Source organism: Leopardus geoffroyi, chromosome C1, assembly GCF_018350155.1.
Source record: "Leopardus geoffroyi isolate Oge1 chromosome C1, O.geoffroyi_Oge1_pat1.0, whole genome shotgun sequence".
NCBI classification, from domain to species: domain Eukaryota; kingdom Metazoa; phylum Chordata; class Mammalia; order Carnivora; family Felidae; genus Leopardus; species Leopardus geoffroyi.
This window is the reverse complement of record NC_059328.1, coordinates 146087774-146159862: the sequence shown is the minus strand read 5'-3', so window position 1 is coordinate 146159862 and position 72089 is coordinate 146087774. Positions and strand designations below refer to the sequence as shown.

Genomic DNA, 72089 nt, shown 5'->3' with positions numbered 1-72089 from the left:
CTCAGTTTTCTCGTCTGTAAAATGAGTATGATGATGATGATGATGATGATAGCAATGATCATCTCCTCGTAGATGTGTGTGTGTGTGTGTGCACGCATTGAAGAAGTGAATAGCCTACAGACACTTGGATTAATAATGCTTGGCACAGTCAATGCTCAGAAAGTATTACACTTTATTATTCTTCTGTTTTGTACCGTTGTTTGATCAATGTTTATCTCCCCACACAGACATACACACAGACACACAGACACACAAATCCTCTAAACAATGCAAATGATATTCCTCCCAAGAGTGACCCCCAACAGTACAGTATCAATATGTGTCGGCTTCCAAATGTCATTTTATAAATGGGCACCAAAGATTCTCTTAAGCAACAGAAAGGGAATCAAATGCCAAAAACCAATTAAATAATACGAAGGGTGAAACACTATCTGACACAATCAGACGGCGGAGAATGAAGGCCAAGATAGCGATTGCTGCTGTACCCTCGGGTGCCCTTTTCCCCCTCGTAACGGGGTGAGTTAAGGTGGAGTGTCATCCTTAACTTTGAATTTTGCTGCTTTTGTCAGTTTGTGTCACAACCTTAACATTATTTAAATGTACTTTTTTGTATTTAATATTCATATTCAGGTGTTCAAGCCATAATTTCTGTTAGTAAAAGTGACATTTCTTAAAGTTCATTATTTTTTCCACATAGAAATCTCAGACATCAAAAAAAAAAACAGACTTTAAATAATAGAACAGAAGTGTCTTCAGGCTAACAGCCACCCCTTTGATTTGTCATTTTAGTACTTGAGTACTTGGAAGAAATAAGTTTGATAACACCCGAGTCATTTAGCTTTGTGATTAGAAACCCGGCAGTCAGAGTTACATGTCTTAGGCAGCCCTTCACACTCAGCGGAGAGCTTATATAGACTGTGTTGCTCTGACTTTTTTTTTTGCTTGACATTTTCAAGCCAAGATGCACTGTATAAAATGTCCATTAAATTTGCCAAGGATTTCAAGTTATCACGGCAATGTATCTTGATGCTAATCAAGGATGTGGCAACAATTATATGGCATCCATCTGTGGAGTTTAGGTAAGGTACTCAACTGAAATCTTCAAATTAATTCACTTGCAAAAAGCAAAATGAGTAATTCTTTTGGCTAAGAGAGAGATAATAGAAATAAGACTTGTGAAAACCCTCGTGTCTTTCAGTTGTTAGAGTTTGACAAATACTATTTATCATCGATGTAATTGGTTTACAGTAATGGAGAGGAAAGGAGATTCTGGTGTTTTACCATACTAGAAACACACCAAAATTTCCACCTTCAAATCCCTGCTCTCAGCCTAAGATGTTTATTTATATCTCATTCCCACTGAAGGGTTGGTGTTTGTTTCTTGGTTAAAAAGAATGCTGCGTCATATTCAATGTGAATAAAAATTGGCATCATCTAAAACTTCAAACAGACAAAAATTAAGTTAGGCACTGGCATTTAAGAACTAAAAAGAACACATTCTCCGCTTTACTTAAGGATTTACTTCAAATTGTAAAAAGACCTAACCAATAGAGACTTGTATATACAACTGCTCAGGAACATCTAAAACATCTGCGTTATACTTCTAACATGTGATGGCTTTCATGTCTTATTCCAATTGTATAAAATTAATAAAAACCTAAATTGTTTGAAGACGGAAATAGAAGAGCCATTTTTAAAAATAAGTTTTCATGTTTAACTTTTGATGGCATTTGAACAACATGCTATTTGGTGGTGTTGTTTTCTCTGTTGGCTTACATGTATACTGATACCTGTTCATTGGAAATTTTATCCCGTGTATGGAAGTAAATCATTGTTCAGCACTTGTTTCAAATGGGGTCAGTAGGTTTGATTATGCCTTTGATACAGGCTTGTCTTTTTACTTTTGTTTTTAATGGAACTCATCCAGGCTCCCCTTCCTGCTAAGCAGGGTATGAAAAAGACACAGATCTTTTCTGGAAGAAAAAAAAAAATCCTCAGCGAAGAGAATATCATTTCCCCAATCTCTCCTGGCACGTTAGGGCTTCTTGGTGAGGTTCTTCCTTTTTCTAGACAGTAAGAGACAATTGTGAGAATCTATTTTCCTTCATGAGAATGCTCTTCCAAATTTCCTTTACCTCTTCAAATCCCATCCAATTTTTTCGGGCCTAGGTTAAATTTGACCTCTTCCTTGAATCTGTCTTTATCTGTGCCGGTTCCTTCTCATCTTCATACTCAGGATTCCTAAGGCATTTTTGTGGTTTTTTTCACCCACTTTTGCACATAATTGTATATTTAAAGTATTATGTACCTTTGCAAAAGTTCATGAAGGCAGGTACCAAGATGCCAGTGAACAAGACTGATGGCTAGATCCTCAAAAAGTATCATTTCTTATAATGCTGTATTAGTTTTATGTGAAAAGTGTTATTTCTGTATGAAATCATAGAAAATTGCAAGCATTTTTTTCAGGATGCTGTCTCTAGAGGTTGTGTGTACTATATCTTCTTCAAAGCTCCATTAGAACCTTTAATAAGAGTAAAATCCTGCATTTTTCTAAACATATGATTAATTGTGTACAATTTTTGAAAGAGATACACTGGCTACTTACCAAATTTCCAGGCAATGAATGAGGGGAACGATGTAGTTTTAATCATTATAATTGGGTAACACCATTGGGTCACAGTTGATTCCTAGGGTAAAATATGGGTACCAAAAGAGATTTTCACTTAACATCCAGAACCATTTAACTTTTCATATCGCTCACATAGTTTGGGTCATATTATTTGACGCAAGCTTATTTGTGGACTATTCAAGTTTTAATCCTCCAGGAATCTATAGACGAGTGAACTGCCCAGCTGTGAAATGCAGATTACTAAACTCTGTAAAGCAGATTTATACATTATCTTTTTCAGTGACAATCACTGGTGGTTAACTCCTTTAACCACAGAACTGGCTAGGAAAATAATCCCATTGACCACATAAACTGGAATGGAGCTGGTTTTACACATTCCGTTAAGGCAAAGAAATTAAATCTCTTATTTAAAATACAGCTCCCTGAAGTACATGTTCAAGTAGTTCATGAATGAAATGTCTTTATTAACTTGAGCCCAATACTCTTCTGGGAGCTTGTTTTTGACCCAATTTAACCTTAACATGACCATTTCCCCCCATATTTGGTTAAAATTTTCTCATTGTGATTCATAGATATGTTGTGTTAAGATATCGCTGGTAAAATGTGCTGGGCTCCAACGGAGAAAAAAGGTGACCGAGGTCATAAGAAAGTATTTTCCCACAAAATCTAATTGTCTGAACAACATCTGGCTTTAGGAAACACATGTGATAAACAATCCTTTTATATATTGGGTTTCTAACAAAGCCTCAAAATATGAAGGTTTTGTGATCCAGTGAGCCCCTATGGCATGAAATGATGTGATTTTCTAATAAATTAGAATACAAAATGAAATTATCACCCAATTCTGGGTAAGACATAGAAAAGGATTATGGGTTTTTAGGCGTCTCCTAAGAGTGGCTTAACTGTCTTCATTTCTTATGCCTTTGTTATAAAAAAATAACTTAATAAAAATTTAAATATTCTAAGCATGTTGGAAAACAGCAGTTACAAAGATATTTTCTTAGAAATAACTGTTCCATGCCTCTCTATTTTCACATTAATAATGTAAGATGTGGTGAAAAAGATGGGGCAACCACAGGAGAAGGAAGTCACAGATCTACCGGAGTTAGTCCCAGGAGGCTGCTGGGAAAAAAGTAAGAGAAGAAATCCATTTCTATTTTTCCTACTGTTCTCTGCAATCCATGAGCTGCCCTCACTATCCCCACTATCTTCGTGTGTGTGAGTGTGACAACTACTATCTATCTTTTCCATATCTGTGGCTGCTACATTTTCTTTTCTTTCTTTTCTTTTTCTTCTTTCTTTCTTTCTTTCTTTTCTTTTCTTTTTTTTTCTTTTCTTTTCTTTTCTTTTTTTTTGGCCATAAAACACTTGTATAAAATACGTCCAGCTTATTGGGTGTTTAAAAACTCAAGGTGATTTTAGGAGATGTATATAAGGTGTGTGTTTGCACCATTTCACTTCTATTAAATATTCAAGCAGGATTAGAATGGCTGCCAGGTGATAGAAGTAGATAAAAGTTAGTCATTCTGTTTATCAGAGATTTAAGATATCTGACTCTGTAAGATACTCCTTGGTAGCGCTCTATTGTTCTGTAGAGCAGAAGAACTAGATTCCAAATGGGAAGACTTAATTGTGTTAAGCATTCTGGACCAATGAAACATATTAAGCAAATATTGAGAGGATGCAATGAGGAGATTCAGATTCAAGTCATGTTGAAGGATTTAATTACTGGATTAGATTGGAGTTACCTGTGTGAATGACCAAAACTTTACATAGAAAGCAATTATTCAATAATCAACTTATTTTCAAAGTTTCAAAGTGCACCGTAACGATCTTCACTTCCTATTAAAATAGTAATTAGTTTCTTTAGGTTAATCTCACCTACAAAGATGATTTTACTTAATGATAAACTGAAAGACATATTCAGCTTTTTTATTAGCAAAGACATTTGGTAGCATGGACAGCATATCAGAACCTCTCTAGAAGGGGGAAAAAAGCCTTATAATTATGAAATAGGATTCTATTTCCATGGTAATTACTTGTATAGTAATTACTTTAACCACTTGGCATTTAGCCTTTATGTGATAGTACCTGCCACTTATGGCCACTATGAGTTGGCTTTGCCATCATTTTTTACTTTTGATGTTAAAGTTTTCGTTTAATTTAGTTTAAGTTTTGCTAAGAATATTACCACCTCTCCTTGGTTTCACTGCTTTTGGTTGTTGGGTGTCGGTAGTTGTGATACAAAGACAGTTAAGTGTTGTTTGAGTGTTTGAAAAAAATCACAGAAAATACGTATAATTTGTAAGACTAATAACATTCTCTAGTAAATGAATTCACTCCTTAAACATTTTTACTGAGAGCACAATACATATGAAGGACTATTCTAAAGGCTGTGAATAAGAAATGGAAGAATTAAGGAGCACCCTCAAAAGTGAAAGCAAAAAAGTGATTCGAGATAGCACACGCAGCAGTTATAAATATCAGGGCATATATACTCGTGGGTGCAACAGTGATTACATCCTTCTTTTACATTATCTCCATTTTGCCTCTACAATCCCATCCAGCCCAGCTAGCATAAAATTTCACCTCAGTCATTAGCAGGCCTCCTGCTTTTTATCAAAACCTTGGGAATTGAAGGGCAGTGTGCACTGTCCAGAACTATCGTAGGATGGCTGTGGTACCCCAGGTGCAATTGAGTCCAATTTGGTTCCCTTGAATCCAAAAGTTCTCTGCTTTGATGCCACCCCAGCTTTAGGAGAATCTCCACCAGATTTGGGAACACTGTTTCCACTATGCAAGCGTCCTGAAGCCTGTTCATTCACCTAGGTGACATGTAGTGGGAGTGGGGCTCAGCTGACTTTACCCTTCTTCCCACACGGGAATCTATCAATGTACCCTCTCTTTCTCTGTCCCCCCACCCTCAATCTCTCCTCTCCTCTCTGCTCTCCCTTCCACACCCTCCTCCTCTATCTTTCTCTGGAGTACCATCTTCTCAATGAAATCTGACTTTACAAAAACCAGGAAGAGCTCCCGACTCAAATACTTCCCTCTTTCTGCTTCCTAAACTCAGGAGAAAAATTGCAGAGAATATACACAGAATATATAGTCATGTAGCAAAGAGGTTGATATTTATCTGTTTTATGTTCTCTAAGACAGAGAATTCCAAACTTCAGTGAGTGCATTTGGGTCTAGGGCAAAAATATTACCATTTCTGTTTTTTGATTTTGCACAATTTTATCCTTTAAACTTAAAAAAAAATACGTGTTTTCTATGGGCATGCTATATTAATACAATAGCAACTACACGCATGTAAAATTTATAAATGAATGAATGTGTGTTGAGAATGGGACCTTAACACTATATGAGTACCTGACATGTACTAAACAATGTGTGAAATATTTCAGGGCCACAGAATGTAAAGATAGATCTTGCTCTTATGTAGTTCATTATTTAATAGGGGAATAAGAAAGTGAAATTCATATCTACACCGCCGATCTGTCCTGTAAAAAGGATCTTTTGAAGGGAATCCTAACATGAGGTTTCCAAAGAAGGAAAGTTCACATCCACTTGTGTTTGTGTTGTGGGGAGGTGGGTAGGACACGGATCATGAAAACTTCATGAATGCAATGCTTTTAGATTTGCATATTGAAAGTAAGGGAGGTATTACCTGTGAAAATAAATTAACGAAGGGCAATCCAGGTAAGCAGTCTTTGAGCATGGACATATTTGGACATCCCTGAAGGCACACAAAGAATCTGTAGGAGGTACTCAGGCATGGGTACCTATCAAGAAACAAAATTTCAGAATCTCAACATGTATTCCTTCTTAAAATCGACCTGCCTACTTGTAACAGTATCTGGAACACGGAGTGGTGATTCAAGAACCCAGGCTCCCCGTCCTTGTTCCCTGCCCCGCAAGCAACACTGCACCCTGTGTGTGTGGAATATATATTAGAAACGCTGCATAACTCTTGTTTTTCCAACATCCTTATGAAATACATAGGACATAGCCCAAGTTAGACGAGAGGAAACTATGGCTCAGAGAATTGACGCAACTGGACAAAGACTGCACCTGTGCCCCGAGGAACTGCAACCTAAGCACAGGCCTTTGGAATATATATTATATTATTTTCATGCCACTATCTAGTCTTTACGCTTACTCTATTCTTACAAGTCTGCAAAGAATACGAAGTAAATTGGGTAAAATGAAGTTTAGAAAGGGTAACTCACCCATCATGAAATCTGATACAAACTGGATTCCCAGATTTTGAAAACCATCCATATCCTCGTTGCCAAAGTGTAGTTACGGACCAGCAAAAATGACATCACTCAGGAACTTTTCAGAAATATAGAATCTCAAACCCCCAGCCCAGATTTAACTGAATTAGAATTTTCATTTTTAACAACATCCCAGATGTTTCTTTCAAATTTGAGAAACCCAAGCAGAGATGATGAGGCAAACCTTTCGATGAAGGTAAAATAGCTTATTTGACATTTACAACACAGTGTTCACTGGTGAATGGTTCAAACATCTGCTTCAATATTAGAAATTCTTGTGATCCATAAAAATTCAAACACAAAAAAGGTAACTTCCCATCACTTCTCTTCCACACAAGGGAAACTAGTTTATTATATTTTAATCCAGGCATCATCTTATTTTAAAATAATGTTTTCCTAATTTAATGGCACGCCATCACAACGCAAAGATCACAAATTAGATAGAAACTATGGGCAGATTGGCTGACGATTGAATATTTGGTTGTTCCAGCATTTATAAATGACATGTATGGAAGGTTATAAATCACATTTCGTGCTCATGTTGTCTCTTCATCAGAAGCAGAACATGGACGAATTCAAAAGGCAACCACAAAGAAGCGGACCTAGAGTTTGTTAGTTTCCCTGAATTCTGACGCACAACCTCCTGCTTCCGATACTCATCAGGGTTTTGTTTTTGTGTGTTTTTTTTTTCATCAAGTTAAAAAAAATATTTATAAAGTTGGTGGTGGTTTGTTTAAACTCATTGCACTTTTGTAAATTTCAAGTGACAAGTATGTTCTGCCATTAATAGAGTTTTTGGAGCCATTCATCCAAATGTGCCAGCACATGAGAAACCACACATTCTTTGTTAAACTAAACAGTCCTAAGCATTGTGTGGACTCCTGGCATAGTTTGGCTAAATATTCAGACACATGCCTATAGAGTACTGTGTGTTCTGCGAAATAGTGGGAAAACAAAAGAAAGAAAATCACATAAATATACTGGTAAACATTGACTTTGTAAGGAACAGCATAAGCTGCTTTGGGGGAAAAAAATCATGGAGCATGATTCAGAGAATACATTTAAATTCTTCTCCTTAAGAAAATGTATCTAATTTGTTTTTCATGAAAACATGTATTTAGCAGTGGGGAGTTTTTCATTGGCTAAGATATTTTGGCATATTTATAGTATAAAGGTGATTGGAATAATATTTGCATTCATTTTGCACTGAAATCCGAAATAAGTATAAGATATACACTTTGTAACATAAAATCGTTGCTAGTCAGGATATACTCCCTTTAAGAAAGCATAATTCAGTACATGAAAATTCAAAGTGACTAACCTATAAATATGGGGGAATTATTCATGTTACCAAAGGATTCTTCTTTCACCAAACATCTATCACAGGGTATCTTTAAATAGCTAGTTTTATTTTGGGACATTTAAAAATACTAGATTTAGAATTTTTGATGTTCAAGGAATATCTAAAGAATATATGTGTATATAAGGCATGAGCTTTAATAGATGATTTTAGAAGTCCTTAATGATTTTGATTTGTGCTACAATTATTAATCACGACCAGCCAAGAAAGAAATTGAAAGGCTAATGGCCAAGCCGATGTGATGTTTCCTCAAGTACTTTCTGTAACCACAGAAGAATGATACATCTGAGTTCATTTTTTTCTCTTCATATGATGACTTTCTAAATGGCATTCTATTATGCCTATAATTATTTATCCCAGAACAGGTGCTGACTTTTCAAGGGATATTTGAAATCCACCTCTCTTTCCATAAAAATAATGCTCTGCTTTCCTTCCTCTCCAAACATTTCCTGCAAAATTGCACAATTAAATCTCCTTCCGACCAGACTAACTTAACTTCTCTGTCCTCTCGTAAGCTACACCACATCCTGGCAGGTACACTGAGAGATATGGTTCAAACTGATGGAGTAGCTTGAACGGGCTGTTGCCAGCTCACTTTTCCATTCTCATTGGCTCTGGACAAACTAGCAGGAGCAACCAGCTATTATTAATTGCTCGTCCGTGACTTTATTCCTCGTATAAACCATCCCTGAAGTCATGCTAGTTTTCGTTCACTCTTTATGCATCATAGAGCCTAGTGGTTCTCTCCACTTTAGGCCTTTCTTTACCTTGTCCGCAGTGTGTGTAGTCTAAGAAACAATCCCGGCCCTACTATTCCCTTTTCTAAAGGCTTCCCATGATATTCTTTTTAATATGACAATTTCCCACCGGCAGAGAAATTATCCAATGACTGGCCCAACTGAGTGAATGGTTAAAGTAGCCTTAAAAAATTTGTTAGGGTCTATTACATGTCCTGTATGGTTTTATAGCAGCCCCCGAAAGATGGGAAAAAGCAGCCAATAGCCTTTGTGTTTAGGCCCAATATACAGAAGAAAATAGTCACTTATATTCTTAACCCTCCCTTTTCCAATACCTGCTGTTGTGTTCATTCCCTTTGCACAGACATAGTTTAATGGGCTTGGTTTAGTCCGTCCAATGCTAATCTCAGGGAATAATATTTCTTCCTCTACCTAAATTTTTTGTATAATGTTATCTATCGTCTTGTGGATGTATGATTTGTTTTATCTCCTCGTTTCCTTTCCAAAATTTTCTTTCCTATTCCTTTCTCACTAAGGCACACACAGTTTCTCTGCTCAGAAAGTGTGCACTGACAATTTTGTGTGGCAGGTGCCTACAACATACATTTTGTGCCATTCTGAGCAAGATTATAAGTCAGGGTGGAGCCAGGCGTATGCAGAATCACCTTTTAAAAATGAGGATTTTCATAATGCTGTTCTTTGGAAAATAATTTGCATTGGCTTGTAATTATGCCAACTCCTTCCCATCATTTCCCCTCATGTATTTGATTCCATAGTTGGTATAAAAAGCTTGTCATTTCCTATGTACACTAGACCCTTGTAGGACCACATGCTTTTACACATGCTACTCCTCAAATTTGCAATTCTTTCCCTTTTCTCCCCCCCCCCCCCCCCCCGGTTGGATAATTCCTATGCATGCCTCAGAGCTCAAATGTCAACGCTTTAGTGAAGTCTTCTAAAATCTCTCTGGGCAGGATTATGCTTTCTCCTTTGTGCTATGGTGTTTTTTAAAATTCACATTAGTATCCTTTTTTTTTTTTAATTTTTAGTATGGAAGTTTTGAATTCACATTAGTATCCATAGCAATGGGTCACATAGTAACCCAGGGCTCTGGTTGTCCTCCAGTCGGAATAAACACTAAAGAATCAGAAGAGGGGCGCCTGGGTGGCGCAGTCGGTTAAGCGTCCGACTTCAGCCAGGTCACGATCTCACGGTCCGTGGGTTCGAGCCCCGCGTCAGGCTCTGGGCTGATGGCTCAGAGCCTGGAGCCTGTTTCCGATTCTGTGTCTCCCTCTCTCTCTGCCCCTCCCCCGTTCATGCTCTGTCTCTCTCTGTCCCAAAAATAAATAAACGTTGAAAAAAAAAATTAAAAAAAAAAAAAAAAAAGAATCAGAAGAAACTTTTGAACATTTTGCTCATCCCTTTTTTTTTTTTTTCTGCCAAAGGTAAGATCATCTAGAGGACAAAGAGTTCTCTCATCTTAGAAGAACGACCAGGAAGCATATAATGACACCAGATGTGTAATTTAGGGAACTCTATCTGCTAAAATTATTTTTGGTGTCCAGCTATCAAGAAAAATCCAGAAAAAGATGTAAAGCTGCTGCGGCGAGTGAACTAGCACTGACAGGCTACAAACTTCAACATCACCTCTAACACTTCAACCAACATATTAGATGTTCCTGAGCCAATTTCCCTACCTAGGTAACTTTCATCGAAGAGTTACAGGTTGGGAACTTGTCTCATTAATATTTCACACAGGTGTACTATATGAAGTTCAGCTCTCAATCTCTCTGTTTTAGTATTTGCGGACATAGAAAAATGCACCTTTTCAAAGAATGAGGCACGTGTTTTCCCTTACTCGGCTTCCACACCTCACTTTCCAACTTATTTGGGGGAGAACTTCATTATCTTTGGAAGAAGCATTGGGAAGGTTTCAAAAGGAACTAATGGCATTTAAAATTAAAATGATTATAGCCCACCGAAATTCTATATTGGGATTTATGCCTAATAAAATTAAATCAGAACCCACTTGAATTAGGACTTAAGGGAATCTATTTCTATTTAGGAGATTCAAAACTTACCAGAAAGCATTCATAATGGTCTGAATCCTTTTGTATCTGATTTGTTCAACTTAATCATAATCTGTATTACATAGGCACTCAAAGCAGCTACAATTTGTTGTTAAAAGTCTGATTATTATTTCTTGCTTTGTTAAGCATATTTCCCAAAGATGGTGTTTGAATAGGCAGCGCACAATCTATATTTTCAGGGCAAGCCTGTAAGGATAGATTATTATTATTTTTTTAATTTTTTTAAAATGTTTATTTATTTTTGAGACAGAGAGAGACAGAGCATGAACGGGGGAGGGTCAGAAAGAGGGGGAGACACAGAATCTGAAGCAGGCTCCAGGCTCTGAGCTGTCAGCACAGAGCCCGATGCGGGGCTCGAACTCATGGACTGTGAGATCATGACCTGAGCCAAAGTCGGACACTTAACCGACTGAGCCACCCAGGCGCCCCGATTATTATTTTTTTTAAATATAATTTATTGTCAAATTGGCTAACGTACAGTGTGTAAAGTGTGCTCTTGGTTTTTTGGGGGGATTCCCATGTTTCATCGCTTACCTACAACACTCAGTGCTCATCCCCACAAGATTAATTTTTGTGTAAAAATTTTTTTTTTCGGGTTGTCTGTGCAATTCTTTTACTCTTGTGTCAGGTGCCAAAATATTTCGAAAAGGAAGCTTATTTCTGCCATGGGTGATTTCTGACATCCGATTTATTTGAATGTCATTTTGCACTGCATGTGAGACGACTCCTTTTTATTTCTTGATATCTGTTGCACCCAAAGGAAATCTGAATTTTGCTTTCTGTAAGAAAAGAGTACCTGGGAGGCATCGGAAAAACTTCTACCCACGAACATGGAAAAATATTCTATCTGTCCCGTTACATTGAAGTGGGAGACTTTAAAGGGCAGCGTACCCAGTTAAAGAAGATCTATTTCCATCTGTGATCAATAGCATGTGAAGAACAACTCCTCTCTGAGTTTTACCCAGGGAAAACTTACCTTGGTAGTTCCCCAGACCGCGGACACTCCACAAGTTTCTAAGGTTGAGCAGCCATAGGGAGCCATGCCTGATTCTGAGGGGGAAGCTGTTCTCTTTGTGAGATCCCATGGAACAGGACTCCTCACTGTTCCCCAAGGCTGCAGGACGGCTTTCAGAGACTGTATCTTCTATATAGACCACATAATAAGCACGAGATAAATAGGTCCCAGAAAGCATTAGAGAGGAACTAGTATGACAAATGTTATTTCATTCCCTTCTACTCCCCCAGTCCTGTTTTTTTTTTTTTTAAGTTTATTTATTTTTGAGAGTGACAGACAGGGAGAGAGGGAGAAAGAGAGAGAGAGAGAGAGAGACATGAATCTGAAGCAGGCTCCAGGCTCTGAGCTGTCAGCACAGAGCCCGACGCGGGGCTCAAATCCAGGAACCGTGAGATCGTGACCTGAGACGAAGTCGGATGCTTAACCGACTGAGCCACCCAGGCACCCCTCCCTCTTCCATTCTCCTTTAACAGAGAAATAATGTGGGTTCTTGATTGTTTGAGGAAATTGACTATGTTTACCATAAAAGAACTGGAGCATCTAGTTCTCTTTAGACAAAGGGAATGTTACATTGGACCAGGTACTTACACCCCATCTTGCTATCTTTTTTTTTTTTTTTTTTTTTTTTTAATTCTCTGAGACATTTAAGGCTACATAGAAACTTTAAATGCAATGGAAGTTTACTAATGAAGTTTCTTTGTAAAGCTGTTTATAATCTCCCACTTTTTAATGTAAAGTCCCTATAAATTCTGAGATGTCTATTTGGTATCATCTATCAGTGTTTTTCCCTCCCCTCTGTCTTTCCTCCCCCTCCATGAAGGAAGGACGGTTAGCCATAGAAGGTTTTCACTCATTTAAATACAATAATTTCTTTCTGCAGTACATGAACTGATCAGGTCAGCTCTTAGTGGGTGAACGTAATTTAATCTGAATTTCTCTACATGGTCCAGGAAAATGCAAACCAACAAAAGGCATAAAAACAAAAATAATTTTGTCATTCCCGTATTATATCCATTTTTGAGTTAATTTTGAGTTTTTCTTAAAGAAATTTTTTTCCTTCCTAGGGTAGCTGGCCTTTGGGACTGATGAGTGTTATTTCCTGTAAACACATGGACCTGTGAGTCTTAAAGGGCATTATAACGATTTCCTCAAGAAGTAAGACATTAGGATTGGTCACTGGCGTTCTTTTTAGTATGATCTTAACTAATTTTCTTGAAGGTTACCTTTGAGGGGAATTTGTTGGGCTGCATCATGGACACAGATTGGGAGGATATGGAGAACCAGGATAGAAAGTAGAAAAAGAAGGTGTGGAGAGTTTGGGGCATGTTTGGATCCAGGGAGTGCTCAGACCCCAGGGTTCAAGACAGATCAGTATTGCAAGACAACATAGTACCATTTACAGAATGTTGGAACCAAGGGCAAGCTCGAAACCTAATCCTGCCACTAATTAGCCGTGGCCATAGACAGGAGGAGCATTTATTTTAAATTTTTTTTTTTCAACGTTTATTTATTTTTGGGACAGAGAGAGACAGAGCATGAACGGGGGAGGGGCAGAGAGAGAGGGAGACACAGAATCGGAAACAGGCTCCAGGCTCTGAGCCATCAGCCCAGAGCCTGACGCGGGGCTCGAACTCACGGACCGTGAGATCGTGACCTGGCTGAAGTCGGACGCCTAACCGACTGCGCCACCCAGGCGCCCCCAGGAGGAGCATTTAAATCAAATAAAGCATTTTCTTTAGTAAAGCATGGGATGCACTAGTAAGTGAGGGAGGCTGAAATTTTCTGTTCAGGATGGCAAACTATCCTATTAGTAAATACCACAAAGGTGTTAGTCCACAAATTTCTAATTAGCCTTTTCTGTGAGGGGCATAGGTAGAAAAAAAATTTTTTTACATTAACTTATTTATTAAACCATAGATATGCCTCGATTTCAAAAAAATACCATAAGGCAATCATCCTAAAATGACATTTACTTTTACAAAAAATATCACGCAATTTCTTTAGACAAGATAAAATACATTTTTTAAAAAATATTTGATTTATGCACATCTCATAGAACATACTTATTGGAAAAAAAATGTGGGACCCATCTGTATTTTCCGAGAAAAATAGCCTCTTATTTTTGGTAGACTTTGCAATCATGAGTCTGAAAATATAAGTGTTGCTCTGTCAGGAGACAGAAAGATGGACAAAATGACCCTTTACCTGCCCTTTCCAAATGTATTGCCATCTATGTTACTGCTAGAAGATACCTGAAAGAGATTTAAACTCTTTTCACCTTTTATGCCTGAAATATATTTGCTGAATTCTTCCTACTAGATAATTACAGCAAAGGTATATATATATATATATATATATATATATATATATATATATATTTTTTTTTTTTTTTTTTTTTTTTTTTTTTTTTTTTTTTTTTGGTCTCTTTCCCTTGTGAGGATATCAATAGTCTATCTAGTCAGAATGATGTTAATATTTGGGGACATTTCTCATGTTTCTCTGTGAGTCAAGGATTAGTCAGATGAGATTAATTAGTGTGTTGATTATTCTGGCCCCTTAACCTCTCTTCTTTTTCTTTCTTCTCCTCACCTTTTGGTTATTTCATTACTCATTAATAAGCTTATCAAAGAGTGGGCAGAGAGAGGAGGTGAAACTCAGCATTTTCTACCATTTTCCAGGACTGGTTAAAACTTTAAAGTGTGGGAGTGAGAGTGGTTGGGAAGAGGAAAAAAGAAAACTATTAGCTTAAATGAATTAATTTTTTTTTAAATTACTCAGATATTTTATCTTTTCAAGTGCAAAGGAAAGATGAATGTGCTGTTACCTTTCTTTCTAAAAAACATGTTGTTGTTTTTTACAAAACAGCATACATTAGCATCTTTTTCAAAGATGAATCAAATAACACTATACAGAAAACAGAATACAAAGCCTAGAAATTTCCAAGTGCACCCAACTGAAATAATTGTTTTTCAGGGAAGGATTACCTTATGAGTAATACTGGGACCTTAACCCCTAAACTCCCATATTCCTTAAGTAGCCTTTATCTCTAGAAATCAGAAGAGTGAACTTCTCCATTACTCTCCAAAAAAATTCTTTCCATGTCTGGTTTTACTCTGGTATTCACCCAGTAGAACCTCCTGTTTGCTTTGCTACCCGGCATATTTTGCAGTTCTGGAAAAAACTGTCCTTCCTTAGGAAGATGCTGTTGTAGATATTCATCACTTAGGAGGAGGAATAAGGATGCTCTTCTTTTCGCTACCTGGTTCCAAACATGGGCGTAGGTCCTGCTCCTAATTTTGCATAACACAGTTGAGACCAGATTGTAACAGTTAACAAATTGTTCCTTAAAACTTAAGGATAATAAGGTAGTACCGAATACAGAGCCATTTTACACTGGGTCCAACACTGGGCATGACTCCTTAAGTGTATATCACCGAGAACTATTTCCTTCACTGCCACTCTGGGAAGACTTCAGTATATTTGTGCCCTGACCAGTGCCAGCCCTCTGCACGCTAAAACTCCCCTGCCCTCCAGGGGAGAAAAGTTTCCCAATCCCAGTATAAGTATAGTTTTTTTTTTTTTTTTTATTCTAAGTCATCTCCATTTCAGTATTATCTACTCATTACCCATCTCTAATCCATAGAGCTTGCCCTTATCTTTAGTCTCCAACAGTGCACCCATGTTACAATGCATAATCTGACATTTGTTATTGACCAAGATCTAAGTCATTTTCCTTGGAACAAACCGTATGGACCACAAACTGCCCAGGTTAAATTTCAAATCATCAAATTCAGACTTATTTCTTCTTATCGGCTGTCGACTAGCTGGAGGAGAACACAAGATTTTATAGTCTCCTGGGTCTTAATTCCCAATCTCCTGACATCAACTGTTTGAACAAGAACACACATCCATACCCCAACAAGCAATAATTACCAAAGAATCCCTGCATTGTACATCATTGTTCCAAATGTTTCTCAAGAGAATACATGGACCTAGAGATGCATTATGTCCTACAACAAAGCAAATCTTTCATAACATCATACGGAACAGGTTACTTTTTTAGACCATAACAGAGTCCTTCATTTCAGAAAAGGAGCTCTGTTTTGCATTTTGTTAACTAGAAACACTTATTATGGTGGTTTTCAAATCAAATCAAAGAAAGTATGTGTCCCAAAGGTGAATTCAAGTCTCCCCTTCTTTCAAAGCTACAGCTACTGTAGGTCTTTGGAAATGAAATTATTCCTACCTTCCAGTATGTGCATTCAAAACTCAAAGATTTGAGGGTCAAATTTGGTCAAATCTCAAGAAATTTTTACTTCTTCCTAAGCAGTCTTTTCTAGAAAATTATTTTTCCCAAGCACCTATACCATAAATAGGTGCTTAACCTTGAAATGAAGGTGGTAGATAACCTGCTTTACCCTTCTGGAACATAAGGTCGGTGCTTCAAGCAAATGCAGCACACTTTTCAAATACTTTACTGTAACAACTTTGCTTTTGAGGTCTTTGTATCAGTTCTCTCCCATTCACCTTTAAGCTTTATTTGTGTGTTAGTAATATTTTACGTCTTTTCTACTTAGGAGGCTGTTTTAAGCAATAATATTTTGGTCTGCTTCTTTCTTGGATTGTAAGGCATCAGTTTCAGTTTATGTGTGTCCTGTTTTCTACCCCCCTCCCTGATGTAGTGTCTCTTCTTTCTGTAACTGTTCATAGTAAATCTCTTCTTTCTCTGATTCTACTGTGCCTTTTATAGGGGTGGCATGTAATGCCAATCTGTCTCATTTGATTCTAATTAATATGCTTCCAGACCCTCTCTGGGTGACCTGTCTTTTTAAGGAAACCAACTAATTGGAAAAGCCATCATAAATTATATACAGTTACGTCATTCAATTCCATAATATAAATGAAACATAAACTGATATCTTCCCAAATCACTTAGTACCTAGGGTTATGAATAAAGGAAAGGCCTGATTACATTTGAATTTTCTCTCTTTTCTCTTCCAAATGATCAGCAAAGAAAGGAAGGTGCTTGCAGATTTTCTATTTTTATAATATAAATATTATATTCAAGGAAGTGTCTAGATTTTGCAGCAAACTTAAGAAAAAATTATGTTCTCCCACATGCACCTAAGCCTATACTATGGGTTGAATTGTGTCTCTCCAAAAAAAAATTGTTTGTTGAAGTCCTTACCCCCAATACCCCAGAATGCGGTCTTAGTTGCAAATAGGGTCATTGTAGATATAATTTATTAATATGAAGTCATCCTGGAGAAGTATGGATCCCTAATCCAATATGACTGATATCCTTATAAAAGGGGGAAATTTGGACACAGACAGGAACATGAGGAGAACACTGTGTGAAGATAAAGGCAAAGACTGTGGTGATGCCACTACAAATCAGGGAATGCCAAAGATTGCTGGCAAGCTGCCAGAAACTATGGAAGACATGGACAGGTTTTCTCTCACAGCCTCATAAGAGGAAGCTGGGACCGTGGAGGGAGAGCCTGTCCAGAAGGGGATGCTGCTGGAGATGCTACCTGAAGAAGAGAGAGAAGGTGAGCTACACCTTGGCTTCTCGTTTCCTCCTCTGCTCTTCTGTCCTGTCGGTGCCTCCTGTGGGCTGAGCTTAGTAGTAAGCCAGCTGGCGATGGAGTCTGGAAGGTGCCATTTTCAGTGGAAATTTTGAAAATATATTTTCTGTCCGAAAAGAAAACAACCAACATGGCCACAGTGGAGTAAAGTTCAGACATGGTAACAGGAGTTGGCAATTTTTCAAAAACGGTACCCACATTTTGTTGGAAAGGAAATGAACACTGACTGAATACCTACTATATGCAGGCACCATTGGATGTTTTAATATTTGTGTGCATTATCTCATTTATTATATACAAAGCTATGACAGAGATGTATATATTTAATATATAAATATATAAATATATATATATATATATATATATATATATATATATATATATATATAAATATATATACTTAAGAGCCAAGGAGATTATAACACAGAATATTTAGATATTTCATACATGATTATATTTCTAGTGGCTGGTACATTTGAACCATTTGATGTGTCTGATGTGAAGCCCAGGTCTGTGCAAGCTTTCTCTGCCACCACATTTTTATCTCTTTAGGCTGTGGGTCACATTTGGGAAAGAAGACCAGAAACTGCCATTGATGAAGAGGCAAGAGCCTGCCCATGAAGAAGTGAGAGCTGCCGTAGGCAACACAAAAATGAGCCAGGCAGTTGAAAGGCAAAGTGTCATAACTGAGATCAATGCCAGGTGACACAGTAGCTGAGAAAGAGATTTGGTAACAACGGCAATAGTTTTTAAAAACCCAGTTTAGGGGCGCCTGGGTGGCGCAGTCGGTTAGGCGTCCGACTTCAGCCAGGTCACGATCTCGCCGTCCGTGAGTTTGAGCCCCGCGTCAGGCTCTGGGCTGATGGCTCAGAGCCTGGAGCCTGTTTCCGATTCTGTGTCTCCCTCTCTCTCTGCCCCTCCCCTGTTCATGCTCTGTCTCTCTCTGTCCCAAAAATAAACGTTGAAAAAAAAAACATTTTAAAAAACCCAGTTTATCAAACTGTAATGGAGGCATTGAGATCAGAGTCTTTTCCCATACATTTGAAATATGTAGATAATGTGGAAAAATTAGCATTTTACTTTAATTAGAGAGTGTGTAACCTAAATAGGTAGAAGCCTCCAGAATACTGCAAGATAGTTATGATAGTGAGGCAGATTAGTAATTTAAGTGTGGCAGTGACCAGCACTAACATTCTTAGGTTCCAACTGTAAGGACCAACTAAGCATTGTCATTTTCATGTGTCTCAGAGGATCCTTGTGTGGCTGTGACCATAGCTGAGATAGACAAGGCATAAAGGAGGCCAAGGAATCCCTTTACTTTAGGATTATGATCTGCTGACAGATTAAAAAATTGATATCTAGAATTATAACCTGGTGGATAAAATTTCTTAGACACATGATAAAATCTGCAAATTTTAGGGGCACCTGGGTGGCTCAGTCAGTTAAGCGTCCAACTCTTGATCTCAGCTCAGGTCTTGGTCTCAAGACTTGAGTTCTTGATCTCAAGAATGTGATTTCAAGCACCACGTTGGGCTCCATGCTAGGCATGGAGCCTACTTTAAAAAAGAAAAATCTGCAAGTTCCACACAGATTTACCGTAGTCCTTTACATTGTAACTCTCCTTGACCATGAATGACAATGGCATACATGTAGATACATCATTTCAAAGGCTAGGAAAGCTTGCAAACTCCCATATTTATGCTTCTTTAGGAGGAGACTTCTGCTCTCCCCTTTATTAGGAATCAGGCAGTTGGGGAGAGGATTTTCTCCTCTTGCTTGTGTCTCTCTAAAGGAGAAGGAGTGGCTCATATGTTGGTAAAATGGTGTAGACCGTGACATCCACTAAGACTAAGGTTCTTTCTTTTTTGGTGGGTGCTTTTATTTAGCCTCAAAAATGGGACATAGGTCTCCCTGGCACTCTTTCTTGTTCTCCTTCCCTTCTGCCTTCCCCTTACTGTTCTTCCTCTATCACTTTTATCTGCTTTGAGACCTGGTACAAAGGGAATCTGGATGCTTCTCCACTTCCTCTTTCTACATGATAAGCACAATCGGGTCAGAAGGTCATCACTCTTTCTTCTACTTTTCATTCTGCTCATGTCTCACTTTGATAGGAAAACCCAAATGGGTAAGTCAAAATCTGCTTTACAAACTTAACACTCCCAACAGATGGATCTCAAAGAGTGTTTGGGGCAAGTGGTTGAAGGCCTTCACTTTGGTCTCAGGCACCAGCACTGTGATTCTTTTTAGCTTGTCACACAGCTGGACATTTGGAGGGCATGGCATTGTCTCTAAGGAATTGAGATTTTGATCCCCATTAGCTTGTTTCTATCAGCCAGAATCCTGGGGAAGGGGAAGATGGTTGGTACCCTGGACTCAATGTTGACAATTAAAAACTTTATTAATTTTGCTGTTTGGAAATTTCCTCCTGTGGCATTACCCTGAAACTACTCCATTAGAGAAGTATTTATCATTTAATTTTTTTATGTTTATTTATTTATTTTGAGAAAGAGAGAGAAAGAGACAGCACACGAGCAAGGCAGGGGCAGAGAGAGACGGACAGAAGGAATCCCAAGCAGGCTTCACGCTATCAGTGCAGAGCCTGATGTGATGCAGAGCTCTATCTCACAAACCGTGTCATCAAGGCCTAGAAGTAAAGTGATGTTCCTAATGCCATGTGGCTATGAAGTGGCAAAAGCCGGATTTGAACTCAGAAAACCCGTGCTTATCTACATGTCCTAGAATGAGATTTTAATTCCCCAGTTCTGCCTTTAGAAATCTTTAAACTATCATCCTCTTCTACTAAAAAAAAAAAAAAAAAAAAATCTAAAATATAGACAAATATCCACTTGCTATTACAATTCAGCTTCCTAAATTCTTTTTTTAAATAGATATATTTTTTAATGTTTAAGTTTATTTATGTGTGAGAAAAAGCACGGGTGAGGGAGGGACAGAGAGAAAGGGGGAGGGAGAATCCCAAGCAGGCTCTGCATGATCAGTGAAGCCTGATGTGGTGCTCGAACTCATGAACTGTGAGATCATGACCTGATGATCATAATGCTTAACTGACTGAGCCACCCAGGTTCCCCAGCTCCCTAAATTCTTGAATAATCTTGAGATGATCTTTAGGGAATCATATCAAAGACATTAAAAATTCTGGGTGAGTGCTCGTTTCATATTGTTTATGGAGATATGGGCTGAACTGAAAGTACATATCTGGCAAGTACTTTTCCAAGTTTTAGGTTTTAATATGTTAAGACTGAAAAGTAAGAAAATATATATATATTGTCTTCCATTTCTTTAAAACTTAGATATTAATTCTTCAATATTTACAGCATAGAGAATGAACTTAGAAGAGAGAGACACAATTAGAAAAAGTCTCCTAAAATGCCATGCTGTACTTAGGAAAACATTCTTGCATTTGAGGAAATCTTTCCCCTCTGTGTGTTTGGCCTTTGCTTTTGCCAGGCACCCCAGTGGTATCATTTGGCCCGAGACCAATTTGTATGGCTACGGCTTTCTGTATCCTGCTCTTTCAAATATACGAGAGAGGAAGGCGTGTAGGAGCAACTGAGGCTACACTCAGAAAAATACACTAGTGTGTTTAATGGTTAATGACATCGGACTCCACTTTTCCTTATATTGACCCCAAAAGGTTAAGACCAGAACTTTCCCCTGGGAACTAGTACATGTATTCTCAAATCTAATGGTCATTTAGCATGGTAATTCACATTGAACATTGGCTTATATTGTTCACAGCTGTTTCTATATTTAGCCTAGATGCTTCCAGGTGAGAAATCAAACAACAAAATGACAAATATGGAAGGAACTGGAACCATTTTTAGGCAAGATGCCCATAACTTCTATAACACTCCATATATATGCTCTTTATTATGTAGAGGGTGGTAAAGATTTTGAAAATATGAATGACCTCCCAAGAATAAAATTAGCAAAATTGATCAGAGAAATAGAAAACCTGAATGGGTCAATAACTGTGGACTTGCAAAGGTAACCAGCCTGATGGAGAGTGCTTGTCAGAAGGAAAGAATAGCAAAGAGAATAAGCTGACTCTTTACAATCTAATTTTTATTTGAAAAATTATAAACTCATCAAAGTTAAAAGAACAGTGTAATGAATACCAGTGTAACGCATACTCAGATTTATCAACTGCTAATGTCTTTCCAAGCCTGATGCATCTCTCTCTGTAAACAGGCACACAATTCACTTTTGCCAATTTATCTGAAAGTAGATTTCAGCCACCATGATACCTCACTTCTAAAAACTTCCACATGCACCTGCCAAGAACATGGACATCCTAAGACAAACACAGTACCATCATCACACCCAAGAGCTTCACCATTACTTATGGAACACCATATGGTATGCACTCCACACCAAATACTAAATTTCCCCATTTCTCCAAGATGTTTCATACAGCTATATATTTTTTTTCCTTTTAATTGAGGATTCATTCAGGGTTCACATAGTATAGATTGATTGTTATATTTCCTGGTGTCCCTTAGAACAACATCCCTCTCTTCCACTCCTCTTTTCCTGCCTACTCTGCTTTTCATGACTTCAGATCCTTTAAAAAGTTCAGTGCGGTTGTCGTACAGGATACCCTACATTCTGGATTCTTCTGTTTCTTCAGCAAAGACACCTTTAGGATCAATTGTATCTGTATTCAATATTTCTTTTTTTTTGGTTTTAATTTTATATTTTAGATAGGTAAAATACTTACAGGTTTCAGAAAACAAAACTATAGAAAGTGATATATTCAGGGAAAGCTTGCTCAATGTATATCCCCTCCACTCCAATCCTATCCATTTCCTATACTAAACTATTATCCTCACCCTCTAAGTGTATCTTTTCTGTTTTTTTTAAATAAGAAAAAGATATTTATGTTTTTATTTTTATTTCTCACAAAAGGTAATATATTGCGTACACTCTTTTCTACTTCACTTTAAAAAAATAATTGCCATTTTGGGAAAACATTTTATGTATAGAAGAGTTGCAGGGATAGTATGGAGTTCCCAAATACCCCTCATTCAGTTTCTCCTAAGGTTAAAATCTTATGTTATGATGGTCCATTTGTCAAAAGCAATAAACCAACATTGGTGCATTACTATTAACTAAACTCCAGACTTTATTAGAATTTCATGAGTTTTTCCACTAATGTCCTTTTTCCGTTCCAGGATCCCATGAAGAATCTCACATTGTATATAGTTATTACACCTCCTTAGTCTCTATCTGTGATACTTTCTTAGTTTTTCCTTTTTATATAACCTTGCAGTTTTGAGATTCACTGGTTAAATATTTTGTGGAATGTCCATCAAGTTGGGTTTTTGTGGTCTTTTTCACAAGATTAGGCTGAGATTATGGGTTTTGGAGGAGAAGATCACAGACATGAGGTGCCCTTCTCATTGCTTCACATTAGGGGGGATGCCCTGTCAACATGACTTAGCATTAATGATGTTAACCTTGATGGCTTGATTAAGGGAGTGCTTGCCATGTTTCCTTCCCTACTGTGATGTTACCATGTTTCCCTTTCCATGTTCTATTCTTTGGAAGCAAGTCACTATGGCCAACTCACACTCAAAGGGGAGTAATAGATTAAGCTCTCCTCCCCAGGAGGTGCGGAGGCGGGGGGTGGGGGCAGTGGGTAGCACCCTGCTTTCTCATTTTTCAATTTAGCCTGTAGCATTCTACATCATATCCTCTCACTTTCTACCTCTTATGTCTGTATATTAAAGTAGGTGCTTTATTGAATGGATATTCCATAATTTATTCAGTGAGTGCCCCACAGATGAGCATTTAGGTTGTCTCCAATATTATTAATTATAAATATTAAACCATAGGGGATACCTTTTATCAAGCTGAAGAAGATCTCTTCCATTCTGAGCATGCTGGGAATTCTTAACAGAGACAGTATTAAGTTCTATCAAATGTTTCTCCTGTATTTGCTGAGATGTAATTTCTTTTTCTTTTTTTTCTTTTTTGTTCTGTTAATATGGTGAATTACACTTATTTTTCTATACTGAACAAACCTTGCATTTCTGGGATAAACTGTACCTGGTCATGATGTAGTCATCTCTTTTATGGATTATTGAATTGAATTTGTTAAGAATTTGCCAAAATAAATTATGTCTATGTTTATGAAATCTATTGGTCTGTATTTTTCTGTTCCTATAAATCAACAAGTCTTCACTAAGTTCTTATACTTTGTCAGGTCTGACCAGAGAATCCCATATGTTCTCTCTTAATTATAACAGATAATGACTGGACAGAAGAACCATCACCTTTGTCTCTTGGTCAGTGAATGATTTTAGTTCTTGTGTCTCTTAACTCCCCACCAAAACTGAATGGTTTGACTTTAGTGAATCAGTCTGAATCTATGTGTTATAAAAAAAATTATGGGGCACCTGGATGGCTCAGTTGGTTAAGTGTCCGACTTAGGCTCAAGTCGTGTTCTCACGCTTTGTGGGTTTGAGCCCTGCATCAGGATCTGTGCTGACAGCTCAGAGCCTGGAGCCTGCTTTGGATTCTGTGTCTCCCCCTCTCTCTCTCTGCACCTCCTCACTCATGTTCTGTCTCTCTCTGTCTCTCTCAAAAATAAATATGGATTAAAAAAAATTTTTAATTACAATATGACCCAAGCAAATTATTAATTCTTCCATTTTGATGCCTTCATTTACCCTTAATTGGAATTTTCTGGAAAATATCCTTATTCTTTGTAATCAAACTTCTGAGCATTTATAGAAGGGTCTCTTTCCCATAGTCTATTGTCTTCTTAGACAGTAGAAAAGGCTGCTTAGAGAGCTGGATTGATATCTGGGTGTCTTGTATATTGAGTCAATTGATTAGATTTGTGAATGTCCATATATGGGTTCTGAGTGATAGTAGGAAGAATTCAGAATCTTTCCACCTTATCTCCTAAGAGTTTTATTTATTTATTTGATTGTTTTCCAGTTTTAATGAGATATACTAGGGGCTTTAAATTGTCTTTCATTTTGTAGGTATTGAACACTAATTTTTTTAGTTCCATTCAGTTAACAAGAACCAGTAGGAATGTATACTTTCCTTGAGGGTTTACGTTATGTTTTAGAAGGTAACTGGGAAAAGGCAATTAACCACACTTGTGCCTATGAGTATTTCCTAACGTTATCCTTCTTTTTTTTTTTTAAATTTTTTTTAACGTTTATTTATTTTTGAGACAGTGAGAGAGAGAGAGCATGAACAGGGGAGGGTCAGAGAAAGAGGGAGACACAGAATCTGAAACAGGCTCCAGGCTCTGAGCTGTCAGCACAACGTGGGGCTCGAACTCACGGACCGCGAGATCATGACCTGAGCCGAAGTTGGACCGCAAGATCATGACCTGAGCCGAAGTCGGACACTTAACCGACTGAGCTACCCAGGTGCCCCCCGTTTTCCTTCTTCTTAAACCCTATTCATTTATGGTTCATTTTGAATTGATGATGGAAAAATACATAAAATAAAAAGAAATGTGAAAGAAATAAAATTAACATAAGATTCTGGGAGGGAACGAGATGGGAATGGCAATTGTCTACCATGGCTTTCAAGAGTCAAATGTGACCTTTCTTTCCAATTGTAGTGCATTGCTATTTGATTCAGAGGTCCAAACTGGGTTAATCCAGGCAGCAAATGTACTTATTTTCACTTGTATAATGTTTTAAAAATGTTTACATTGGTGCCAGAATTTAAAAACAGTAAGATTTCTTTCCATAAAAATCCAGAATTCTGGTTTCTCTTGGAACACCAAAACATTAGTCTGGTCCCAGCTCTATGTTCTCTGGAAACAATAAGCTGTTGCTGAATGGTGGCTGCCTCTTTTAGTTGTGGGTGAGTCATGTTTGTACTGTTTATAATAGCCCACCGCTCATAGCTTTACTCATTTTAATTAGCTTCCTGGTATGGATAGGCATTTGGGTTTGAAATATCTGATACAACTAATGATAGTTTTTTTTTTTTTAATTAGGGTTTTTATGAACAAAATAAAGCAATTTAGTTCCAGGTCAGTATGGATAGTTGATGACTCTCTGAAAAGAACAAACATTTTCCTGTGTTGAGATCTAGAATGTGAAGGTCTTTCTAGGAAGGATAAGATAAAAACACAGGACTCAAAGGCATTCAGTAGAGTTAACCTGTCCTTTACTTTATATATTTCTAATCACTCATGTCTAAAATATTATTCATTAATTTCTATTAAATATCAGAATTGGGAATTAGATGGTAAATGGAACCAAATGGTAGAAAAGGACCGTGAAAGGGAATTGCAGACCAACATATACATTTATTAAGCCAATTTCTAGACTTTACCTAGACTGCTGAAGTTTGGTCTGGAAAGGTTTGATTCCCGTATATGATGATCACAAACAACCAAGTTGAGAACGATATGGGCTAGTTCACCATTTCATAAAATTTTTGGCTTAAATAATTAACTGTATTAGCAATAAAGTAGCTGATGATGAGTCAAGAGTAGAAGCAATTATTTTGGTAGTCTATTTTTTTTAAGCTTTTATTTTAATTATAGTTAGTTAACATATAGTGTTATGTAAGTTTCACGCATATGATATAGTGATTCAACAATTCCATACATTACCCAGTGCTCATTCTGGTGGTCTATTTTTAAAGTCTGATAATTCCAACCAGATAAGATATTTGTTATTATATTACATGCCAAATAGATATTTCATCAGTGAACTGACACCACAGGGAAGCCATCAGAATGTATCTGCTAATAATCTTGTCTAAATTTCCTTAATACATTGCACATAAATATTGAAAAATCACATGTACCAATTATCAAAATAACATGAATACTTTGTGTGATGTATCTGCAATGGAGTGGCAGATTTTTATTCATTTAGATAAACAATGAAACTAATTGAAGTTCCAATAAAAGGTTGGTGTGTAATGGGAGCATAAGGAAAAACTGCCAGTTTATAGAGATCAAAAGAAAGCTGTCTCTGAAAAAAACAGGTAATTCTTGCAATAGATTTGAATCCTGGGAAGCAAGCCTTCTCTGTAGGACATTAGTGGCCTTTAAGGCCATTTTTTTTAATCCCCTTCCTATACTTATAAATCCAACCAAAAAAAAAAAAATCCCTGTGTGATGAAATTTACTTTTTATTATTTGCTTTTGAGAACCCAGACTCAATTCCCAGGGCAGGCAGTTAATGTTGGTTAATAAGGACCATGTTCAGTGGCTTTTGCAGGGTTTCATCTCCTCGTGTGCCACTTAAGTGAGAAAAAAGCCAAAAAGTTTTCCAATGACTTTGGACGTTTTCATAAGACATGCTAAATAATGATTAGACCTCCAGTGTTTATAGCTATTGTAGTCAACTAGACTTCCCACTGGGGAGGAGATTTTTATCATTTTACTAAACCCTCAGAGTTTACCTAGGAGACTCATGATGGGCAGAGTATGAAGTCTGTTCAATTGCTTTTTTCTCATAGCTGATGCTTAAGAGTTTGGGGGAATCTCTAACTATAGTTAGATTTGTGTATATATTTGAGATTTATACATTTACTCTCAAAAAAATGTTCTCCATAAATCCTTCCTCAAAAAGAGTCATTCTGGTCATTAGTTGCTCTGTCTTACTTAAGGGCACTTTTTATAATTCTATTCCTATAGTTAACTTTTTTTCCCACATCTCTGCTTGAATTTCCAAAATCACAGGACACCATTTTCCTTCAAAATTTCTACACTAAGTGTTGCTTTAATGCTTAACAGGTTTTAGTTCACAAACACAATACATGGGATACAATACTTTGCTTTATTTTCTTAAAAGTCTACCCAAGTCTGACTCTGAGGTTCCGTTCCTGCAATACTGTTTGAAAATTTAACCTTAATATCAATTAAGACTTTCCATAGAGGGTTCAATGCTGATCATTCCTAGAACCAACATACAGACAAAGCTTTTTAGAGCCACAGTCATTGGCTCACATTGGTAACTTTAGACGTGCCCCTTTCAGTCTGGGCATCCTTTTGCCATCCATGGGATGGAGGGATCCTGAAACTCTGGGACTCCAGTGGTTAGGATCTGATCTTGTTAGTTGTTCTGCACATATTCCAACAGTTACTGCTACTCCAGAGATAACAAACATGCTCTCTTACCTTTTTAGAGATTCTCTTCAACTTCAAAAGCCTTCTACACCTAATCTTTCACTCTTGAATGCTTGTCATCATCTTTTCATGTGTTTGACTTCATCTATACAAGTCCAAATTCCTGAGGCAAGGACACACAGAAGTAACTGCCTATCTGCCATGTGAGAGAAAAGAGTCTGCAAGGAGAAAGATGCCTAGTAATCTTGCCAGAAGCCCACTGCCTTGTGTCCCTCAGCACTTAACATAGTTCTCATCACAGGGACACAACTGATGTGTGCTCAGAAAGCAATGTCCATTTTCTGAAGAACATGGGGTTCAGGAAGGTGTGGGGGAAAAGCATTCAAAATGGCCGATGGGTTTGAAAAGCCACAGGAACAGTGGTTATTCTGCCAAACCCAGGGTCAACAGAGCTGCGGTACAACCTTACGCTATTGTCATGAGACCCAGACATGGCACACACTCCCAGATATCAAACAGACGCTCCTATTCTAAATTTAAATTTATGTACTTCCTTAAATTTGAACTCAGTGGAACACACATTTTTCCACTCTGCCCCTTCAACAGGTGGTGATAGTGTCCCTAAGGACTCATGAATAAATAACGTTATAAACAGGCTTTGGAACATAATCTGTTAATAAGCACAAGAGTTTCTGTTCTAGAGTTGTACATAGGCACAAAATCAAAGATGGATATAATTTATTTTTTTCTCCTTTTCCCCTTCCTTTCATTCTTTCCTTCTTTCCCCTATTCCAAATCATTTAGTGATAGATATCACTGTCTATGGTATTTTTAAATAATAAAAAGTTAGAGCATAATGAGCCACCTCACAAAGTGGATGAAAAGTGATAAGAATATAGAGATAATAAATCAAAATGAAAGAGTCCAACAAAGGAGAGATTAAGTTGCCTAAAGAGAAATAAATAAATAAAGATACCATCCAAAATCAGAAACAGAGAGAAACAAAGTATTGGCACAGAGGACACTCATTGTAGAAGCAAGTCCATGGACTTGAGATGTGACGGTATGGAGTGGCTCCAGCATCTTCCTGGAAGCTCTTCTCAGTGCTGTGTCAGTGGATGCTGCTTTCATGAAGCAGAACACAGCAGTCAGCTTTTTCTAAAGAACTCTGATTAAGTTTTGTATTCTCTCATTACCTTTTTGAAGTTCCTACTATCATTTCTATTTTCTTTGTAACATGATTTAACCTATTCACTTCCCCTCCTCCTCTTCCTCCTCCTCTCCCTCCTTCTTCTTCTTCTTCTTCTTCTTCTTCTTCTTCTTCTTCTTCTTCTTCTTCTTCTTCAGAGAGAGAGGGGGACAGAGGGAGAGAGAGAATCTTAAACAGTCTCCATGCCCAGTACAGAAACTGACACGGGGCTCCATCCCGCAACCCCTGGAATCATGACCTGAGCTGAAATCAAGAGGCGAACACTCAACAACTGAGCCATCCAGGCACCCCAGACTTACTCACTTCTACATTACATCTTTGCATTAGACTCGTGGCACGATTGGTTTAAAATTAGACAATTTGCAAAGTTTGATATTAATGATATTTTGAGTAATAAAAGTGAACATATACATAGAATTTATAATGTTTCAAACACTTTTTATATAAATGCATCTAATTCTTTTGATAACCCATAAGACATATACCATCATCATCCCCATTTTGCAGGTGGAGCAAATGCATAAGCATAAAGCACAAGCCAAAGAATTGAGGAGGATTTGAAAGTGGGCAGCCTAGCCCTACGTGCCCATATGCTCACCCTCCCTGCTACACTTCCTATTGTTTTGGAAATTGCAACTGAAGGGCGGCTCGTTCAGTAGCTCCTGAAAAAGTCTTATTTTATCATTTAAAAAAATGCAGCCAGTGCTAACGCCACCTATTTACCGTTAGTGCTTCTTACAGTATTTCTAGAGTGAGTAATGGCTTGCAGGCTACTGGCTCATTGCATTTGCACAATGCTTTGTTTTCTCACCTTATTTTGTCTTTTCCCTGCAGTTTTATGCTCAACCTTTGTGTTAGTTCCCTGGAGCTGCAGTAACCAATTACCATAAACTTGGTGGCTTCCAACAACAGAAATGTATTTTCTTCTCAGTTTTAGAGGCCAGAAGTTCAAAATCAGTGTCAGGCAAGAATGATTTTTTTCTGAAGGCTCTGAAGGAGAATCTTGTCCATGCCTCTCTCCTAACTTCTGGTTATCCTTGGCCTTCCTTGGTTTGTAGCTGCATAATTACAATCTCTGCCTGTCTCTGTCTCTGCACAGCTTTGTTCTTTGTGCGTCTGTCTCTTGAATCTTCCTCTCCTTTCTCTTAGAAGGACGCTGGTCATTGGACTTAGGGCCCATGCTAATTCAGCATGATCTCATCTCCAGATCCTTAGCTTAATTATATCTGTGAAAACCATTATTAATAAATAAGGTCACATTCATAGGTACCAGGGATTATTAGTTGGACATAGCTGTTTGGAGGCCATCATTCAACCGATACACCTTTACACCTTCTCCCCATTTCCTCTGTCATACAATTCTTGCAGAGCACATGAGGAGGACCAGAAATACAAAAATTAGGGGTGCAGAAGAGCACCTACATAAGCTCACACTATATAATAGTTCTAATGTAATACTCTCAAATAACTTTCTCTGGTTATATCCAACTGTGTCCTCTTGTCTCCCAATTTCATATCTACTTTTCCATAGGCCATTTCATTTCCTCTCTTATTCAATTCTACTTTTAGTCCCTCACTATTAAGTGGATTGACTTATACTTATGTTAAAAATTGAATGTGCTACTAAACCAACAGACATGCATACATTATGCAAATTCACTGAGTCTGAGTCTACTGACAAATATACCATGTCCCCAGAGTAACTTGGAGTCTCCTCAAATAGCCTTGCTGGCTTCTAGAGATGGTTGAGTCCATGAAGATATTCCCTATCTCTGATACCTGGGTCCGAGTGCATAGCAAGCACTGCACCAGCTCTAGTAATATTGATGTTTGTGATATTGCATTAAAATAGGAAAGAAAGTTTGGTTTATCCTGAGATTTCTCCTCAATGGGGTTTTCCCTGAACTCCATTCAATTCAACTTTTTAAGATAAGAGTGTGGATAGTTATACTGTAAAATTTACATTTTATCTGAAACATATATGAAGCATGGTCTTCATACCTTCATTGTTTTTTAATACTATATCATCATCAAAACCACAACGTTAGTGGGTCAGTGTGTGGAATTAATGCTCCCATTTGGATTGGGAATGTTAAATTATCAATCACTTCCCCAAGATTTTATTTCCTGCTCTAATACCGTCAATTCGCTCATTGCAATTTTAGCACAAAAATTGTTTTTCCTAAACCAGATATTGTTAGTCTTTTCTGGGTCCATTTCAGATATGTGGTGTGTTTAAAACTTTCTTTTCAATGTTGTTATGTAACATAAAAACAATGAGGAAGCCAGGCACATATTTGTATTATTATAAGAGCATAGTAACATAGATTATTTCATGCTTGTAGAACGCACTTTAGTTTATGTGCCACCATACTCCTGATTTCAGAGATGGTAAACTGTTAAAAAAATGTGTTTCTTAGACCTAATTAATCCTATATTCTTAAACTTATTCATTAATGATCCTTCATCCTATGCATAAAAAGTGACCTATTTGCTATCCTTCACCACAGTGTACTTGGCTTTGCCTTTTGTTGTTGTTGTTTTTGTTGTTTTATTTTGTTTAATTAATTCACTTTCTTTATCCAGTTCCTTTTTATAGGTATAAGATTCTGAGAAACACTGTCCTTCCCACATGCCAGACTCTGGGAAGAGATGATTGGAATGACCCTTGGGGCAGGTATCTTTGGTCACCAGATCCATCTGGTTGAAATGAAGCTCGTGTTACCTTTGGACTTCTCAGGTAATTTTACCAAGCTTTCCATTGACTTGTGTGAATTAATAAGGCAGCACTAATTTTCAGTGTCTTAACAAAGGGTTCCCAATCACATTAATTCCTTGAGAAAACAAAGCATGACGGTACGATTTTAGTATGCAGCAAAGACATTCAGGTCCTTTGGGGGTCAGCAGGCTTCTATTCAATCCTCTCCTTAATTCTTTATGTGCCAGAAATGGCAGGGGGGTGGACCAGGAAACTGAGGAAAGGGTTATAAGTGATAAATGAGGAGAGGCCTCAAGTTAAGTCTCGGGAAATTTGCTCTATACTTTTGCAAGTATAGGGCATTTCACCAGGGTAGAGAACATGTGATCTATCACACATTATTCTATGCCAACAGTAAACAATATAGATATATAGATATAAATATAAATATAGTGAAATTTTGCCAGTTATTTAAAGCTTACTGCTTAATGAATGGAACATTCCTTCGGGTCTTTCAGAGTTCCTATAACATTAGGGACATGAAAAGGTGAATATACATATTTGTTGTTGCTGCTAGGATTATTAAGAAGTCTTGTTCTGAGTGCTAATGTAGAGAATGATTTCAATATTTTCTAAGGGATACCAAAAATGTATATATTGCTTTTGGGCACATTTAGAAAAATAGGAATGTGAATGTCTGAAATCTACCCAGCCCATTGTTGATTTATTAAAATGCCTGGAAGAAAACCAAATAAGCAGATCTTCCTTCCTTCTTCCTTCCTTCCTTCCTTCCTTCCTTCCTTCCTTCCTTCCTTCCTCCATCCCTCCTTCCCTGCCTCCTTGTCTTGTCTCTCTCTCTTGAACTTCTTTTTGGATACCTATACAGGGTTAAATGATGCAGTGCATATGAAACAACTGGTATAATGATTGTCATAAGTGGGTTCTCAACACTTATTACTCCACAGTTGCTCCTGTTATTTTGGGGGAGAATAATGACCTTTAAAAGGTAGGGAAACAAACGGAGTAAAATGAACTAGAATGAGTGGTGGTGCAGGTTGCCCTCAGGTTAGCATCAGTGCCCTCAGTACCTCAGAGCTACTGTGACTTGGGCTTTGATATAAGGGGTACAGAACGATTTAGGAAAAGCAGCACTGGATTAGAAGCCAAAAGACATATGATAGCCCCAGTTCTTTTACTTACTAGCAATTTGACCTTGGGTGACTTAATTTATTTAAGCCCCTGTTTCCTCATCTGAAAAATGAAGACTGATGATATCTGCCATAACTCCGTTTTGTGAAGATTCAATGAAATAACATACTATAGAAATGCGAGGTGTTACTTTTTATTAAAGGGATGTAGTGAATTTACATTTTACAAAGTCAGATATGCCATATCTATGTCTTAAATCCCTCACAACCCCAAACCATGAAGGTGTCCTATTTTCATGGGGGAATCCCATCTGGTGTATATAGCCTATGAAAAAATAGACATGAAATAGTGAGACAGTAAAACAGAGTGGATATCACCAGAGAAAGTTGCTTGGGAGTATTATATTAGAACTCTCACAGCATATGAACTTTATATGGGTGAGAATATTTCAGAAGTTAGATTTCATGTAGAAGACGCTCCCTTCCACTAAATTATAACCCTTTCACCAGGGAAGCCTCAGGGGCTCAGAACAAGAAGGAAAGATAGCCGCTTAGTGTGAATAGAGAGATGCCATTCTTGTGACCATGAATGCAGTGGTAGATATTCTTCAGGATATTCGAAAGTGTTAAGGACTTCAAATCTATATTCGTCAGGCTTACTTTTTGGTGGATGGGAAAAACACAGTAAACGGAATAAGTAAATTGTATGGCATGTTAGAAAGCTGTGAGAGGTCTACATAAAAAAAATAGCAACAACAGCACAACAGTCAACCCTAGAGCAAGTTAGGGGGGACTGGCAGGACAGCAGTTAAGGGTGCAAAAGAGCAATTTAAAACATGGTCAGAGAAGTTCTTGTTGGCAAGTTGAACACTGAACAAAATTTGAAGAAGGTACAAGATTAAACCGCATCTATATGATGAAAGAACATTCCGGGGACAGAGAACATCCAAATCAAGTGGCTTAAGGCAAGAGCATACCTGATGTTAAGAGACAGTATGGCAGTCAGAGGAGAGGAAACTGGGCAGGGAACACGGATGCTTACTCTTCTGTCTGCACGTTGGTGATTTTTTTTTTAACTGTCACCATCGTGTTCAAATCTTAGCTCGAATTTGTCTAAGCCATCCCATTACATATCAATATATATACTTATATTCTACATATAAAAAATATATTATTTTACAACATAATATTTAGGTATATATTATATATGTGTAAATAATTTATAAATACATGTGCAAACACACATGTGCAAACACACACACATATTATATATGTGTATATAATTTATAAATACATGTGTATGTATATAATGTTTGACTGTACTGTATATATAGCCCTTTTTCCACACTTTGGAATTAATCTTTTCCAATTAACAATGTTTTTTAAAAATCATAAATATGAAAAAAAATCGTAAATATGTTGTCGAAGACACCCCCTTATATGTATTGTTTTCTGACCTGGATAGTTTCCAGATAATAGTTTGAATCACACATGCTATCCACATATATCAACAGGACTATTCTCCTTACATATTTTTGTCTTAAGGTCTATATTTGGGGATTATAGCATGTAATATAATGAAGCATTTTGAAACAAGTATAAAATATTAACTGACTATTACACTTGTATAAGTAGCATTTGTTTCTTGTTATCCAAGGGGAATTTCCTATGTTAACTTCAAGTAGAAATTAGACTTTAGCTCCTAGAAAAATGTATACATAGATTTGTGGATATAGTTAGATATTCGTAGATGTCTATCAATATGCTTACATATATTTCCAGCTATATAATTATGTATGGAGTCACACACATGGATTTGTAAATTAAGTAAACAAATGTTAAGTTTCTTTATCCATATCCATATTCTTATTCTATGTTCAGCTTATCCTTTCTGATATATTCCTATAATTATGACCCTAATTCAATTTTATTTCTTTTATTTATTTATTTTTTTTTTGGAGTGGGGAGGGGCAGAGAGAGAGAGAGAGAGAGAGGGAGAGAGAGAGAGAATCTTAAGCAGGCTCCATGCTCTGCGAGGAGCCCCAACTGGGGCTCAATCCCACAACCTGAGCAGAAATCAAGAGTCGGGAGCTTACTGACTGAGCCACCCAGGCACCCCCAACTCTAATGTAATTTTAATTTCTTGATTTTATGTACACATGACTTCTGACAGAGTGTCTTTAGGATTTCCAAAATTTTGGGCCATTTTTCTATCAAGGCACTGAATGTTAGAATGAGAAAATCCTTTCTGAACAAATTTTCAAAAGCTTATCTACTTTTTTTATTACTGTGAAAATGATGCCCAGCCAACTGCCAGTGTTAAGGGTATTATTCCCTCCCTCTTTATCAAATGGTAAACTTATGGTACATAGATTTCAGCTACAGTCATGTTGTGAGTTCTTAATAGCCCATACTCAACTAGTTCATTCCGCAATGGAAAAGACCGTAAAAATTTCAAGCCTCTCCTAAATTTTATTCCCATGAAAACAACTTCTTCATCTGAATGTAAAGGAAAAAAAAATTCTTAAAGCTAAGGTAGAAAAAATATCCTGGCCTGATAGCTTAAGAGAACAATATTTTCCTTCACTGATGTTTACATCTAAACTTATATCTATTAGAAAGCTTTAAGTGCTTAGTCACTTTTTTATATGTAGTTGAAATATCATTGAAAAGGTAAAAAGGAACTCTGAATTTTAAATGTTTATGCCTAATCATGGAATGACATTTCTAAAAAAAAAAAAAAAAGTTTTATGTATTTGTTTCAGATTGCCTAAAGCATTTAGTCAGTGAGTTATGAGTTGGCACAGAGGAAGAAAAATCAGATATCTGAATGCCTACTCGTCTTGCAGAATCAAACTAAAGTTTTCAATTATCCTATTTTATATGGATTAGTTATGTTAATTTTAGTCTTAGATTATTTGAGTACTGTTTCTAATCTCTAATCTGAGATTGGGAAGGATTTTTCCAATTAATCTCTGTCTAGAAGAAATATGCTCAGTCACATGAGCACAGTCTCTGAATTCCTATGTGTTACAGTGGAAATGTACAGAAGAAATTTTTTATTCCTTCCATTGTATCATCAAAATTCCTAAATCTGCCCTGAGAACATGGATGTTAAAGTTGCTTGGTTTTCCTGGAATCCCGACACCCAAAGCAAGTGGTATAGAAGGTCCTCTCAGCTTCCACCCATGTTGATGTGAAAACAAATAATATCAACCTACTGTAATACATTCTGTACAGAGAGAAAAATATGCCTCCATGATAGAATCTTTAAAGGCAAGCTGCTCATTTTCACAATTCTTGCCATGAATTCAATGGTGCCTTAACGCAGTGGGCAGAGTTAGGGCACAGGTGCATTTTTTTGACATGATGTTCTCTAGGGAATTCAACTTTATTTCTGACACAAGAACTGAATGGTAAAAGGACCAGTGTCTTCGCCTCTTCCAAATGTGGTGCAATTTTTGTAACTGTACTACCTCATCTTGGGTTGAATGCTAAGATTTTGTACTATGCAATCTGACAGCTGGTTATAGAAAGGAAAATGTTGTTGCTTTAAGTCAAATTTGTTGAGAGCAGTAATGTGAAATTTGCATGATCCATCTTTCAAGTTATAATACAATACCGTATTTGGCAATATATATACACATATATAAATACATATAATTACACATATATATACATATATACACATATATGTATATATATGTATGTATATGTATATATATGTATGTATATGTATATATGTGTATACATATATACATATATACATATATACACATATATATACACATATATAAATACATATAAATACATATGTGTGTATATATATATAAAATGAAAGAAATATATATATGTATATATATATAAAATGAAAGAAATATATATATACATCTTTTTTCTTTTTCTGTTTTCCTGTTATGCGATGTCACCTGTAGGCATCTGTTTGATAGAATTCTTAAACTATTTATTATTCTGGTTTCTAGCTCTGTACAGATGTTTAGCTACAGGGCAGTGTTACTGCCCAGATTAGTACAGCTGGTTAGAAGACACTTTGCTAAATATGTAGAGCATCTGCGGTTTGTCTTGGGAGGTTGAATTTCAATTAATTAAATGTGCAGCTAACTTACAAAGATCTTGCCTCTCAGTTAAACTGACTGTGGAGCAGAACTAATTTTAAAAGCCCAGAATAAGTAGTATAACAGAAAACTTTGAAAAAGACAAATATCTCAGACTACACAAATAGAATGAAAATAAGTATTTAAAGTAAAGAATAAAAACCACTGTCATCCTATCTTGGAAAGCAAGAATCTATTTTCAATATTGCTAGAAGAAAATGGTAAGATTACTTAAAAACTAAATTCTTTGATTTCATTAAGAATGTAGTTTAAGAGAACACCGTTTCTTCACATGTCCTCTCCACTTCACATTTACTTTTATGTAAGAGAAAAAAACGAAGTCAAAGGTAATCATTCCAACATGATACTAAGCTGAAATTAATCAGATAGCAACTACAGCATATACCACTTATGATTACAGTTGTGATGTTTGGATGAATTTCCTGGCTTAATATTCTGCTAGGAGGTCTTTTGTCATTATTTAGACATTTGGAAAATGGATTTCACGAAAAAACATTCTAACAGTGAATGCTTACAAAACCTTCCCCTGAACATCTGCAACAAATTAAATAAGCTTGTAAATATAATAAATAAGCTAACTTGAAAAGTACTAGGGAATAAACAAACTTGATTCGTTTTCTTTGGCTAGCTACAAATAATTTTATTTGTAATGGTTTTTGCAATCTCTGTGGTATACATGTCAGATACCTGCCTGATACAAGGGACCACCAGACTGATTTGTTAAAAGAAAAAAGAAAGAAGGAAAGGATAAAAGGCAGACTGGAAGTCTAAGCCCAGATTCCACATGTAAGGCAAGTTTCAAATTATGCAATTTTTGACCATCTAAAATGTGTGGAATTTCACTGAATCTTTATTTGAATTTGGGGTTATGCTAGGGGACGAATGTGTGCCCCCGAGTTTATATGTTAAAATCCCAACCCCCCGTGTGTCCATATTGGAGATAGATCCTTTACGGAGGTGATTTAGGCTAAGAACAGAAGGGTGGAGCCTTGATCTGAAAGATCTACTGTTCTTAAAAAAAAGAAAAAAAAAAAGGAAGAGATATCAAACCTTTCTCTCTCTGTCTACACATGCGATGGCACAGTAAGACAGACATATGAAAGCCAGTAGAACAGTTTTCACGAGACCATGCTGACACCCTGATCTCAGACTTCCAACCTTCACACTGTGAGAGAATAAATTTCTGTTTAAGCCTCCCTTAATAGCAGCCTATGGCCTTTTGTTATGGCAATCCCAGGTAGACTAGGGTAGGCTACTTCATCCAATGATGACACCGTTTTAAAAGAAGTAATTTTTCCTTATTGAACCAGCTTATCAAGTGTCTTCATAGCTCAAATATTGCTAAAGGATTTGCATAGTTGATTTCAGCTTGCTATGAAGTTATCAGCACAGATATCTAGAAATTGTAATTTACAGAGGAGTCAAATCATTGTCTTAAGCCTTATTGCTCAAGAAAGTGATCGCTACCTTGGTTATTGCAAAGCCACCCTGTGGAATAACATATCCCCTGAAGACAGAAACAACCCCTCAGGGAATTTGAAAGATCCTCACCTGCTTAACAGACCCCATAGGACCTTTGGAGTTTCTCTGAAATTGGTAACAATATCTGGCTTTTAAAAACAGGAGAAATTAAACTTTGCAGCATTTTGCTATTTGAATGACCTACTCTGTGGAATTACGGCAGCAAACTAATCCTTTAGGAGCGATGCCTCTATCAATCTTTGGATTTTTCTAATGTAGAAGCTACTCAATTGAATCTCAGAAATCAGGGAGGTAATTACTCATGCAGACAGCACAAAATGAAAGAAAAAAATGCAAGTTCTGCTGAGTATCCCTTTTAGAACAAGCCGCGGAACAAGGAAAACAGCCTCTATAATCAGTCAAATTCTTCCACTAATTTTTCAGGTGTTGAAGGCTGTAGTAAGAAGACATGCTATGAAAGTTAACAAAGCAATGTGGCTTTAAGAGTGGGTTTTATGGGAGAGAGAAAAAGAGGGAGAAGCATGGTTCATTTTTAAGCAAGAATTCTACCGTGAGTGAAGTTCCTATTCTTCCAACTTTAATTGCTTTAAGTGTATGTTCTAGGACACATCTTATGTGTCATTCACCAAAAGTCTCACTACTCTATAAATATTATACAAACATATTAGTCAGTGAGGTAAATTAAAAATTCAAATTTTGGGGGTGCCCGGGGGCTCAGTTGGTTAAGCATCCGATTCTCAGCTTCCACTCAGGTCATGATCTCGTGGCTTGGGGAAATGAGACCCACGTCAGGCTCTGAGCTGACAACACAGAGCCTGCTTGAAATTCTCTGTCTCCGCCTCTCTCTCTGCCCATCCCCCACTGTCTCTCTATCTCTCTCTCTCCCTCAAAACTACATCAACATTGACACAGGCTGGTTGGGATTTTCCAAAATCTGGGGAGATCTTATTAGGACAATTAATAAATTGTAGGAAAGAATTTGAGAGATTCTGCACTGGTACTGCATTGGAATTCTAGATTGCTTCAGATTTTTCTGTATTCCAAAAACCTAAAGAATTTATACTTCTAGGTGAAATGCCCATTTTGCCATCAAATATTTGCCTCTAAGCATTAAGTAACTAAGGAGCCTTCGGTTTCTTTCCAAAAAGTGAGGGAAGATAGCATTGTTGTTATGGGGCTTACAGACTTGGGATTTGGCATTGCTTGATGTTTTGTTTTCAATACGGGGCACACAAAGATTTGGTTATAAGTACTCTCTCCCTTCTATTCAACTTTCCCTATTCCCCCCTCCCCCCAAGACCTACCTATTTCTTACTTAAGGTATTTAATTTGAATGTTTAATTTAAATCAGAATGCTTTTTTTTCTTCTGAGGGAAAACAAAGGAGTGGGGGAGAAGGTGAAGCCAGCTGTTCATTATTGTGACCCTGGTCACATGGACTCCAAATGTGCTAACTTCTAGTTGAAGCTCTTTTTATAGACAGCCCATTTTCTAGATTGCCAGCCCTGGGAGAGTAATTTGGTACCATAAAAATCCTAAAAAAGTGGTATAATTTTCTTGGGCTGCTAGCTTTTTGGCGATGCTATATCTATAGGGATGAGAAATAGCTTTAAGGCATATTGATATTTCTAATCTGTATAAATGAGCTAGCTATACCCTTCATTTTAGCAGTACATTTTTTTTTCCCCTGGGGGTTGGGCAATTGTGGCTTTGCAACTATTTAAACAGCTACCAGTGAAAGTAGGCCAGGAGATAGAAGGAGTGGAGGTTAGTGTTGTCATTAGAGCTGGGCTTTTGTGTGTCCTCTAGGAATCATGGGCTACGGGGGTTTCATTCTGGACAAGTTCCAGATAATGCGAAAGTGGGCTGCTTTTCTTCAGAAATTCAATTCAAAGTTCACAAAACTGCAATAAGACATACAGACTGAATTCCGTGTCTTCTCTTACTCTTTGTGCTTACAGCCGTTTCATACCAAATCACCGTTTTCTAGAATGCTGAAAACCTTACTAGACGACATAGGTTTTGATTAATTAAGGGACTTCAGTCTGGATATCTAACATTCAAAAGAGTAAATCAGATTTCAAAGAAGGTCGGAAAACAGGCATCAAATTAATGCTCTTATTGAAAGCTTATATAAACCAAGAATGCAACTATCACCACATGATTCATTTGTCATATTGGTTTTTAGAAAAGTCTTGAGTTTCTCGTTTTCTACATGCTTTTCCACAAAAATAGCTGTATGGGTAAGACAACTGACATAAAAAGACATGTCCACAAAATGTTATGGGGTATAAAAAGGAGGGAGATATGACAAACAGTATGTATATCAGAAAAAAAAGCCATAGAGGAAATATCATTTCGAATGGGACCTTAAAGGAAAGATTAGGATTTCTGCTGGCAGAGAGGATCTCAGTAGTGCTTTGGTTGGACTAGTCTGACCACAGTGTGTAGAATGGATAAGCATGAGTTGGGGAAAGATAAGATGTGAGTGGTGGTTATAGCAGTCAAGGTAGGGAATATAAAAGATGTGAACCAGCACAGTGTCTATAAGACTGGGAAGGAGGTAGGGTAGTGTAGAAGTCATGGAGACATGGGACCTAGGTATAAAATTGAGGGTAGAAAAGGAGAAAAATGTGAATCTAACTTTTTGAGTTAAGAAACTGAGAACATGGTTGAGATATAAAAAATAAATGTAGAGATGTTCAGTTTGTTATTACAACCACAGAACGAAGATAAGGAACTAAAAGTTATATCTGAGAGTCATTTCCATAAAAATGTGATAACTGAGGCATTGGAAATGATTATGTTTCCTGAATAGAACAGAAAAGAGAATTTCAGGAAATGAGTCATTTCCAAGATGGCAGGATGAAAAGAAGTCCTTCCAAGCTAACCTTACTCGCATCAGAGAATCTAAAAGAGGAATTTTTATGGAAGCTTAGTTAAAAGTCCAAGATTAAGAGACAACAAAAAGGATGAGAAGTGAGGAAGATAACTAATTAAGGTGAAATTTTCTCTTCTATTCCATTTATTCATATAGAAGTCAAAATTCTTTGTGATAGTCTATATCTGAATAGAACAAACTTCTTGAATACAAAGCTTATTCACATCTGGGTGCCTGGGTGGCTCAGTTGGTTAAGCATCTGACTCTTGGTTTCTGCGCAGGTGGTGATCTCACAGTTGGTGAGATCGAGCCCCGTGTCCAGCTCTGCACTCACAGTGCAGACCCTTCTCTCTCTCTCCCCTCTCCCTGCCCATCCTCCACTTGTGTGTGTGCTCTCCCTCTCTTAGAAATAAATAAACATTAAAAAAAAAAAAAAGGAAAACAGAGCTTATTCACATTTTTTGTAATTTACATATTTCCCTTATGTTTCTATGGGGTAGAGAAAATATGGCTATCAGGAACTAATGACCTAAGATATTTTTCTTGTTATCACTCATTTCCCCTTAGGCAGGTTTTCTGTCTTCTCCCTTAACCAACCTCTCTCTCTCTCTCTCTCTCTCTCTCTCTCTCTCTCTCTCTCTTTGAAATTTAGTCTATAAGTTGAGTGGTGCCTCAGCACCAAATAAATCCATTTTCACTTAGAAGATAAGCAACCTGGTAAGCAGTAGAATGCTCTGAGGCCATGTCTGCCTCCACTCAGAGAGCATTCACTTCTTGTTTATTCAGAAATAAAATGGCATTCTTGGAAGGAAGAAAAACATGTGTGCCCTCAAGAGTGAACTCTCTGTCTAGCAGAAGAAAACAGCAAAAACTGGTTCTATCATTTTATATTTTTGCTTTAGAGAACACAAATGCCTTTGATGTCACAATAAAAAGGCTGAAATTTGAATATAATACATTTCTTCAGCCTGGAAATGTTCGGTCATACAAGGACACCCAAATGAAGAAGTCTTATTTTATGTGTTTTTAAACATTGTTTTGCATGTTCTCAACCCTTTTTGTTAAGAAATGAGAAGCGGGGGACAGAAAGAATCTCTTAGGGAAGGAAGTAGATAGAAAAATTGTCTTGGGTACTCTGTTACAAGCCTCATCTCCTGTTTTCCTTTATTGTTGTCTTAAAATAAACAAGCAGCAATTCTGTAGCAATGCACTTCTGGGCTCCCTTGTGAACAAGGGATGGTGACACTGTTATCTATAAGTATTGTCATTTCCTAGTACGAGTCGAGTCGCAGAAAAACGAGTAACTTCCTAATGATTAGTAAATTGTTCTCAATAGGGAAACAATATTGTTAAGCATTTTTAGAGATACTGGCCTGTTGATTCTTCTGGATGAAATTCAGAATAATTTTCTGAAGTGAAAAAAGAAAAAAAGAAAACTATTGATTTCTTAACAGGACTACGTTAAAAATCTGGATGATTCATCATCTAGTCAATGCTTGTCTTCTTACTGAGAAATATGCCAGGTTACTGAGAACTTCCTTCATTAACACTTCACTCTGTTTGCTGGAATTAACCCTCAATGTTTTTGTTGCTATTGTGAGTGAGGTTATTTCATGCCTTTGTTTGCAACTGGCTTTTGGTATTGTAGGAGAAAAAGTAGCAACTTCAAAAGGCACTCAATGTACTTGTCACTCTTCAGCATTATAATTATTATAAAAACAACGTTTCCATTAAGTAAAACGTAAGCTCAAGCAGAAAACTATAAAAATATTAACTCGGGGCTTACTAAGGGCGCTACAGTAAATGTTTTTTTTTATAATTACCTTTTTTAGTCTTCATAATACCCTCTGAAGTTAGTCCTTCTATGGCCTTTCTTGAATGAGGAGATTGAAGCTTAAACGGACTGCTTTGCTCCCTGGGGTCGCACTGCTGGTAAGGGGTGGGTGATTCTGGATTCCAGCCAAAGCAGTTTGACATATTTTTAACCTCTGTGCAAAATTGTCTCTCAAGCTGTTAGTGTTGATAATATGCATATGGAATCACATATTGCAATGAAGTAAACTGACATAGCAAAAGAGCAGAATTCACCTCAGCAAAAGGATTTTGCTTATTTGTTTAGAGAAACAGGGGAGTTAAACTTTTTGGTTGTAGAAAGTTCAAGGAGGAAAGAAAGAGACTATAGGAGAGCTTCTAAATCCTCCAACATCAGAAATGAACAGACACTTGCGGGTGGAGAAAGCCAAGTATGCTTTTGCAAGGTAGTGATAAGAAAGAAGAGAGAACAGGCAAACTGAGGCAGAAGGGACCCGGAAAATTACCCGGGCATCTGCAGATTTCTTCTGGACTTCTCCCGGAAGTTAAGGAGTTTGGCCAATTCTGTATCATTTAAGAAGACAGGGTAACATTTGGGTTACAGTAATATAATACCTACAGTTCCTGAAGAATCGGGTATACATTGGTGTTTGTCATTCTATTAGTAACTTGAGGGACACATTTGCACTAAATGTAAATACTATGAAAGATAAAGTTCTATTTTGATATGAGCATAGTAGATGCAAGTAGACTTCAAACTGATAAAAAGCATGGTGGGAATATTTGACTTGACTTTGTACAAGTAACATGTTTGGCTTGAACAATGAAACTGAACATTAAATCCACAGCTTGTATAACTAACAACTTTTAAACAGAAACACAGGGAGAGACTGCAGTATTGGTGTAACTGCTACCTCCCTGCATCTGCTATTGAGGCAGATGAAACTTATTATTGTGAAACTTACCTTGCATATGCCTGAAGACAATCATACTATATGCAAATAATGTCATCTCCTCTTTACCAGTAAACTTCTTAAGATATTAAGTGATTTATCATATAGGTGAAGACTATCTTATTTTCATAGGTGAGGAAGATTTTATTTATATTTGTAATCAGGAATGAATATTATATTTCACTGATATTCAGTGAAACAATCATGTTTCTTTTCGGAAGTGTATATAATTTGTTGATTTATTTCTTAATATTGAATGATAATTGTACATAAGTACTATTTGGCTGTGGTGAATTCTCCTGGTGTCGTATGGCTTTAGTTGCTATTATTCTGTTTAGCATGACTTATCTCTGTTTATAAGTAAAAACAGCTTAGTTTTCCTGTTTTGACAAAACTTTAATGCTGTGGAGTGGAAGATCTCCTAATGCGATAAAAGTAAGCTCATCTTATACATGGGAGAGCGATGGAGAGATCTGTTTCAGAAAAATTTGAATGGCCCACTTGTAAAATAAGGTTATTCTGGTGAAAATGAAAACATAAAGTGAAAAAGTAAAACAAACAAACAAAAAATACCCTCATGATTCTCTATAATCATGTTTTTATATTTTATATTTTAATAAATTTTAAAACTAAAATGGTTTACAATTTTATTTATTTATTTATTTAGTTAGTTAGTTACTTAGTTATTTAAAGAGAGAGAGAGATGAGAAGGACCATAAGCAGAGAGCAAGGGATGAGCAGAGCAAGAAGAAGAGAGAATCTCAAGAAGGCTCTCTGTGGTCAGCTTGGAGTCCAACAGGAGCTAGACCAGGACCCTGAGATCATGACCTGAGTCGACATCAAGAGTCAGAAACTTACCTGACTGAGCCACATAGGTACCCAAGTTTTACAATTTTAAATTTGGTATTGGTGAATTTTGAACAGCACAATTAATTTATTTTTTTGCTAATTCACTGATTTTATCTTTAATTTGTGTTTTTCTTTACATTCCTTGGGTTAATGTTGCCTTTGTATCTACCTTCTACCTTCTATTATATGTGTCTATATAATATATGTATGTAATTTTTTATTTTTATAAATTTTTTATTTTTATTTTTGTAAATAAAACCGTTATAGAGCTGTATAAATATATACTTGTATATATATGACACACACACACATATATATATATATATAATTTTTTATTTTTATAAGTAAATACATTATAGCCATGAATTTACCACTGAGCATCATTTTGACTGATTTCCATGGAACTGGTTGTGTGGGTTTTCATTTTTTTAATTTTCCAGATCAGTGTGTTAACTGCAATTTTCATTTCTTCTTTGACTCTATAATTATATTATTTCGGAGAATTGTAATTTGATAATAACTTTTGGAGACTATGATTGTTATTATTTTAAGTTTTATGATTCATCTTTAGCTTATGGCACTATGGGTAAGAAAATGCATTCAGGTAGTTCACAATCGGTGGGTCAAAGATTAAGCATGAATATGGTAAGTACTTCTTTAATTTTGTCCCTGGCCATTCCTATTCTTATTTCTATGGTTTCAGTTTTATGTATTTTGATAGTAGTATAACCATATAATTTGATGTTCAATTAGGACATTCTTGAGAGCTAAAGGAGGTACTATTAACTGAGATGAAATAACAGGCTTTTACTGGAACCATCCTATGAAAATTTGTACTTGTGGTTACCCTCACCGGTTTCCATGTTTGCTTTTTGAGAGAGGTTGCCATCCTTGAGAGTTATTATCATCACTAGTTTTCTTGTTGCATTTTTGGAAAGAGAAAAAAATGTATTGCTCTCCTTTAGCCCAGGTGTTCTAATGCTTGCTGTGCTTTCTGATAAAGGCCTGGAATGAATAAAAAGCCTGAGTTATGCACATGGCCATGTCCCTTTCCTTCACTGAGCTGCATCCTCTTGGTTTGCCCCTACAGACCCATTGTACACTCTTTTCACCACCTTCTGTGTCTGAGGAAATTAACCTGGGCTATACAACCTCTTGCCCTTTGGCTTCCAACAGGATTCGACCAATGAAAGTCCCGCGGGAGACTGGAGGCTAGAGTGATGATGGTAGGCTTAAAGTTGGCTAGTGTTGTAATCCTTCATTGAGGTTGGCCCACACCCACCCATACCTTGACAAAGATCCCTTTAGTGAATATTTTTTATGGATGTACTATCTGTTTCCTGCCTGCTCCATAACTAATACACTCTCTGTGAGTGTATGACTGTGTGCTTTTTTATATAAAAATATCTGTTTTACAAATAATTAACATTTACATCTAAAGCTTCTAAGTATCTCTAGAGAGAACAAAAGAAGCTTGCTTTTTTTTTTAAAGATAAAATCAAAATATTTACCTTGGCATTCTGTAATTTTTAAAGTTGTGTTTAAACAAAACAAAACATCTGGAAACTGGAAACACATGTCTCTGGTCCATTTTTTGACCTTATTCGATTATTTCTTCATTAAATACTGAGTTCTCGCCATTTGCTCTGAGGACAGGTTATGGCCCCTGCTCTTTGTGTGTGAGCAAAGATCCTGATCACAGATAACAAGAGGGCCTAATTTAGGGGTATGCATGTGTGGGTGGGGGGCAGTGTTAAGGGAATGATGTAACATTTAAGTTGGAATCTGAAGAATGGATTAAGTAAATAAAGGATGAGAATGTGAAGTGGGATGAGTTGGGTGGGCATGTCCTATGAAGCTTCTGAAGGAATTGGTCTTCACTCTGAACATTTACTTTATGGAAAGCTACTAAAATGTGGTAACTAGAAAGGTAACAGGAGATATTCTTTTTTTTAAGATCCTGCTGATCAGTTGGTGAAATCTGGAGAGAAGGCAATTCAGATTGGAGTCTACTGCAATAGTCTGAATGTTGAATGAAGACAGTGAGAAAGGAAAGGGGTGGAGTTTTCAGATACGGTAAGGAAAGTAATTACCTTTCAGGACATAATTATACAAATTAAACCTTGTAATTGATCAGATGAGTATAAGAGTATGATGAATAGGAAAACATAGTTAAGTCTTCAGTATATGTGCAGAAAGTGGACACCTGTCAAGGAGAAATTACTTTGGTTTTAGCTCCATTAAAATCACCTGCATATGTTTTTAAAATTATAGTTTTATCTCATTCATGTCCTGGATTCTGAGTAAGTAGGTGCTTGGAAGGGGCTTGAACATTTGTATGAAAGCACAATGAAGCAAAACAAACAAATAACAGCAACAAAAATCTTTTGGTGATTCTAGTGAGAATCTGTAAATCAGGTTCATTAGTGAGGGAAAACGTTCTAGGTAGAGAAAGTAGAGAAGCATGCATGAAGACAGGAAAAAATCACTATTTTGTGCTTAGGTAAGGCTGGTGCATATGTAAAGACAACATGGGATGAATCAGGAAAAGAAGCAGGAGATGAGGCTGAAACTTTTAGTTTTTTTTTTTTTCTGTACCTACATAAATACACATATTTTTGCCCAAAGTGGGAACTATCCTGCAGATCTTGTTGTTTAAATTTACCACTATATCATAAACATACTCCCATGTCAAGTCTTACTGAGATAGCTCTATCTCTATTGACCGTATCCTATTTTATAATAATGCTGTACCAGAATTTATATAATCTTTTTCTCATTATTATACACTTGGGTTGCCTTTTTCGGTTTCAAATCATGCTACGGTAAAAATCTTTGTACTAGTAACCTTGAGCAGATGTTTGAGAATCCTTTCAGAAGTAGAATTATTGGGTCAAAGGACACACTCACTTTAAATGTCATTGGATGTTAACAATTTGCTCTTCTAAAATATTTGGACAAACTTATAAACACACCAAGATTTCTTCAGTCTCTCAATACCATGGTGTGTTTCAATCCCTTGGCAATATGAAAGGGGCAGACTGGTGTTTGATTTTTGTTTAATTTGTATTTCTTTGACTAATAATAAAGTTGGTAGGACTTTTCCATACATACTGGCTTGTTTCCTTGCAGTCTTATTTTTGAAAAGTGCATGTTTTTATCATTAATCTTATTTCTACTGGATGGTGTTCTATTTACCATTGCTGTATCCTAAAATATAGCCCTTAAAATAATCATTTTATTGTGTTATTGCATTCTGTGTGTCAACAATTTTGAAAGGCATCTCAGGATGTCTTTGCTCCATGTCTGGGACCTCAGCTGTGGGGACTAAAAGGAGAGTGTAGGGATGCTCGTGGGCGGTTTCCAGGACCAGTTTCATAGGTGAATGTGCAATGTGTGCAGTGCTCTGCACTTAGAAAGGCCCCACGTTTGGTTTAATGCTTTGCTGTGGCCCTCTTGAAAATCTGAATATTTTTGAATGTGGGGTCCTGTATTTCATTTCACAATGGGCTCTGCAAATTATGAAGCTGGCCCTGGCTGTATCACCTTGTGGTAATGCCTTGTGGTAGGCAGAATAATGGTTTCAAAACTTGCTAGCTTTTCAATCCCCAGAACCTGTGAATGTGTTACCTTATATGCAAAGGGGATTTTGCAGATGTGATTATGTTTAGGAGTTTGAGGTAGGGAGATTATCCTGGATTAGCCTTCTGGGCCAGAATTAATCACCAGGGTTTTTGTAAGTGAAAAGGGGGGATAGGAGAATGAATGACAGAGTAATGAAAGAAAAACTCCATTAGCCATTGTTGACTTTGAAAATGGAGGAAGAAGTTAGAAGCCAAGGAATGCAGGCAGACTCCAGAAATTGGAAAAGATAAAGGAACAGATTCTACTTATAGCCTCCCGAAGCAGCACCATCTTGCTGACACTCACTTTGTACAGTGAAACTCATTTTGGAGTTCTGACCGTTCACAAACTCATTCACTCATATTTCTGGCACCTGGGACAGGATGACTCAAAGATAAGCACTGCTGACCAGAACATCTGCCTATCGTTTCTCCAAGCATTAAGGCTTCCGAATAGCAGAGGGTCCTCGGAAGAGGTGGGCAGTTACTAAGCTCCAAGAGTAAGTGTTCTGGTAAAGCTGTATTGTCTTTTATGATGTAGCCTTAGAAGTTATGCAGCATTACCCTGTCATATTCTGTGGGTTGAAACAGTCAAGAGGCTACCCAGACTTAAGAGGAAGGTAAGTAAACCTGCTCTCTCACTGGGAGGAATGTTGAAGACTCCCAAACAAAGAATTTGAACCCAGTATTTTAAAAAAAAATAATAATGTTTATTCATTTTTGAGAGACAGAGAGAGAAGAGCACAAGTAGGGGTGGGGCAGAGAGAGAGGGAGACACAGAATATGAAGCAGGCTCCAGGCTCCGAGCTGTCAACACAGAGCCCATTGCGGGGTTTCAACCCACACAATGTGAGATCATGAGCTGAGCCAAAGCCAGATGTTTAACTGACTGAGCCACCCAGGGCCCCTAAACCCAGCGTTTTAAAACTGGGTTTTAAAATACCACAGATGGTTTGTCTTTTTCCTATTGATTTTTTTTGTTTTTTTTTTTAAACATTTATTTATTTTTGAAACAGAGAGAGACAGAGCATGAACGGGGGAGGGGCAGAAAGAGAGGGAGACACAGAATCGGAAGCAGGCTCCAGGCTCTGAGCTATCAGCCCAGAGCCCGACGCAGGGCTCGAACTCACAGACCGAGAGATCGTGACCTGAGCTGAAGTCGGACGCTTAACCGACTGAGCCACCTAGGCGCCCCTTTCCTATTGATTTTGACTCTTTGCTTATTATGGCTATGAACCATTTGTGCTTTATGATTATTTCAAATTGTTTTGCTCAGACTGTCATCTACATATCCTATTTTTCAAATAAAAAATATCACATTTAAAGAAAATTGAGTAAACATTAACTAAATAACTGGATTTTCAGAGATTGTCTAAGACTAGATTTAATTCACTCATGGATGGCAACTTAATTTGAAGGTTAAACAGGCAAAATATTATATAGTAAGATTAAGGTAAGAGATATTAAAAAGTTGAGGGAAGAAAGAGGTAAATACTGTTTTTTTATATAATCGCATTTACATTGACTTCATCATTTTATTCTGTCTCTGCTAAATCCTGTTTTCAAATTAAATTTTTGGAGAATTTCTTGGTAATGGAAACTACACTTTTGATAGCATCAGACTATCACAATTAACCTACATCTTTTCTCTTTTTTTTTTTTCTGGTTTCAATAGACTATATTTTATTTAATTTCAGGTAATTTAGTTTTATTAGCTGTCACAGCAAGACTTTATTTTAAAGTGCTTATTTGAAGAGGATATGTTTTGAATATCCTAAAATATGGATTGAATTATAAATCTGTCTATATTCATGTTTGCATCTTCAAGGGTTATAGTTTCAAATATACTTTCTGAATAAATCTATATGTTAATAGGTATACTGTTTTATATAATGAAGTATAAACAATTTTTAATCATCGTGCAGGAAAGTTTTGAAAGAGACATTAATTAATAAATATGGATCAATGTTTAAAACCTAATGTTCTTTTAAGAAAGATCACCTATTTAGCACTCGTGTATTTAACACATATATGCTTCAATATATTTGATTGGGACATTAATAAAACCTTATTGCTTATATTAGCATCCACTTGTATAAAACAATTAACGGGCAAGAAGAACCAGGCACAATACATTAATCACTGATACAAAAGCAGAACAATTTAAAGAATTTGTTAAAGATAATCGCTTTTGATAAAAATAGGAAAATTCAAATGTAATATTATTCTCTTAATTAGACTATATACATAAAAGTGTAGGGGAATTATGTTCAAAGACCTTAAAAAAATGAGAGGGGGAAGGGCTCTGTCACAGCCAAATTCATAAGCCAGACGATTATGCTTTGCATGTTAGTAAAAAACTCGGGTCTTCATTATAATGATCGATAGTGTGTTTAAGCAACTGGTCATGTCTGAAAAGTGTTTGTTTAGTTTCAAAGAATGCATATATTTACCATTTTAGACTTCTTTCTAGATTGCTCACAGATAATTGTGGATCACACAAAGGGAAGATAAACAGTACTGTTATTCTGAAGATATCTCAGATAACAGAAAATTTAAATTTGGCCTAACAATTATTCATGCAACCTTTTGCTTTCTAAACAGGCATTTTAGATACAACTCATTCCAGTTGGGCTTTGATCAAGCTATCAAGGGTCTATTAATACAATTCCCAGAAACTTCAAGTACAGTGAGTAATACATTTTCATAAAACTTTCTCTCAGTTAATTGTGGACTTCTGGTAGCAGGGCAACCCCTATGGGAAAATCGCATCAGAAAGAGCAAATCTCCACTAACCTAACTTACAGCCTGAGTGATCCCCTCTGTTGTGGGTCTCTTAGGCTTGGGCATTGCAACCAAAAAGAAACCACTGAGGATGCCCTCATAATGGCTTAACAGTTTAGTTGATGTCACTTTGGAAAATTTAAAGGACACGGGGAAAAGGGAAGTAAAATTCTGACAGTAGTGAAAGCGTATAAAATATTGTGGCTCATAAGATATTATTAAAGAGAGGTCTTAGGTCAGGCCTTAAGTGAGAGAGTCCCAGGAGGCCAAAGGATGCGAGTATTCAATCAATTTGCATTGAGTTACTGAATCAGAAATAAATGTGAGAGTGTAATGGAGAGTGTTCAAAGAAGAGTGAGGTTTTCATTGAGTACCTACTATCTTAAAGCCTTGGTGTTAGATGCTGGAGGTATACACTCATTTCTACCAGATTACATTGGCTAAACTTGTGATAAGGTCACCCCTGACTGTTAAGTGGATTAGGAGATGACATCAAAATGTGACCAGGAGAAAAATGAGAATTATTTGTGGGCATGTGGGCTACTCCTGCCAGAGTTTACTTTTTTATGATATCTATCAAACTCTTCCTTTTAAACATAGACTTCATGCCCCCTCCTCAAGAGACACAATCTCAAATACAGATGGGATCTCTGGGTAATGCACAGTTCTTTTCATCAAGTCTGGATGAGATTCTTCATGGTCCAATGGCCTACGAACTACAAAGACAAATTATCTACCCTCTCCCTCCCCTATCAAACCAATGTACAATTGTAGAGCAGAAATAAAATAACCATCGTTAATTGCTCTCATTGGAAAGGAGAAATACACAAGACACAGTATTTTCACAGCAATTATGAAATCCCTCTGGCAGTTATTATGAAGTCCTCTCCCTGAGGATATAGGAAATTCCTTGATTAAATCCTAATTTTGCTTTCTGGGGGGGATATATATATACATTGTGTGTGTGTGTATGTGTGTGTGTGTGTGTGTGTGTGTGTGTGTGTGTGTAGTATATGTGTATGTATAATTCTTAAATGAGAATTCATTTTGTACCAAGTGTCATGGTCATGATAAACTTCCTTTTCATCTCTCTCTTCTAGGAAATATTTTATTATTTTATTTTATTTTTCTAATTTTATTATTTTATTTTATTTTATTTTATTTTATTTTATTTTATTTTATGATTTTTTTTTTCTAAGTAGGTTTCACACCCATCATGGAGCCCAATGCTGGGCAGAGCCCAACGTGGGGCTTGAACTCACGACCCTGAGATCATAACCTGAGCCAAGATCAGGAGTGGAGGCTCAATGGAATGAGCCACCCAAGCGCCCCTATTTTTATTTTATTTTAGAGGGAGAGTGAAAGTTGGAGAGAGGGTTTGGGGGAGAGAGGGAGAAAATCTCAAGCAGGCTCCATGCTCAACGTGAAGCCCCACATGGCGTTTGATCCCAAAACCCTGAAATCATGACCTGAGCCAAAATCATGAGTCAGATACTCAACCAACTGAGCCACCCAGGTGCCCCAGGAAGTACTTATTTTAAAGTCTACTCTTTCATTGAGGATATATCCTTCTGAAGATCTTGGCTTTCTGCAAGTGTCTCCCATGCCAACTTTTCAGCTCACATAGATCCAGGTTTTTGTATTTTGTCTCTTAATGTCTATTAAATCCCAAGTTCTCGGTCACTAAGGTGAGCAATAACCACAGATTGCCTCTCTGTCCATACTGACAACCAGGATAGCTAAGCCCTGTGTTCACTTCCATTTCTTATTTTCAATTTTCCTCCAATTTCTACCCCTGGAGATAATTCTCACTGTCCCTTGAGCTCAGTTATGCACATAGAAGGCTTTATGTTGTATTTTATCCATTTTAATAAGATTTTCATAGCAGGGGAGTTTTCATACAAACCAACCAGTTGTATTGTTTGTAATGCAAGCCCTGGAACTGAATTTTGAAGTTGGACTATCCCAGATATTTCAAGTGCATACACCCTGAAGTATAAACGAAAGAATGGAGGCTCCAATGTAATGGAGGAATTACATTTTTTAAAGTTTCAATCTGCAATGTAAGTACAGTTGAGTACATGAGTCGATTATTTAACCAACTGAGCCACCGAAGCACCTCCTTCTGATTTTCTTAACATTTTTCTCTAGATTACTTTATTGTAAGAATTACAGTATATAACCCATATAACACATAAAATATGTGTGTTAGTCAATTTTTATGTTATCACTAAGACTTCTAGTCACAGAATGTTATTACTAAAGTTTTGGGGGAGTTAAAAGTTATATGTAGGCTTTTGGCTGCATGGAGGGGTCACTGACCCAACTCCCACATTGCTCAAGTGTCAAGTACATTACATTTCTCGTTTTTAAAAATTTTAAAGTTTTAAGACTAAAAAAACACTTTTTGTATAAGCGACTTATTTATTTCAACATTCTTTTTTTTCATATGTGAGTAATCTGAAGCCAAAAGAGGTCATACACCCATCTAAAGACACAGTGCTACCTAGCAGGAGATACAGAGACTAAATTTCATGCCTCTCTTGACAAGATCCTGTGGCTTTTTAAAAATTATTCTTATTACTTTGCACTGATAGAAGTTTCAAAGAACTTGATGTAGGTTCAATTTGACTAAAATTGCCTTGATATATTAAAGTAATATAAAATAATATTTTTTTCAATTAAAAGAAAACAAAACACAAAAATGCCTTCAAAACTAAAGGGTGTATTAGCTAGCCGCAGCAAATGCTACTTAATACAAATGATCTTATTCATAATGAAGAGGGCAGGAGAAGGAACAGGAAGTACAATTCTTTAAAGAAAATAAAATTCAAAGGACATTCACAAAAAATCTAATTTAATAATGGTAACGTTTCTGTTTGATTCCACTTTGACTACAGGCAAGGCTTTCTTTCTAAACAGTGTGTCCGAGTATCCCATTCTTTCCCTAGAGGACTTCCGAAAAGCCCAGAACTGTTGGTTGGCAGTTTGTCTCAGGGTTGGGGTTGTAAAATTCAGAAAACAGCAATAATAAAACAAAGCAGGGTATCCACTCAAGGTTGAATTCCAGATAAACAATAAATAAATTTTAGTATAACTATATACCATAAATATTGCATGGGGCATACCTATACTATTTATTATTTGTTTATCTGAAATTCAAAATTAACTGAGACTCCCGCATTTTATCTGATAATCAAAATGCGGTTGATGTGTCAGAGGGGAAAGGGGCCCACAAGCAATGACAGCTCAGTGCTGAGTCCGTAATTTCCTGGTTGTCTTGCAAAAAGATCCTTCTTTTCATTTCTATTTCACGGACTCCTCACTTTCTACTTTTCCTTCTCTTTCAGTTTGCCTACTGGCCCCTCTTTATAATAATAGGGAGGTAGAATATACAAAAGACATAGGTTGTTATTTCAGCTGAAGCCCTATTAATTTGTATCAATTTATAAAATATACATTATATAACACAAATTTAGTGTCGTTTTCTCCTCCAAGAAATAGAATTTCAATGTTAGTCTCCATTTTTCCAATATAATGATGAATTCGATTGCCAAATTCACCTTAATGGTTACTAAATAAGTGGAATCCTCACACTGATACAATAATCTCTCTCCAGTTACCTTTTGGCACCATGGAAAGTTTTTATTTATGACCATACCCTCATCTGCCCTTTAGCCAACATTCAATCCATTTTATGTACATTCATGTCCATTCTGTTTTCCTCCTTTCGTAGACCTCAATCTTTCTACCAAGACCTTGATCTCTGATGTGGAACTTCGTCAAATGCTGTCTGAAAATGTAAGAGCACACTCTTCACTGCATGGAGACAAAGCCAGAATCTTCCTTGAAAGGCAGGAGGGTGCTGAATGAATAAACATTGGCATTTTGTGGTGGGGTTCTCTGTCAGACCCAAGCAGCTCCAGATATAAAGTTTTGATTAGAAATTTCAAGAGGTGTTGTATGGAAGGGCATTATCTGTCTGTTGTCATGACTTCACAGATTACAATTATACTTTTTCAAACCATTTGTCAACGATTGAGGAAGAAGACAGGGCTGTCAGGCACTTTTGGCTAAGCACTGCCCAAGAGTGGACAATGGGAATGAAGAAATGTTTTTCTTCCTTTTTGTTCAGGAAAAAACAGTTGTGGTAAAGGTCTTAGGAATAGATCAATTTGACTTCTTTAACTTCTTTATCCTGACAGAGGCTTGGTGAACTGTAAATGAATGTTCAGTATTTTTAGAGAAACACTGATGACTTTTAACGGCAACTTTGTTTAATGAGCAAACATACGCTTCGTATTCCAGTTTGCTGTGGGATGAATGCAATTTTTTAGGACCAAGTATAGATAAATATGCACTTTTTATATATCTAAAACAGGACCAGTTCTCTTTAAAGAGCCAAATAAAACTGGAAACACACAGAATATCAAGATTTTTATCCAGTGAAGTTTACAGTTACAAACTTCTTTAAACTCCATTAAAATAGGATTTAATTGTTCCCTAGCCTCCATTTTAGTGATAGAGTGGACAAATATGACCCTGCTTTAGCTGATAAAGGAAACAGGAAGCTGTGATGTAATCACCATCTCTTCTTTCCCTTCTCCACTGAGTCAGATTGAAATTTGGGAGAATATTTGAAATTAGTTTCTTGCATGTTCAAAAAACCAAAACATTCAACATTCTTGCAAAAATTTGTGCATTTTATACGCATTTGTTGACGTCAATGTTTTTTAAACTTGCATACTGAAGTCCTTACTGTGGTCCGTGGGGCCCATGTGGTCTGGCCTTTATCCGTCTCCCCTGTGTCAGGTCTCACTTGTCTGTCTGTACCTATCATGGTCACAGGCCATTCGTGGTTATTTGTCTTCCTTAGTCTAGCATTCTAAACTCTCTTCTGCTTCAGGGCCTTTGCATTCCCTGGGCTTGAAAGTCCCTTTTCCCTTCTCTGGTTTGCTTCTTCTCCTTCTTCAGGTATTCACTCAAATGGGTCTTCCTTGATGTGGCCATCACTGACCATGGAATCTGTGATTTGCCACAGCTTGTCTGTTTTATTTTATTTACAACACTTCTTTAAAAAATTTTTTTTTTATTCCAGTATAGTTAACAGACAGTGCCATATCAGTTTCAGGTGTACAATATAGTGATTCAACACTCCTATATATTACTCAGTGCTCATCAGGGTAAGTGCTCTCTTGGTCCCTTTTATCTATGTCACCGTTCCCACCCCCTCCCCCCAGCAACTACCAATCTGTTCTCTGTATTTAAGTCTGGGTTTTTTTGTTTGTTTGTTTGTTTGTCTCCTTTCTTTATTTGTTCATTTGTTTTGTTTCTTAAATTCCACGTATGAGTGAGATCACACGGTATTTGTCTTTGTCTTCACATACTTCTTCATGAGTGAATAATTACTATATGAATAACTTCTTTGTACAGTTATTTATCTGTTCACACACTTGTTTCTATTTCCTTGTCAGCTTCTGGAAAAAGACCGCTTAGAGAGCAAGGACCCCGTCTGTCTTTATCATGGAACAAAGAGTGGTACAACACTACATGCTCAATATTTCTTATATAAATGCATTTCATCCTCTCCTTTTCTCTCTCCTTTTCCACTTTCTTTTTTTCCTTCCTTCCTTCCTTCCTTCCTTCCTTCCTTCCTTCCTTCTCTTCTCTCTGCCTCCCTCTCTCTCTCTCTCTGTTGTGTACTTTCTTCTACACAAAATGAATATAAATATATAATATGCAACACTTTATATATATGCAAATTGCTTGGTGCTATTAATATGCTTTAGAAATATTTACAGATCAGTTTATTTAGTTCTGACTTATATTTCAAAAATAGCTTTAAGGTATTGTATTGTATGAATGAATCATAATTTATTTAATCATTCTATAGTGAAGAACATTGAGATGGCTTAACAATTTTTTTAAATAAACAATCAATACTATCATAAATATCATTATATAGTCTTCTTTACTTATACATGCTTGTGTTTCTCTAAAGTAGAATCCTAGAAGTAGAAAAAATATTTTAAATTCTCTCCTGAAAGGTTTTACTAAGGATATAGGAACTTGCACATTTTTCTCATCTGTACCAAAGCTGGATATTTATAGCTTATAAAATATCTTTATCGGTTTTTGATGAAACATAAAATCTTATTTTTAAGTTGTCTTAGCCTGATTCTTAGTGAGGTTGAAATATGTCCATGTATTTATCGACTAATTATATTCTTGCCTGAGTTGCTTTTTTTATTCTTTTCTCATTTTTCTATTGCACTGTTTTAGTTTTTTATTTTTTATATATTTAGATTATAAATATTTTGACTCTTGTATGTGTTGAAATTTTTTTCTAGTTTGTGACTTGTTTTTTATCTTTGGCAATAAGGTCCTTTAAAATATAAAAATGTACAAATTGGCCAAATACGTTAAATATTTCCTTCATGGATTTTGGAGTTTGTAATTGATTAGGAAAGCAATTTCCATTTTGAGCCTATTAAAATATTCTCAATTTTTTTTCATATGTGTCATATTTAAAAATTTAAGCATTTGTCTCTCCACCTATCTGAAATATGCCTTCTGGTATGTTGTATGTGCATATGGAACTTAACTTTATATTTTCCAGATGGGTAGCCAATTTTGTGGTCATTTATGAAATAATTCATTTTCCTTAAATGATTAAAATTCTTAAAGCTCACATAGGCATTTACCTCTTTCTGAACTCTCTCTTCTCTTCCATTGATCTCTGCAAATATTTCTGCCACAAATGTATATTAAGTATTGCTATAGCTTTATTTTATGTTATGATAATAAAATGCTGATAGTATGGAGGAGGCCTATATTTGATTATAAATTCTATCTCATGAAGACTTAAAGTACAAATGTACAAAAAGTACTAAATGCTCTATCCAAGTAAAAGTTCAAAGATGACAAAAGTCAAAGGAATTGGGTCTGAAATTAAAAAAAAAAATCTTATCCTTGTGAGTCCAAACATATGGGAGCTGGGGAGAGGGAATATGTAAAAGCATGATTATTTATTTATTTATATTTATCTCATTGAAGAGAACAATATGATACGGATTAACTCTTGGAAATCATTTTTTAAAGTTTAAATACACTGTTTAAAAATTTAACAGGAGAATAGAAATGGATATATAGCTTCCAGAACCTTAGATAAATAAAAGAAAAATGGAGAAAAAAGCTTGAACAATCCAACCAATGGCAGGAATGGGCAGGAATTATAAGAATAAGAAAGCAGGCTAAGTAAAACATCTGAAAAAATACTGCAGGAATAATCCCAGACAGATCTGTACCTCATGATAAATATTAATGGAGTAGGCAACAGTTACACATAGGGACCCTTGATACATCTGAAATATATATATACATATATTTATACATAAATATATATACACACACACACACACATATATATATATACATACATATATATACATATATAGATATACACACATATACATATATACATACATATACATATAAATATGTATATTTATATATTTATATATATATATATATATATATATATATACACACACTCTATTCTATAAGAGTCCCACATGAAACAAAATTACAGGGAAAATGAAAATAAAAATGTTAAAAATATTTATAGACCATTACTTATACAGTATAATTTCTGGTGAAAAAGTCTAACCAAAAAGCATTAAATGAGACAGAGGTATATTAGCACCCCATACCAAGAATATGTATGGTTACATGTCTTTATTCACCTAATAATATAACAGATTCAAAATATAAAGCAAAATATGCTGCAAAAAAAAAAAAGAAGAAATGGACAACCTACAATGAGTAAATTGTATCTTTTTCAGTAATAGACGAAATGAGTCAACAATATAAAGTAAATAACAATGAAGTGGATTTAAATAATGTTGTTTTCTAGAGCTATATCTATCTATCTATCTATCTATCTATCTATCTATCATCTATCTTATCTTTCATCTATCTGTTTGCACAAATAAACAGTGAAGTATATTACATTCAAATTTCAAAGGACCTTTCACAAATATTGCTGAATAAAAACAATGGGCAATTTGCAAGAAGATCTCTAAAAAATTCTAATACTCAAAAATAAGACAAGCTGTATATTTGATCATTAGATGGTAAATTTAGAAATAAACCACCAAAAAAAAAATGCCCCATGTCACCAATAATCTAAGGGAACATATTAAAACAACATGCTACATAGCTCTTGTGTATAAAGATGAAAACACTATTGAATAGGCAATTTTGAAATGAATGACAAAAAGAATACTTGTGTATATCAACACCTGGGAGTTAAAGCGGAAGAAAAACCCAGAAAATACAACTTATCACCATAAATTGTTTATTAGAAAACAAGAAGAGTGGAAAATATTTAATGTGTTCTGTGTAAGAAAAGAGAGAAAATAATGATCATAAACATAATTTTTCTTGAGGGCTTACTACATGCCAGCCACCCTCGCAAACCATTTATGAATAAATTTGAGACTTCAAAACAACTCTTTGAGGTAGGCAATTATTGCTATTTTGTACACAAGAAGTTGAACCACAAGAAGCTTAAGTGAGTTGCCTGAGGTCAAGCTGGGGAATATCAAGTTGGAAAAGTTGCACCGATTCAAACCAGGACCTGATAAGAGGGAAACTCAACTGGGCTGCATATCATCCAATCCTAAAAAAGACCATCCAAACACACAGCAACTCACACAGCAAGCTGATGAAGTAGAAAAATAAGGACTATGCGAAAGTCAGCGTGAGGAATAAAAAACGGGTAAGATTACAGATATGTGCTAGAGTTTAATTTTTTTATGAGAATACTGTACCCAACTTTACAGCAATATATTTTATGATAAAATAGGTGGCATAAAATATGAACAGACAGGAAAATAAAATAAAAAATGGACTCAAAAAAGATTTTTCAAATTTCTACATAGGCTAATATTTACAGGAGAAATTGAAAGAGTATCTTTGTAAATGGGTGGCCCAGAGTTTGGAGTGAGCATATTCATTTATTCAACAAATGTTGATTGATCCCTGTACAGAGTAGAGCTGTCTCTGCAGAATGCTGTGCCTCTATCAGCAAAGGTCAAGCAGGAGAGTCTTCTTGTCCTCCAACTGACCCTGGCTTCTACTTTTATGGCTACTCCTTTGAGTACAAAGATTCTTACCTTATTTTGTGGCATGTGCTGCTTTGTCAGTCCGGTGAATTCTTTGTACCCTTTCTCAGGGGGAAAAAAAAAAAAAAGTTAAATGCATCCCATCACTTACACAAAAACATACGACCATAACACACAGGATTACAAAGAAAACCAATTATACTTCAGTATTTTCCAGTTATTGGGTCCTTGGGGATGGATTTCAAGTTAAGAATCTCATCAAAGTCACATCATCACCCTATTTTCATTTTAATTTTATGACCCTTAAGTTCCAGTTGACCTTTAGAGCTGTCCAAGCATCCTACATTTCCATAATCTACTTACTCTCCTATCCTTCTAGGTGACTGTTACCGATTCTCTACTCACCAAAAATCTCCCACGCCTGCTTCTAATTTTCACTCTCTGCTGTGGAAAATCCCCACTTTTTCTGTTTCTGTTTTGTTTTTGTTTTTGTTTTTGAGAAAAATGAAGACATTTGAAGAGAATATTCTCAAGATTTTACTACTGCATCTTGTTGCTTACATACTTCTGTGTCACAAACCTTAACTGTGCTTCTCTTATTGGAGATGAATTGTCCATGCTCCCAGCCTAAGCTATAGCTTCCAATTGTGTGTCACACACTTTTCCTCTTTCCTGCTCAAGGACATTTCTCTTGCGATTCTCCTCCTCTCTTTTTCTACCACATCAGCAATTTCTCCCTTTCTTTTGGTAAATTCAAATCAACAGTAAGCAAAACAAAGAAAAACAAAATTCTACTATCTTAAAAATTAATTCCCTTGCCCTCATTTCCCCTTCCAGTATCATCCAATTTTTGCTCTGATTTACGCCAAAATTCCTTGAAAGACTTGTACTTTCTCTCTCCCATCTAGCATCTCTTGTTTTCTGTTGAACATGTTTCAATAGAGATTTTATCTCCAACTACAGTGAAGCTGAGTCTATCAGGGTCACCAGTGACTTCCATATTGCTAAATCCAATTGTTAATTCTCAGCCCTCATTCTGATAGCACCCGGTAAAATGCCAGCAGCTACTATTGGCTGTTCAGGTGACACCAAGATTTCAAGTGTATGTGAATGGTGCCTCTGGGGTTGTAGATCATAACAGCACATTCTTGGGCTTAATAGCAGTATTGCACACTTTTGATCCCTCTTCTCTCCTTGAAATGCATTTGTTTATTTGGACTTCATTACATAATCACCTCTGTGGTTTTCTCTTCCTTCTGAGACGACTCCACATCTGTCTTCTTTGCTTGTTCTGTCTCCTCTCCTTGACTTTAATTGCTCACTGTACCTGTATGGAAAAATGCAATGAAAATGACAAGTGTTTAGGAGGGAAGAAGAAGCAGAATTTAAAACACATTTTGAAGAGAATTCAATTGAACTTTATTACCAGCAAAGTGAAGAAAAAGTCAGTTTCCAACCCTGTTGCCTGAGTAGATTTTAATGTTAATTGTCGTGGACTGAATGTAGGTGTCTCCCCCAAAATTCATATGTTGAAAACCAAACCCCCAATATGACTATGTTTGAAGATAGGGACTTGTGGAGGTAAGTAAGATTAAATGAGACTTAAAAGATTCAATAAGAGACAAGAGATTCAACAAGAGAGATTGTTCTCTCTCTCCTTTCCTCTATGTCACGTGACGACACAGTGAGAAGGTGGCCATCTTAGCAAACCACTAAGAGAGTTCTCATCAGAAACCAAACAGGTCACAACCTTGAACTAGTACCTCTAGCCTCCGGAATTGTTAAAAAATGGATTTCTTTATTTCAGCCATGTAGTCTGTGATATTTTATCATGACAGTCCAAGCTAACGAAAACATTATCATACAAGATACAGAAAATTGAATGGGGAGAGGAGGAGTGCAGACAGTTTTAAGAAGCAAAATAATGGGGGTGCCTGGGTGGCTCATTCAGTAAAGCGTCTGACTTTGGCTCAGGTCATGATCTCACAGTTTGTGGGTTTGAGCCTTGCATCAGGTTCTGTGTTGACAGCTCGGAGCCTGGAGTCTGCTTCAGATTCTGTGTCTCCTTCCCTCTGTCCCTCCCATGCTCATGCTCTGTCTCTCTCTGTCTCTCAATAATAAATAAAATATTAAAAAAGTTTAAAAAAAAAACTGAAAAAACAGAAGCAAAATAATGAACTGCAAAATACTACTTTCCCCCTTGGACCAGCTCTGTTGCCTGAATTTTCTCAGTATATTTGATTATTTTGTTCAAGACTTCTGTATTTTTAATGTTATCTAAAAGGTGAAACAGAGTAAAAACCCATCATCGTTCTTTCACCTTTTATGTGGAATGAACTTCTCAGATGAACTGTGGTTGAATGGAACTGACAAGAGTTGATGGCAGAATGGGTCAGGAAGGTTAGTGATGGCATACAGCTAATGCCTAACACCACCTATAGGACAATGACAGGGTCACTCACAGAGTTTGAGGATACTTTGTAAATCAGGAAGCCCTCATTTTACTGAGGAGAAAGCTAAAGTCCAGAGTTGCAAAGAGATTTGTCCGTGAATCCACATCGAGTAAAATGGATGACACTTTACTCAGGTATCTTCACACATAAACCTTTCCACTAGAAGTCCTCAACATTTTTTATTGAAACTAATGACTTCCAAGTCCTACTTAAATGAATATCTGTGAAGGTATATTTTTGCAAAGTATTAAAATATTGGCTAGATTTTTCTGGTACTTTGTTTTTTTTTTTTTTTAATTGAGAATTCGTTTTTTAAGAAGAGTTTAAGGTTCGCAGCAAAATTTGAGGGCATGCACATGATTTCCTATATAGCATAGTCTCCCCCATTAACAATATGCCCCACTAGGGGGATACGTTATTACAACTGGAGAACCTACATTGACACATCATAATATCGTAATCTCCCCTCATCCCTAGTTTGCCTTCAGGTCCACTCTTGTTGGATATTCTATGGGTTTGGTTAAATATATAATGACATGTATCTATAATTACAGTATCAGAGCATATTTACTGCCCTAAGAATCCTCTATACTCTACCTATTCATCTCTTTCTCGATCCATCTTCCTCTGAACCCCTAGAAACTTCTAATCCTTTTACTGTCTCCATAGTTTTGCCCTTACCAGAATGTCATATAGTTGACATCATACAGTATGTAGCCTTTTCAGATTGATTTATATCACTTAGTAACCTTTGCATTTAAGGTTCCTCCATGTCTTTCCATGGCTTGGTAGCTCATTTCTTTTTAGTGCTAAATAATATATCATTGTCTGGATGCGCCACAGTTTATTGATCCAGTCACATACTAAAGGACATCTTGGTTGCTTCTAATTATTTGCAATTATGAATAAAGTTGCTTTAAACATTTGTGTGCAGGTTTTTTCAACAATGTAAAATTTCAGCTCCTTTAGGTAAACACCAAGGAGTGTGATTGCTGAATCATATGGTAAAAATATATTTAGTTTTGTAAGAAACTACCAGTTACCAAATGGTCTTCCAAAGTAGCCATACCATTTTGCGTTCCCATCAGCAATAAATGCAAGTTTCTCTTGCTCCACATGCTTGCCGACATTTCGGTATCAGTGTTTTGCATTTTAGCCATTCTAATAGGTCTTTAGTGGTGTCTTATTGTCATTATAATCTGCAGTTCCTTAATAACTTATGATGGAGAACATCTTTTCATATGCTTATTTATCATTTGTATACCTTCTTTGGTGAGGTATCTGTCCAGGTCTTCATTCCAATTTTAAAATCAAGTTGTCTCTTTTCTTATTGTTGAGTATTAAGAAGTCTTTGTATGTTTTGATAACAGTCATTTATCAATATGTCTTTTGCAAATATAATCTCTCAGTCTGTGGCTTGTCTTCTCATTTTCTTGACATTCTCTTTTACAGAGCATGAGTTTTTAATTTTAACGAAGTCCAGATTATCAATTATTTCTTTCGTGAATCACGCCTTTGGGGTTGTATCTGAAAAGTCATTGACATACCCAAGGTCATAGGTTTTCTGCTATGTTATCTTCTGAGAGTTTTATAGTTATGTGTTTTACATTTAGGTCTGTGATCCATTTTGAGTTACTATTTGTAAAGGGTATACCTCTGTGTCTAGATTCATTTTTTTAATATATTCATTTTTAATTCATTTTAATTTATTTATTCTAAAAGAGAGAGAAAGAGAGAGCATGTATGAATGCAGGGGAGGGGCAGAAAGAGGGAGCGAGAGAACCCAAGTAGGCTCTGTGCTGACAGGGCAGATCTCACAGTTTGTGAAACGCAATATTTCATTTTTTGGGAGGTACTAATATAAAGGGTGTAGTGTTTTTAATTTTAAATTCCATGTGTTCATTGCTGGTGTATAGGTAAGTGGTTGTCTTTTGTGTACTAACCTTGTATTCTGTAAACTTACTGTGATCACTTATTAGTTCCGGGAGTGTTTTTGTCTTTCAAATTTTTTCCATAGTTGATCATGTCATCTGTGAATTAAGATGGTTTTATTTTTCCCCTCAAACTGCATACATTTTCTTGTCTTGTCTTATTTCATTATGTAGAATGTCTAGTATCATGTGAGAAAGGATATCCTTGCCTTTGACCTGATTTTACTGGGAAACCTTTGAGCTTATCACCATTAAGTATCATTAAGTATCATTAGCTGCAGGATTTTTGTAAAGGGAGAAGTGTTCTATATTCTGATAATAGGTCTTAATCTGTTAGTCTGTGCTTCTGGACTGTGAACTTCACAAGTGTTTCTCAGTTGTTTCTTCCTCTTTAGGCAGAAGAAAACAGCTCGAGTGGGCTGGAATTGGGTATTTCTCTTTCTTAGGTCAGTTAGGTTTTGATTAAACCCCAGCAGGTTAGGTTCTGGGTAACTAGTTTCCCCTAAGGGCCGACCTCGTTAAGAACAGAGTGGCTGGTGTGTTTCACACTGGTTCCTTTTCTCTCCCTGTGCTGAAGCAGGAGAGCATTTTGCTTTGAGATTTGGTGTGGGATCCTGGTCAAACGTCTGGTGGTAAATCTTACAGTACTGTGGTGTCTTTCTTGTGACTGGGTCCCGCCTGGAGCTTTTAATTCCCTTACTCGTCCATATTGAGCCTCCGGCAATTCATTAATCACAATTCAGGCTTTCCTAGCTGGCACTGGTTGCCTCCACAGTTAGCAGAGTCCTTGTCTTTACCTGTCTGTCCCTCCAACCTTGGAGGACAAGAGTTTGCCCTATATCTTCTTCTCTCTTACAGCTTTTTACTTGTTAGGAGGAAGTGGCAACTTCCAAGTTCTTGATGTGTGGACCAGAAACTGATCTTCCTTGACTAATATCTTTAAAGCCTTTTTAATTTTTATTTGACATATTTATTGGTCTGATCCACACATACAAACAACGAAACAAAACAGAACAAAAAGCAATATGTATAATCCCCACTCAACGTCTTTTGAATTTCACACTTTGACAGCAGAGGCTTGTATTTAAACCCTGCCCCCGACATTTTACCTCCACGGATGAATACTATCAATACCTATCGAACGTAATAAGAATTGCTTTGAATTAAAACAACATCTATTTCACCACATTTGGTAGTCTTCTCTTGCTCTTGAATTTTTATTTCTTCAAGTTAATATGTAAAAGACACATCCCTAGGGAGGTATAGTACAAGAATGTTACTCCTTTGACTTGGGACGTCTTATTGATTCCTTCATTTTCTTCACTGTTGGGCCTGTGCCTGCCAATACAGCCCCCTGTAGAGAGATTTTTAAAAATTCCCAAATGTTTTGAAGAATGCTTTAGAATGTAACTTCTGCCAGAATCTAATTAGACAGGAAACCTGGATTTGGGGAGATATTCTTTGTAACTAGCTTTTTTTTTTTCTTTACCCCTATTCTCAAAAGGAATCTTAAAAATATTGTCTTCATAATTACTCCTTCTCCTTATTTTTGGCCTTTTCTGTAATGGCTTAACAATTCTTCTAAACAATAAGAACAAATGTTATAAACAAACTCTTTCACAGGCGTTTTCTTCCTCACATCCTCCTTCTCTTCCTACACTCTGAATAAAACAAAGACCGAACTTCACAAAGCAGGTTTTCATGGAATAAACGCAGAAATCAGAAAGCTAACAAAAATAAGCCAGGGTCAATTTCTCACAGCTTATCAATACATTTAGTTTTTCAAAGTGACTCTTCTATCAGCTCTATGGGAAGCCCATCCCATTAGCAACAAGCTGGCCTGGTGGTGGAAGGCTGCTGACCATCCTGGCATTGATTCTGCCCACAAAAATATGCAGCAAGTCCAAATGGAATGTACCCTTTGGCCTTTAGCCTCCCCCTCTTCTCAAACCAAGAAGTATTGTTTGCACTGTGAGACCAGCTTTTCCACCAGCTAGAAGTGTTTGCAGCTTATTACTAAATGATCTTAGCACAGTTCCAGAAAATATGGAATTTCTTTTCTCATGAGCACAGAAAAAAAAAAAGCCTGAAATTGCTAGTCTTCAAAAAAAAGTTAAAACTCCTAATATTCGCCTAGATTCTTTTCCTGACATTTTGTTTGATTTCAGAAGCATATTAGAACTTATGATCAGAATTACACGCATCTGAGAAGACACAGTGATTCTTAACCTACAGATTCCCGTGTGTTCATCATCTTCCGAAAGTGCACTTATTATCACTTTTAAAGTAAAGAAATGAATGAAAGTCATTTGGAAATACTTGTAGAGTTTCCAACAACAGCATTGGTATGCGCAAATAAAGGATGTCCAGCAGTCAGAAGAGAGAGGTTTGTCTTCTGTAAAAATAGAGAACATAGATTGGTCTGTTACAAAAAAAATACGTCTAAGAAAATAAACTCAGAGCGTAGGTAAAAACTTCCTGACTTTTCCTTTATGTATACACATCTAGATGACTGTTGGATAATGTGTGATTATCATGTTTAAAAGAACTGTCATCTTTACCCTGTGAATATTAGCTGACATAGCTACTTTATCTTTTTATAGCCAAGAAAACTAAATGATAAAATAGACAATTGTTGAAGTTAATGCCTAAAGTTGGAAGAGAATCAAAATAAACCTTTGTGTCTCTCTCAAACTTGTCTGTTGCTGCTGAACACTTAGCTTCCCATGATGGTAGTAATTTCAGAGTGCATGAGAGCACTGGGTGTTGCATGTAAGTGATGAATCATTGAATTCTACCCTTGAAACCAATACTGCACTGTATGTTAACTGACTAGGATGTAAATAAAAATTTGAAAAGAAAAAAAATAAAAATAAAAAGTGCATAAAAATAAAATTTCATTAAAAATGGCTAAAATACACAATGGAAGTGGGAAAAGAAGTAAAGCTAGAAAGTGTTAAAATGCCAAATGCGGTTTTCTTGGCTTAATCATCTCAGATTTCAGATCAAGAACTGAGATTTATTTAAGTCTCTTTTGTTGAGGCATAAGGATGCAGTTCTTGTCAGAAAATTGTTCACTTTTCTTGGCTGTAGTAACATTATAAATGCCGTACCAATACTGTGTTTCATCATAGTCTGCCAAAAAAAGTGGCAATAAAGAGTTAACTAAATATATCCACATCTCAAAAGCATTTTAATTTGAATTTTAGAATAAGATTGTAGTTAATTCACTTTTAAATGCTGCAAACTTTCTTAATTATAAGAAGTAAAAATGGAATTTATATATGAAAAACTGTATGGTTTGCTAGAGAAAGAGAGAGACAGAGACAGAGACAGATAGAAAGCACAGACTGAAAAATGACTGGTAATCTCTTTCAAATTTATTCAGAGACTGAGGGTGATGTCAAGGGTGAGGACCAGTGCTGGTCCATTTTTATGCACTATAGTTTACATGATCACGGGGCGTCAGGAGAAAAGAGACTAACCATTCAGTGTTGTCTCTTCTTCAATTCTTTAGTCTGAATTCTAGTGACATCTTATATGTTGTAACAAGAAACCAAATGCTCCTTGCTTTAATCCAGTGCTTTGTTCCCAAGGGAATGTAATACCTGGAACAGATACTATTATTCAGAGAGTAAGAATTAGTAAACAAATATTTAAAACAGTTTTCAAAGTGTTTCCATTCTCCAAAATGGTTACAGTTTCAAAGGATCAAAAATTAAGTCTTCTTTTACTGGTTGGAGGTGACGGGAGAAGGTGAAAAGGAGTATAGAAACAAGCCAAATGCAAATACTTTTAAAAATCAGCTTTATTGATGTATAATTTACATAAAAGAAAATTCACAAGTTCAATTGTGCAATCCAATGAATTTTGAAATGTGTATGGTTGTATAATCCCCACCACAGTCATGATACCAAATATTTCCTTCACTCTGATAAATCCCCTGGTGTTTCTTTGTCACCAACCCACTAACAACCTCTGGCAAGAACTAGTCTGTCTTCTATCTTTGCCCTGTTTGCATTTTGTATCAGTAAAATCATAAAGCATGAAATCTTTTTTTCTTTTCTTTCTTCTTTTTTTTTTTTTACTTAACATAATGTTTTGAAATTCATCCACATTGTTTTGCGTATCAGTAGACTTTTTTCTTTTCATGGTTGACTTGTATTCTATTATATGGACACTCAAGAAATTATTTTTTCACCATTTGATAAACACTGGAGTTTTTGTCTATTATTAAGAAAACCTTTTGGAATATTTGTGTTCATGCCTCCGTGGGAACATATATTTTTATTTCTCTTGGGGAACTATCTAGAAGTGGGATGGATCATACAGTAAAAGAATATTTAATTTCAGAAGAAATTGACAAGTTAGTTTTTAAGATGGCTGTTACCATTTTGAATTCCCACAAACAATGTCTTAGAGTTCCAGTTGTTCTCCATTTTCAACAATACTCGGTATGGTCAGTGTCTTTAATTTTAACCATTCAGGTGGGTGTATAGGAGTATCTTGTTCAGAGTACAATGTACATGTTTCTAACAAATAATTATGTTGACTTTTATGTGCCTATTTGCAACTCATTGGGATAGCATCTATTTAAATCATTTGCTCATTTTTGACTTTTTGTTCATTTTGTTTGATTATGTTTTTAAATGTTTATGTTTTTATTTTGAGAGCGAGAGAGATGAGCACCAGCAGAGGGAGAGGAAGAGAGAGAATCCTAAGCAGGATCCATGCTGAGTGCAGAGCCCTATACGGGGCTCGATCTTACCACTGTATGATCACGACCTGAGCTGAAATTAAGAGTCAGGTACTTGGCCGACTAAGCTACCTAGGTGCCCCGAATTTTTGTTCATTTTAAAAATGAAGTTGTTTGCCTTCCTAATACAGAATTTTAAGAAGGCTTCACATATTCTGGATTGAAGTCTTTCTCTCTCTCTCTCTCTCTCTCTTTTTTAAGAGAGTAAGTTTATTTATTTTTTAAAAAATTGGATTCAGCTGAATCTGAATCTGAATATGGATTCAGCTTTTGGAATAATGTCTAGGAAACCATAGTTGCCCTGAGGTTATGAAGATTTTCTCCTCTCTTCCCTTCTGTTCGTTTTATAGATTCAGTTTTACATTTAGATCTGTGATCCATTTCAGGTTAGTTTTTGCAAGTGGTGTATGGAAAGGTAAAGTTTTATTTATTTTATATATAAATATCCAATCATTCCAGAACTATTTTTTAGAAGGCTACTTTTGTCCCTTGAGTTACCTTGGCACAGTTGATTCCATTGACTTATCTGTCTATTCTTTTATCAGTGCCCCATTGATTACTATAGCTTAATTGTAGGTCTTGATATAGGATAGAGTAAGTCCTCCAACTTTGTCCTTTTTCAAAATTATTTTGGTTATCTTAAGTCTTTTCATTTCCACCAAATTTTAGAATCAGCTTGTAATTTCCACCAAAAGCCCTGCTTGGATTTTGATTGAGATTGCATTGAAATCTATAAATCGATTTGTTTAGATTTTCTTTCTTTCCTTTCAGCAAAATCTTGTAGTTTTCAGTGCATAAGTATTATACATATCTAGTTAAATTTATCCCCTGGGGCGCCTGGGTGGCGCAGTCGGTTAAGCGTCCGACTTCAGCCAGGTCACGATCTCGCGGTCCGTGAGTTCGAGCCCCGCGTCGGGCTCTGGGCTGATGGCTCAGAGCCTGGAGCCTGTTTCCGATTCTGTGTCTCCCTCTCTCTCTGCCCCTCCCCCGTTCATGCTCTGTCTCTCTCTGTCCCAAAAATAAATAAACGTTGAAAAAAAAAAAATTAAATTTATCCCCAAATATTTAATCTAATGACATTTACCAAATCCAATTGTGTGTTTTTAATATATAGGAAAAACATTAATTTTTTATATTGGCCTTGTTTGTATCTTATGACCTTGCTAATCTCATTTTTTACTGAACAAGGAATGTAGAAGAGGGATTTCAAGATTAGTTAATTCAGTATTATGTTATATGATCAAGGATCTGGATATTTTTCATAGCTGAGCTCTGCCGTCCTCATTATGTTAGCTTCTGACTTCAGATTTATGTTGTCATAGCCATAAAATGACCGTGAAACCTCTAATTCTCACCCCAAAACACACAAAATCAAAGCCTACAGGAGAAAATCTTCTTCTGGTGTCTCTTTATAAGAGATTTACCAAATATTTTCTTCTCCTAAGGCTTTTCCACCAGAATTCCATTGCAAGCCCATTCTTGAACAACCGTGGTCAAGGAGACCAGATTCACCATGACTGGCTCTCAATTTGAATCAAGACTCATCCATGAATCTAGTAAAATGCCCAGCCTCCTTTAAGGGGACTGCCCTCCTTTAAGGGCATGTGACTGCCCTATACCCAACAAAATGAAGGTTTTTTTTTTTTGTTTTTTTTTGTTTGTTTGTTTGTTTTCACAAAGAATGGAAGTGAATGGCTAATGGGCAATCAGAAAGAAAGTTTTTCAGGTCTCTCATAACTTTAAGAATGATTTTATGTTACTTGGCAACAAAATGGTAAAAAATAGTTATTTTGAACTTGACTTACGTACATCAGTGTTTTGAGACAGACATATGGGATATTATCCATATTCAGTCATGATAGTTCTACATTAGATCTCAATAGGCAAGTCAATGAAACAGCAAGTCAAGTGCAGGCCTATGGCAACTACACACAGAAGGTAGAAAAAGCCTTTACTCCTCTGTGATAAGCTATTCTATTGAAGATTTTTCTCATTTATAAACCTAAGTTTAGTCTTATTTGAGTGAAACAATAGCAAAGGAAAAGCCGTGATTCATGTTATTTTTGGGTATTATAAATAATGGCAAAAAAGACTGAGAGTATATCTACAATCTTAAAAAAAAAAAAGAAAGAAAAAAAAAGACATTAAGGTAACCAAAAAGAAACTGGCCAAATAACACCCATGAAAAGAATGTAAAATAACAAAGCATTGGAAAATTGTTCATTGATCTCTTAAAATAGATATATGTGAAAGTGCTGAGTCTCCAAAGGGCCTACTTAATTAAACATAAATTCAAAATAAGCACTGAAGTGAGAATTCAGACAGTTTTTTCAGTTTTCTTACTACAAAAGCACCGTCTTTTTGTGTATGCGATTCTATTCATTGAACCCCCTCCTTCCTAAAAATATCTTATGTACAAAAACCTTTAGTATAACATTCCAGATTTAAATGTTAAACTTTAAA

The 72089-nt window shown here is 36.3% G+C and overlaps 1 long non-coding RNA gene across 2 annotated transcripts; it reads left to right on the top strand.

Annotated features, from left to right (window-relative positions):
* Positions 1-49139: 49139 nt before the first annotated feature.
* Positions 49140-55249, top strand: LOC123596758. 2 transcript variants are annotated; one of them, XR_006711853.1, is made up of 4 exons: positions 49140-49194; positions 51179-51263; positions 53293-53421; positions 55095-55249. It is a non-coding gene; the product is annotated as an uncharacterized LOC123596758 (long non-coding RNA). The 2 variants fall into 2 exon arrangements; XR_006711852.1 differs by lacking the exons at positions 53293-53421; positions 55095-55249 and adding an exon at positions 51415-51512.
* Positions 55250-72089: the final 16840 nt, after the last annotated feature.